Here is a 72089-nt window from a genome sequence, read left to right as displayed (position 1 = left end):
ACAGTATATAATTTTAATGATGCAACGTTGTAGAGCTGATGGAACAAGATTGGACACTTTAATAAAGAAGTTTGTAGGAAATCAATTATCAATATCAGGAAAGACTTTTGTTGCAATTGCAATAATTTTCCATGATGGACCTTCTATAACTTCTGGTCATTACACAGTTTATCTAAAATGTGAAAAAGGCTGGACACTGTGTAATGATTCTCAATTGTTTTTCAAGCAATGTTTGCCTGCAGAATTACCAAATTCCTACTTAATTTTTCTAAAACCAAAATTTTAGATACAAATTGCAGCATCTGAAGAAACCATTATTTCGATTTTATAGGATTACCATTGGTTATTTCACCTAAAAAGGATTTAAAAATTACCATTTGGCCTCATGGAAAGGTAAATGTTTATATTGTGGACTTCTTTGACAGATATTATTTTGGTGTATGTGCTTAAGCAACAAGATTTACAGACGTTATTTATTGCAAATAGTTATTGTTCTTAGAAGATATTTTTAATACATATGTTACATTTCTATCAAGGTATGTTTTACTGAGGATAGATTCAGGGCTTTTTAAAACAATCTTTCAGATTGTTTATTTTTTTGCCCGCTGTTAAGTGATGAATACAATTGATATCACTATTTTCAGTGAAGTTCAATATATTCTGAAAACAGCAAAAAAAGGGCAAAAAATTACTTTGTTAAATATGAAAATATGTGTACTATATTCTAAAATGTATTGTTAAATATTACTACTTTTTTTCTTTTTTTTCAGATCTAGAAAGAAAATTTAGGAAATTGAATCCATTTTTCTTGTAATTAAAAAACCCATTTATTTCTAATTAAGTTATTTTGTTGGTCAGGTAAGTTTAAAATATCTGTATTTCTCACCCCTTCACTTTCATGCTCCATTTTCTTCACTTCTCCTCACTCTGCTTTTCTCATTCCCCTTCCCTCTCTCTTCTTCCTTTACTGCTCTTTCGTAACTCCCTCACTCCTTCTCTACTACTCCCCTAGGTTTACTGCCTCCATCACTAGTTTTTTCAACCATGTTTCTCTCCCTGTCTCCATATGTCTCAGTAATTCTAACTGCCTTACTCCTTCTCAGTTCCTTGCTCTCTGTCTCTGTTTCTGTCTCTCTCCCTTTGTCTGTCTTACCCTTAATTTCCTTAACATCTCTGTTTCGACCACTCCTCTTCTCTCCATCACTCATTTTCCATCTATGTTAATTTTTTAACCTTCTCCGTCATTCTCCTTCCCTCACCTTCCCTAACTGTCACTATCCTTTACTCATAGTCACTCCTATTCTCCTACTTCACTTCCTCCTGTCTGTATCTCACACCCCTTCACCTTTTTGCATTCTTTCCTTCACTCTCCCTCACTCTCCTTTGCTCATTGAAATCCTGACTCCCTTTCTCTCACTCCAGTTTCCTAAATCCCTCCATCCCCTCACTCCCCATCTCTCACTTTCCCTTACCCCCTTTTCTAATCCTCATACCCCTTATCTCACCATCACGCCACTTCTCTTACTTTTGATCCCTTTACCCTGCTGTACTTCATCCGCTTCATCTGTTACTCCCTTTTCCTATCTCCGTCCCTTACTCCCCTTTTCTCACTCCCACTCCATCACTCTCCATTACTCACTGCCATTCCCTTACTTGTTCACTCTTCTTACCTGTATCCTCTACCCTTAGTCCTTTTTTTGCAGTCAGTCTTTCACTTCCCTTTCATGACTGATCATACTTTCCTTTTCTCACTCATTCTGTCTGTCCTTTCCTCCTCTTCACTCAGTCATTTCAATCATTCATGTATACACTACACATTCATTCAATAAAATTACAACACAGTATATTAGAAATATAGCTCTTCTTGGAGAAGTGAAGTGAGTTCTGAAAAGAACTGTTTTTTTTGTCTTTTTTGTTTTGTCTTTTTTTTTTTTAACAATTTTGTATTTTTTTAAATTTTTTTAGAGAACCAAAAAAAACTGGTAATGAAAAACTGTTCAACAGGAACAAAAATAATAAATGAAAAAAATTATGGGCTGGAGCATGTGTGCTGCTGTATTTTGTTTTCGATCAAGTTAATACTGCTCTCACCGTAGCAAAGAACAGCATTGCACACATTACAATGTATGTGCACCTTCTGGAAAAGTGGGCGGATGTCCAGTGACCTAGTACACGGAGAATCTGCGGCCGCAGATGATGTGCTCGGCTGAGCAGGTGGAGGGTTGTCTCTTAGGGCTCTAGTTGACTCTCGAGCATAAGGTACAGGATGCACTGTCTTGAAGTGTCTCAACATTGAATAAATACTAAACGAGTATTTCTTGGTGGGATCTCCTCTGGATACACTTCCACAAATAGTGCATGTCACCTTCGGGGCATTGACCTTCTTTTGGCCCTCTGGAAAGGTGAAGAATTTCCAGATAAAAGAGTCTTTTTGTTTGGTCTGCCTTGGTGGTACCACAAAGGACTCCTCCTCACTCCCTGAAGTAGACTGCTGTTCTGCCATTTCCAAGTAAAATTGGGCTAGAATAGCTGTTCAGCTCCTTGTCCCAGGAAATAAGAATAGTGAGGGGAGTGGGTGTGGTGTTTAAAGATTCTGGAACAGAAACTACTATGAACCAATGAAAAGTGTTGTTCCGTAATCACATGACTTGCCGTGCGTGCACGGTGCGCGCACGTATGCGCGCACGGAGCACGCATACGTGCGCGCACAGTGCTCGCACGTATGCGCACACGGTGCACGCACGCATCAGAAATGAATTACTTTTAATCCGATTTCTAAAACATGAAAAGGAAGCAGGGGGTCCCTAAAGGACCTCGTAAATAAAAAAAAAACATTTTGTTTAATAAAAAAAATTGCCGGTGCGCGCACGGTACGAGCAAGGTGCGCGCACCATGCACGCACGCATCAGAAATGAATTACTTTTAACCCGATTTCTAAAACATGAAAAGGAGGCAGGGAAGACACTCCCTGACCCCCTGGACCTTCTCAGGGTGTCCCTAAAGGACCTCGTAAATCACAAAAAACCATTTCGTTTCATAAAAAAAATTGCCAGGGTGCACAAACCCTTAAAAAAACAAAAACATTTTAAACTGTTTATAAGTTTATAGAAGGCATTAACTATGCTGTTCAACTTTATCCAAATAAAAAAAAAAGAGCTGAGCCATTCCATATTACAGGATACAGTCAATCTATAACTATATACATAGGTAGTTTATAGTAAAATAAATATATAAAAAATATAATAATACATACATAAATTAGCATTTAAAAAACCTTACAAATTCACTAAAAAAAACCATAGGTTTCACACACGTTATAGTTAGAAATTAGCATTTAAAAAACCTTGCAAATTCACTGTAAAAACCAAAGGTTTCACACACGTTATAGTTAGGAATTAGCATTTTAAAAACCTTGCAAATTCACTGAAAAAACCATAGGTTTCACACACGTTATAGTTAGGAATTGGCATTTAAAAAACCTTGCAAATTCACTAAAAAAACCATAGGTTTCACACATGTTATAGTTAGCTGGACATTTCACTCATACAAAACCATTGAAATTCCCCCGTTATAGTTAGTTCAGCTAACTATAACTCGCGCGACCGCAATCCACTGCTGATGACGTCACATATTACATCACTCATGACATGGTCAGTGACATCACTCATGACATCACTGATCAGCACTTCATCCAAGAAGTGTTGGCAGCCATCTTGGGACCAATATACATGATAGCGCCTCATTAAAAAGCATTGCAGTTAATAGAAGGTTTTAAGACTTTAGTTACATTATAAATCATTTGTTGATGGTACCATACTCATTTTAGGAATTGTGGTATGTTCTAAGGTGATTTCACCATGTGAAAAAGCCTTCTGTTGGGATATCATGATTGAGAGAAAAATATTTTCTCATGCTTTTACCACAGAGGTTTGGAAGGTGATCTATAAGCTAAACTGAGAGCTTATTTTCTGTAAATTCATATTATCTTTCTCAGTCATGTGAGAATGAAGTCTGACATTCTCAGTAAAACATGTACATCCAACAAGGGCAGAGACTGTTGATTCCTTTGTGTTCTACTGCAGCTTCCCAGAGTGTTCCAAAGAACTACTAGAGCGCTAACAGTCCTACTTATGATAAACGTATGGCACACCTGAAGCCATCTTGCTTGGATTAAAGTGGTAACTCTTAAAACATTTAATTTAAAAAGGAACAAAATGAGGGGGTTCATTTTTCCATAAAAAGTATGATTAGTGCTGCAGAAAGAAAAATTAGGGCACATTTTGAGTGACTTCTCAAATCCTCTTCTATTTCATTAAAAAATGCTGACATGCAGACTGAAACATGCACTTTCAATACCAGCAGCAGTTTTCCCTGGTGAGCAGTAGCTTTACTACAGTGATCTAATGAGCAAAAAGAGTGCTAACATTCTGAATTTATGGCAAATGTGTGACACATCTGAATGCCTTCTTGATGGAATCAAAGTAAAAAGCTGAAAGTATTTCCTACTGAGGAGACTGCAGTAAATGAGGAAATTAGGAAACTTCATAACAAATAAGTCTCCCAAGATGGCCACCAGAGACAAAAGAGCCCAAATGTAGCCCAAATATCACCCAGATGTAGCCCAAGTATAGCCCAATGACAGAATGTCCCAGAATGTTCTTAAAAACAACTAGAGCGCTTACTGTCTTCATTATGACAAAAGTATGGCACACCTGAAGCCATCTTGATTGGAATAAACTGGTAACACTTAAAACATTTAATTTAAAAAGGAACACAATGAGGGGGTTCATTTTGCCATAGAAATTATGATTAATGCTGAAGAAAGAAAATGAGGGCACATTTTGAGTGACTTCTCAAATCCTCTTCTATTTCATTAAAATATTCTGACATGCAGACAGAAACATGCACTTTTAATACCAGGAGCAGACTTCCATGGTGAACAGTAGTTTTACTACAGTGATCTAATGAGAAACTAGAGTGCTAACATTCAGAATTTATGGCAAATGTGTGACATATCTGAATACCTTCATGATGGAATCAAAGTAAAAAACTGAAAGCATTTCCTACTGAGGAAACTGCAGTACATGAGGAAATTAGGAAACTTCATAACAAATAAATCTCCCAAGATGGCCACCGGAGACAAAAGAGCCCAAATGTAGCCCAAAATCACCCAGATGTAGCCCAAATATAGCCCAATGACAGAAGTGTGCAAAACACTTATTATTTTGTGTTTTTGCAGTGTTATATAGTGCAGACTTGTCAGGTATTGGAGTGCTTTACATGAGCATTGGTTACATCACACAAGAACAAATTCATTTTGGTTGTAGGCATGGGGAGACTAAGGGCCTCATGTAGGTAAATAAATTTTACCGTTTCTTAAATACCGAGCCGTACCGAATCGGTAAATTAGAGTCGGAAAGTTATATGTAGGTAAAAATTCGGTAACAGTTACCGATTCGGTAACATTCGGTAATCACGAATCGGAATTCACCGATTCGGTAAATACCGAGGTGGTATTTACCGAATCGGAAAATACCGAGGTGGTATTTACCGAATCGGAAAATACCGAGGTGGTATTTACCGAATCGGAAAATACCGAATCGGTATGTACGGATTCGGTAAATAAAATCACATGACTCGACGAAACAGCTAATCCTGTGCAACGACAGCCCACCCAACCAGGAAGTGCCCACACCCAGGCAGGTGTACATAATTAGCCGAAGTGGCCACACCCAGGCAGGTGTACATAATTAGCTGACCCTGGAGAGGCTTGGAGTGCAGAGGAGAGGCAGGGAGCCGTTGCATGTGCGAGCGGGTAAACGAACAGCATGTCCAGCCAGAGAACACAGAGAGACGGAGGGGAAAGGAGGAGGAAGCTGAAATTTAGCCCCAAGGAACTCCAGGTGCTGGTGGAGGAGGTGGTGAAGCAGCACCAGAAGCTGTTTGGAAGGCAATCCCTGCAAGTGCCTGAGGCTGAAAAGCGCAACATATGGCTGGCCATCCAGGCGCAGGTCAATGCTGTGGGAGTGACCCACAGGGACATTGAGGTCCTCAAAAAGCGCTGGTATGACCTGAGGATTGTAACCAAGAGGAAGATGGGCGACATCCAGAAGGAGGCCAGCCAGACCGGAGGTGGAACCAACAGGGCACCGGCCCTCACCGAACTGGAGGAGCTGGTGGCGGCCACAATCGAGCAGGAGAGCGTCTTGGGTCTTGGGGACGCCGACAGCTCTGCCAGAGCCGCAACACACCAAGGTAAGACGAAAGCACAGCAATGTAGCCCCCCCTACCCCTATCCCACATCCCCCATTGTGAAACGAGAATCACACTGCAGTCCACACGTGTCAGTGCAGACAGGCAATGCATTCCGGGAGATGTAGTCAGGGCAACACTAACCATGACGTAAATGTCACAGGGCAACAAGGCATGTCACGCACTCGAGGCACAAGGAGACAGAGGACATATTGGAATGTGAAATGATTTATTGTGACGCTTGCAATGCAGCCCTTCGGGGACACTGAGCCAATGTTGTATTTCTGTCCACAGATGTGACATCATGCATGACAGGGCATGCTGCAGGAGAGACGGCACACCGGCCACAAATATCACCTCTAGCCAGCACAAGTTCAGACCAGGGAGCAGGCCCACTGGCAGCCGCACCACCAACACAGCCAGCCTCGCCGCACCCAGAGCCAGCATCACCTCACCGAGAGCCAGCATCACCACAACCAGAGCCAGCATCGCCACTCATGTTCGAATCACCGGCCACATCTCCGCTTGCAGGTGTGAGAATGAGGAGGCGTCCAGCAGCCAGGCTACGAGCCTTAGACACCTCGTCAGACGACAGCATGGGCCCAGAAGACCGCACCGGGCCCCAGGAAGGGAGCCATGCCACTGTGCCCCACACCTCACAGGCAGCACAGACGGGAGCAAGAGGGCGCCGCAGGTCGCGTGTCCAGAGTCCACCAGCACCCACTGACGGCCATGGTGTCTTCTTGGGGCTCGAGGGCCAAATGTTGAAGCAACAGCGCCTGCAATCAAAGGCAGTTATGTCAGTCCAGAGGCACATGCGGGTGATGAAGACAACATTAGTCAACATGGACAATAACATTAGCGGCATGGCTGCGGGCATTCGGGACATGTCCCAGTCAATCCAGCAGTTGTGCAGCAAATTAGATGCTGACATCGAAGCACGGCGCCGGGAACGCCAGAGAAGGGACACTACCAGCAGGGCACTCAACCGTCTGGCAACTGCGACTTCTCTACTGTGCCGGCGCTCTGTGACGATGCAGGAGGGCCTAACACAGTGCTGCAGCGACCTGTCTCGGGGGATGGTGCAGGTGACAAGTGCACTAGGGGTGCTATTGACTAGTCAGGCGTCGACAACTGCTGCAGGGGATGCTGCGGAGAGCATCGACACCAGCAGCAGCATCACACCCCCCGTCCCAGAAGCACGCAGGAGCAGCAGGCGGCTTGGGGTTGGCTCTAGTGAGGATGCACAGGCCGTGCAATCCACCACTGCAGCGCGTATGCGCAAACATTGATGTAGCCCTGCTTAGCCACTTCCCATTGGGTGACGTAACCCTGGACATACTCCTTGTATAGATGGTATATTGCCAGATTGGCCTGTTCATGTGTTCATGGCGTGGTGCCACATTAAAACTACGTCATGACTTCTCACAACTCGCTGTGTCCCCTCACTTACTCAGAAATAGTTGCATGTGATCTCTGCCCGTCTCTCTCTCCCATCGATTGCAGTTGGCACTCTAGCTGCGTTGCCCTCTGGCTGGCCTGACTCATCCTCGTTGTCCTCAAAATATGTCAGTTCCACATCTGTCCCTTTTTTCGTGGCAAGGTTGTGCAGCATTGCACAAGTGGCAATAATCTTGCAGCAGGTGATGGGTTTGTACTGGCGTGCGCCTCCGCTCTTGTGCAGGCAGCGGAACCTGCTCTTCAGTAGTCCAAACGTGCGCTCCACCACATTGCGTGTTGTTTTGTGTGCCACGTTGTATCGTCTCTCACTCTGGGTTGCTGGGTGTAGGTAGGGAGTGAGGATGAATGAACGGCATGCATATGCACTGTCGCCTGGATGAGTAAAAGGGAACCATCAGTAACATGCCTCTATACACTATGATTTGCAGGTTTCAAGGGGCGTCACTGTTACTTACCTAGCAGGTATCCCTCTCCGAATTCTCCGGCACTCAGTCGTGTGTAGATCCCACTATTCTGGAAGATGTAAGAGTCGTGGGTGCTCCCAGGAAACTTTGCAACAATATCTGTGATGATGTTCCCTGCATCACAGATCACCTGCACATTGATGGAGTGGGTAGACTTCCTGTTCCTGTAGATGTGCTCTGTGTCAGCTGGTGGACAGATTGGGATGTGTGTACCATCAATGCAGCCGATGACATGGGGGAACTGTGCCATGTGATAAAAGTCTGTTTTTGTTTTCTGCAGTGCAGCCTGTGTGTTTGGGAAGCTTATGTAGTGGTGCATTCTCTGCATCATGGCATCCAGGAACTTCCTGAAGAAACGTGACAGGCAACTCTGGGATACCCCACCCACCGCAGCTATCACCACCTGATAACTGCCGGATGCCAACAGATGTAGGCTGCAGAGCACCTGCACATGTGGGGGTATGGCGTGCGCCCTTCTTATTGGATGGTCCAGGAGTGGGTGTAGGTCCCTGATTAAGTCCATGATGGTTTCGGGGTGTAGCCTGTACCTCTCATGTATCTCTAAATCAGTCAGCTGGAATAGTGTGATGCGCTGTCTGTGGATTTGTTCCTCCCGTCGCCACACCCTCAGTCCTGCTGCCTGTAGACGTAGGCGCCTTGCAATGACGTACATAGCGGCCATGTTGTCCACGCTGTTGCATTTTGGGATTGCTTATGTGCACTGTTGATGGTTACCACCTGCTTTCAATCCGTGTTAATTACCGACTCTTATTTACCGATTTTCCTGGATTTCTTAATTACCGAGTGCTCCTACATGTCATTTTAATTTTTACCACTTCATATTTACCACTTCATATTTACCGATTCGTTAAGTATGTATTCGGTAAATCTGATTCGGTATTTTAGAATTCGGTAAATATGAATCGGTATTTACCGCCTCATATTTACTGAAAAGTGGTTTTTGGACTCCTACATCTCACTTGTCTGAATACCGGTCGGTAACGGCATATTTACCGAAAATCGGCCGTTACCGACCGGTATTTGGCTACCTACATGAGGCCCTAAGTGATTTGACCAGAATGACAGAATGTCGAGCTGAAGCAGAAACTTCAACCTGGTTCCCCACTTGCAAAGTCTGCAGTTCTGGAAGTAACACCACATCCTCTCCCCTAAGTGCAACATTTAATCAAGTAGTCAACTGGATAAAAAAACATAAAGATAACAAATAATTTAAAAGTGCTTTGTCGCTATTTGAAAACTCAGAAAATATGTCCTTATTTTAGTCTTTTAGAGCACTAACCATAATTTTGGTGCCAATAAGACCCTCTCATATATGTAATTTCTAAAGGAATTACAGTTTTGATTACATCAAGATGATGTCAGGCGTTCCACACTTTTGTAATAAATATAGAATGTTAGCAATCTAGTTGTTCTTTAGGATACTGTTGAGAGGCAGAGGCCAGGGGCACGGACTCTGAAAATTGAAGGCAGGTAGGAGGGTGCAAAGGCAACAATTTAACCACACTGAGCAGGCAGGAAGGGCCGTGGAAGCACAACAGACTATGGAGGGCAGTGGAAAAGGGGGCAGGGGCAACAGACCAACAATACAGGACTTGCAAGAGAGGCTGTGACAATGTAATAGACCATTGTGGGCAGAAGGAAGAGGCAATGGTAGTACAACCATACATGCCAACAGACCCGATTCAGGCAGGAAACGTCCAATGTTTTTAAGCTCAAATGGGCTTTATTTGATCTGTCTCCTGTCTACAATCTCCTCTTTTTCAATGTAACTCAAAGGGGAAAATCAATACCCCAGTTTTTTTTCAAAATCTCCCTCTTACCAAGTTCAAAATGTTCGCAAGTATGGTACATTGGATCATGGAAGGAAATGGGATAGGGACATGGACTTGGATAACAGAGGACAGGAGGGACATGGAGAGGTGCACCAAAATGACCCTGCAGGGCAGGCATCAGGGTTTGCAGCAGCACAATACACCATACAGGGCATGCAGGACGGGAGTGCAGCACAACAATCCATAGAAAGCAAGAGAGAAGGGACAGGACCATGCACATGGACAACAGAGAACAGAGGGGCAAGAGGCAATGGTAGCTAGCTGACCATAATGGACAGACAGGAGAGAAAGCTGCAGCATAACAGACCATAAAGGGCAGGAGGGACGGATCAGGGGCATTACAATGGAACAGACAAGCCAGGAGGGAGGGAGTAGGGGTCTGCACATGTAAACAGAGGGCTGGGGGCAAGGGGACAGGGCAGGGGCAGCAAGATAGCCATGGAGGTCAGGCAGGATGGGCACTAGAAGCAAGACACACCATGAAGAGCAACAGTGAGACTGTGATGGCATACACACAGACCATGGAGGGAAGGTGGGAGGGGGTCAGGGGCAGCTAACTGACCACACAGGGAAGGTGGGAGGGGCCATGGCAGCACAGAAGACCATGCATGGCAAGTGGGAGGGTTAGTGGCAGCACAATGGCTATGATGGGCAAGAAGGAGGGTGCAGGGGCATGCACAAAGGACGATGGAGGATAGAAGGGAGGGTCAGGACCTGTACACAGACAAGAAAGTTCAGGGGAAGGGGCCTCACAACAGACCACACGGGGCAGGCAGGAGGAGCAGTTGCAGCACAACAGACCAGGGAGGGCAGAAGGGTGTGGCAGTACAATGGACCATGTAGGACAGGAGGAAGAGGATAGGGGCATGGCATGTGGACAGGCAGGGTGGAGCTGGCAGGGACAGGTTACAGTCATCTGACAATGCTAGGCAGGTGGGAGGGGAGTGGCAGCTCAACAGAACACTCAGAGTAGATAGGAGTGGCAGGTCCATGAGACATGGTGGGCAACAAGGATGGAGCAGGGGCATGCACAAAGACATCGGAGGGCAGGGGGAAGGAGAATAGGGGCAGCAAGCTAAGCACAGAGTTTAAGCAGGAGGTCAATGATGGGGCATAGAATTGGGCAATGGAGGGCAGGAGGAGTGGACTGGTACATCATACTAAATTGAGGGCAGTGGCAGCACATCAGACCATGCATGGCAGGAGGGAGGAGGCTAGTCCATGGATTCACACAACAGAGGATAGGGAGGAGGGGGATGAGGCAGCAAGCTAACTGTTCAGAGAAGGCGGGTATTAGGAACTTTATTGTTTTTAAAACATTGTGTCTGTGCGAACTACTTAAAATATGAACAAGTATTCAGCATAATCTCACTTTTATTCAGGAAGAAGAGGACGTTTGTGACTGTGACTCCGGGCTCACTTGGCAGAAACACCCCCTGACCCTCCACCCCCTATCGCAAAATGTAATGCCCGTGAAAAGGGTAGGTGAACACAGTGTTATATAGAACATAGTCCTGAGAGCACGATTGAAAATGAAAACTAGATATAGTGTATGGTATAAACTATGCACCAAAAAGTGTGATATAAGATCAACCGGGCGTGAAATATAATATGCAATACATTGTGCGCAATGACAGATTCATTGGAGAGCGCGAGATAGCACAGGCATTAGCGCGTGCTATGCTATATGCGCCTTGGAGTGTAATATGCACAGGGCAGTGTTGTGTAACCTAACAAGTCTCTAAAGTTGTAATATAAAATATGTGCTGGGGAGTGTAACGTTGCATATGCACTGTGACAAAGATATGGATCCCAGATTGTAATATGTATGGCATAGCACTGTGCGTTATAACATAGGCATCGAGGAAGGCACGTTAGATGGGGCAATATAACCCGTGCGAAGACAAGTGTGGCATGACATATGTTACAGTGCACATGGGCTAGAGAGTGTCATAGCATATGAGCTAGCTAGTGGAATAAAACACAGAGGTGTGTGGCACTCGGCAGGCAATGGTGGGTGTAACACAGCATTGGGCTCTGTCAGGAGCGCGCTGTGACTCTCAAGTGATGTTCGTCCCCTTTCCAGAGAGTAAAATAAAAAGTTTTACACATCCGGCAGTGGATGTGTGTTTTATTAACCGTGAGGGGGGTTTCTTGCATAGTTTTGGTCGAATTTTTGTCGAATCCCCTTTGGATGGCTTGGTGTGCATGTGTATTAAATGTGCCCGTCAATAGCTACCCATGTTTGTATAAATAAACGACAAGGGTGTCTACCGGGATTAGGCACGGTAGGGCATCAGACATGTCAGAGCTTCACTAGTGGTGTAAATACATTCCACGTGGATTCATTGCATGCATAGTCGCCTTTTAATGAATATCACGCAAATCGTCATGGTGATAGGTACGTACGGTTTGTCCAGCATGTCCTAGGTGTGTCTATAAATATATATTTTTTAAAAATAATAAAAAACAGTGGCCGGCCCTGGGGATTGGGGTCAAAAAAATATAATTAGGAGACAGGCCCTGGGGGATGGGGTCATCAGGGCCAATAAATTAGAATAAGAAGGGGAACCACTCAGCCCTCCTTCTTAAAAAATTAAAATAAATAAAAGACTGGCATCGTGCCGGAGGCCATGCCCCCTCCATGCAGCACTCTGCAAACGCGCCCCCAACAGGCATCTCCAGTATGCGCCAGGGAGCTGCGCTGCAGACAGGTGTTTTGAGGCCAAGCCCCTTTTTACACCTCTCTGCAACGCAGCTCTGTGGCGCTTACTGGAGGTACCTAGTGGTCTAGTTTGACCCTAGGGACCCTTAGGATTCAAGGGGACTTAATCTCTCAACTTAGAACAGCCACAGGGCGCGTTTACACAGTGGTGAAGGGAGGGGACGGGGCCTGAGGTGACGTGTGCAAACACGCACTATGGCACGTTTTAAATTGGGGATATAATTTCCCTTCAATACTGAGGGCCCCTGGGGGCTAACTAGCCCACCAAGTGCTTCCAGTAAGCACCACTGAGCTGCATTGCAGAGAGGTGGTCCAGGCCGTGCCACTTTTTACACCTCTCTGCAACGCAGCTCTGTGGCACTTACTGGAGGTACCTAGTGGGCTAGTTGGACCCTAGGGACCCTCAGGATTCAAATGAACTTAATCTCCCAACTAAAAACGGACACAGGGCGTGTTTACACAGTGGTGAAGGGAGGGGACGGGGCCTGAGTTAACGTGTGCAAAAACGCCCTGTGGCCTGTTTTAAGAGGTAGTTTTAATCCCCATGCCCTATTATATACTAGGGGTTACAGAGGAGGTCATGCTAATCACAGGGGGACCCCAACGCATAATGTTCCCTAGTGTATGTAGGTGTTTTCACTGTATTCTAAGTGTCTTTTAACATAGCACTGGCTCTGGGACTGGTTAGTCAGACTCAGTTACCACCAGTATCCATCTGAAAAAGTTGAGAGTACAGGATGATTTTGCAACAAGGCTTCTTTCTGCTCTTCTTTTTGTTCTTTCTGCACGTTATCCTTCTTCCTGCACTTATCTTCGTATTTGAGGATTTCTGTTGCTGCTTTCTGCACTTCTTTTGTTTCTTTCTGTGCATTTTTTCTTCTTTCTTCACATGTCCTATCTCTGTAGGCATAGTTAGAAATTAACATTTAAAAAACCTTTGAAATTCACAGAAAAAACCATAGGTTTCAGGCACGTTATAGTTAGGAATTAGCATTTAAAAAACCTCAGAAATTCACTGAAAAAACCATAGGTTTCAGAGGTGTTATAGTTAGCTGGACTTTTCACTTGTACAAAACCATTGAAATTCCCCCGTTATAGTTAGTTCAGCTAACTATAACTCGCTCGCCCGCAATGCACTGCTGATGACGTCACATATTACATCACTCATGACATGGTCAGTGACATCACTCATGACATCACTGATAACATCTCAAATGACATCACTGAAGACATCACTGATGACATCATCCTTGTGATAGAGTGGCAGACCTCCTCTCACCCTAATATAACCTTTGATACACACATTCAAAAATAGAGACTAAAATTTTCAAAACAATGGACATACCAATACCAGTTACAACAACCTCTTCAGTAATTCTAAGATCCACATACACATCCACTCATTCAGCAACAGTCCTATACAGTCACTCATACATGTACTCACTCATCATATGTACTCATACACCTATACATCCTGTTACACAATGCCACTCATCCATAGAGTTACTCACACACATAGTCACTCATGCTAATAAAGAATCAAACATACATTTACTTGCATATACAGTTATACACACACCACCACACTTACCTCTACGGAACTTACACATACTTAGTCTTTTAAACAATCACTTATAGAAACACATACTTATTCATACAGGAACTCTTTCAATCTCTCACTCTCACATATACTCACATATATACACCAATAGTCACATATACTAGTTTAAAACATATGTAGTTACTCATAAAGACACTATTGAGACTGTCATTCACTCACTAACACACCCATACACACACTCATCCACCCATACAGTCCTGCACACATGCTGTGTTCAACACATACAAACAGTGAGTCACTCATTCATGCACCTATGCACTACGTAATACCCCCCACCGAACCATGCAGACACTCAGACTGATACTCAAAAAACCAACTAATAACCTATATAGACACCCATGTAGCCACTTATACACAAAGTGAGAGACTGATACAGATATTTACATATTTAAACATTACTCACTAAGCCATGTATTCACTATGATACACTTAATCAGTCAGTTACACAATCAATTTTTCAAAAACAAATCATCCATTTAGACACTTATATACCCATTTATTCTTCCATCGACCTTGAGATATCCATATATAAAACATATTTAATTTTCAGAAAAACACACATTCACTGGATGATGTCATCAGTGATGTCATTTGAGATGTCATCAGTGATGTCATGAGTGATGTCACTGACCATGTCATGAGTGATGTAATATGTGACGTCATCAGTAGTGCATTGCTGGCGCGCAAGTTATAGTTAGCTGAACTAACTATAACGGGGGAATTTCAATGGTTTTGTACAAGTGAAAAGTCCAGCTAACTATAACACCCCTGAAACCTATGGTTTTTTGAGTGAATTTATATATATATATATAACCTACTGACCTACTAGCGGTCGCCAGTAGGTAGTTATAGTTAGGACATATTATCCATAGGAAATACGCAACATTGTATTTGGAATAACTTTGGCACCAGTTGACGAATCTTCGCGAAATTTTCAAAACTCGTGGCCCGCTCCGGTACGCTCCTATCCTGAAAGTCTCGGGGTGATTCGTCAAGTGGGGACCGAGAAAAAAGGGGGTCCCAAAACATGTTTTCCCCATGCAATTTTCCATAGGGACCTTTAGTCGCAGCTACAGCCCGAACTGCTGAACGGAATTACAACAAATTTAGCAGAAAGGTAGACCTTAGTTCAGAGTCGTGCCTTTTGGTTAAATGGTGTAAATCCATTCAGTAGTTCCTGAGAAAATCAAAATGACATATATATCTGGGCGGAGCCTAACCACACATCTCATCGTGAGATCTGATTGGCTGTCAGCACTTCATCCAAGAAGTGTTGGCAGCCATCTTGGGACCAATATTCATGGTAGCACCTCATTAAAAAGCATTGCAGTTAATACAAGGTTTTAAGACTTTAGTTATATTATAAATCATTTCTGATGGTACCATACTCATTTTCGGAATTGTGGTGTGTTCTAAGGTGATTTTACCATGTGAAAAAGCCTTCTGCTGGGATATCATGAATCATGTTTGAGAGAAAACTATTTTGTCATGCTTTTCCCACAGAGGTTTGGAAGGTGATCTATAGGCTAAACTGAGAGCATATTTTCTGTAAATTCACATTATCTTTCTCAGTCATGTGAGAATGAAGTCTGATATTCTCAGTAAAACATGTACATCCAACAAGGGCAGAGACTGTCAGTTGATTCGTTTGTATTCTACTGCAGCTTCCCAGAGTCTTCTAAAGAACAACTAGAGCGCTAACAGTCCTACTTATGACAAACGTATTGCACACCTGAAGCCATCTTGATTGGAATAAAGTGGTAACTCATAAAACATTTAATTTAAAAAGGAACAAAATGAGGGGGTTCATTTTGGCATAGAAAGTATGATTAGTGCTGCAGAAAGAAAAATTAGGGCACATTTTGTGTGACTTCTCAAACCCTCTTCTATTTCATTAAAAAATTCTGACATGCAGCCAGAAACATGCACTTTCAATACCAGCAGCAGACTTTCCTGGTGAGCAGTAGCTTTACTACAGTGATCTAATGAGTAACTAGAGTGCTAACATTGTGAATTTATGGCAAATGTGTGACACAGCTGAATGCCTTCTTGATGGAATCCAAGTAAAAAACTGAGGGCCCGATTCACAGAACTAACTTAAGACAAAATCCTAAACTTACTACCATTTTGGTATTCACAGAAGGCACTTACTCATTTTGGTATTCACAGAAGGCACTTACTCATTTCGGTATTCACAGAAGTTAGGAGTCCTAACTTTAGGACTCCTAAATGCCTTCTGTGAATACCGAAAGTCTTAAAATTATGATTTTTCGCAGTTTAGTAGTAGTATAGTTAGGACTCCTAACTTTAGGACTCCTAAATGCCTTCTGTGAATACCGAAAGTCTATAAATTAGGATTTTTCTCAATTTTGTAGTCCTAAGTTTAGACTTAGGACTACTAAATTGAGAAAAATCCTAATTTTAAGACTTTCGGTATTCACAGAAGGCATTTAGGAGTCCTAAAGTTAGGAGTCCTAACTATACTACTACTAAACTGAGAAAAATTCTAATTTTAAGGCTTTCGGTAGTCACAGAAGGCATTTAGGAGTCCTAAAGTTAGGAGTCCTAAACTTAGGACTACTAAATTGAGAAAAATCCTAATTTTAAGAATTTCGGTATTCACAGAAGGCATTTAGGAGTCCTAAAGTTAGGAGTCCTAACTATACTACTACTAAACTGCGAAAAATCCTAATTTTAAGGCTTTCGGTATTCACAGAAGGCATTTAGGAGTCCTAAAGTTAGGACTCCTAACTTCTGTGAATACCGAAATGAGTAAGTGCCTTCTGTGAATACCAAAATGAGTAAGTGCCTTCTGTGAATACCAAAATGGTAGTAAGTTTAGGATTTTGTCTTAAGTTAGTTCTGTGAATCGGGCCCTGAAAGTATTTCCTACAGAGGAGACTGCAGTAAATGAGGAAATTAGGAAACTTCATAACAAATAAATCTCCCAAGATGGCCACCAGAGACAAAAGAGCCCAAATGTAGCACAAATATTACCCAGATGTAGCCCACATATAGCCCAATGACAGAAGTGTGCCAAATACTTTTTATTTTGAGTGTTTTTGCAGTTTGATATAGTGCAGACTTGTCAGATATTGGAGTGCTTTACATGAGCATTGGTTACATCACACAAGAACACATTTATTTTGGTTGTAGACATGGGGAGATTAAGTGATTTGACCAGAATCACAGAATGTCGAGCTGAAGCAGAAACTCCAAACTGGTTCCCCAGTTGCAAAGTCTGCAGCTCTGGAAGTAACACCACATCCTCTCCCTTAAGTGTGCTTCGTTTCTAATTAGCCCCTGAGGGGGCCAAGTCCAGGGGGCAATATATTATAGTAATGGGGGGCCCAGAGGGGCCCCCCAATCCTGAGGACCGTCACCCCTGGGGCTTTTCTGAAATATGTGGGGGGGCTCTTACAAAACATGGGTGGGGGATCAAAGCCTCGCGGCTCCCGCCCTGCCATAGCAAACTTGGTTTGAATTTTGAAAGAGAGAGCAGAAAACCTGCTCTCTCTTTCAAAAATCAAACCAAATTGCTTTTCCACACGGGGAGCTGCATCTTAGCAGCAAACCATGTGGAAAAGCAATGCCGGCTCCCGCAGGAGGCGGGGAGCCGGCGGGACCATTGGGGGATTGGGGACCCCCCCACGGCCCCCAACGGAGAGGGCCAGTCCCGAGGGATGGGGTCCCCAGGGCTATTAAGCGCCCGGGAGGGGGGCCACGTGGCCCCCCTCCCAAAGATTTACACACAAAAAATACATTAAAAAAAAAGGCCGGCCCCGGGAATGGGGTGGCCTGAGGAGGGGGCAACGCAGCCCCGTTCCAAAAGATTTAAAATAAGAAAAAAAGGCCATGGGGATGGGGTCCCCGGGGCCGATTAAGGCCTAGGGAGGGGGGCCACGCGGCCTCCTTCCCAATTTTTTGATTTAAAAAATAAATTGGGGGGCAGGCCCTGGGGGATGGGGTCCCCAGGGCCAAGAATATTAGGGAAAAAAGGGGGGCCACATAGCCCCCTGCATAAAAAATAAAATAAAAAAAGACCAACCTCGCACCAGAGGCCATGCCCCCTCCTTTCAGCACTCTGCAAATGCGCCCCCCTGGCTCTCTGCAATGCAGCTCTATGGCGCTTAATGGAGGTAGCTGGTGGGCTAGTTGCGCCCCAGGGACCCTCAGGATTCAAGTGGAGTTAATCCGCCAACTTAAAATGTGCCACGGGGTGCGTTTGCACAGTGGTGAAGGGTGGGGGCGGGGCCTGAGGTGACATGTGTGCAAACACGCCCTGTGGCGCATTTTAAGTTGAGGAATTAATACCTCTTCAATCCTGAGGTTCCCTGGGGGCCAACTAGCCCACCAGGTACCTTCAGTAAGTGCCACGGTGCTGCATTGCATAGTATTGTGAAAAGGGGAGTGGCCTCTGAACACCTCTCTGCAACGCAGCTCTCTGGCACATACTGAAGGTACCTGGTGGACTAGTTGGCCTCCAGGGACCCTCAGGATTGAGGAAGAAATAATTCTCCAACTTAAAACGCGCCACAGGGCGGGTTTGCAGACATGTCACCTCAGGCCACGCCCCCTTCCTTCACCATTGTGCAAACGCGCCCCGTGGTGAGTTGTACGTTGGGGACTTAATTCTCTTTCAATACTGAGGGTCCCTGAGGGCCAACTAGCCCACCAGGTACCTCCAGTATGCGCCACGGAGCTGCGTTGTAGACAGGTGTTCAGAGACCACGCCCCTTTTTAAACCTCTCTGCAACGCAGCTCTGTGGCACTTACTGGAGGCACCTAGTGGGCTAGTTTGACCCTAGGGACCCTTAGGTTTCAAGGGGACTTAATTTCCCAAATTAGAACAGACACAGGGTGCGTTTACACAGTGGTGAATGGCGGGGGCGGGGCCTGAGGTGACGTGTGCAAACACGCTCTGTGGTGTCTTTAATGTTGGAGAATTAATTCTCCTTCAATCCTGAGGGCCCCTGGGGGCCAACTATCCCACCAGGTGCTTCCAGTAAGTGACACTGCGCTGCGTTGCAGAGCGGTGGTGCAGGCCATGCCCCTTTTTACACCTCTCTGCAACACAGCTCTGTGGTGCTTACTGGAGGTACCTAGTGGGCTAGTTTGCTAGTTGGACCCAAGGGACACTCAGGATTCAAGGGGACTTAATCTCCCAACTTAAAACGGCCATAGGGCGCGTTTACACAGTGGTGAAGGGAGGGCATGAGGCCTGAGGTGACGTGTGAAAACACGCCCTGTGCCGCGTTTTAAGTTGGGGAAATAATTCCCCTTCAATCCTGAGAGCCCCAGGGGGCCAACTAGCCCACCAGGCGCTTCCAGTAAGCGCCACTGCGCTGTGTTTCAGAGAGGTGGCCCAGGCTGTGCCCCTTTTTACACCTCTCTGCAACACAGCTCTGTGGCGCTTACTGGAGGTACCTAGTGGGCTACTTGGACCTTAGGGACACTCAGGATTCAAGGTGACTTAATCTCCCAAATTAAAATGGACACAGGGCGTGTTTGCACACGTCAGCTCAGCCCCCCCTTCCGTCACCAGTGTGCAAACGCGCCCTGTGGCGCATTTTAAGAGGTAGTTTTAAACCCCCTGCCCTAATATGTACTAGGGGCTTACAGAGGAGGTCATTCTAATCACAGGAGTACCCCAACACATAGTGTTCCCTAGTAGATGTAGGTGTTTTAACTGTATTTTAAATGTCTTTTAGCATAGGACAGGGTTAGTCAGTGTCAGTTACCACTAGTACCCATCTGAAAAAATTGTAAAAACTGCACCAAAACCCAAAGACTTATAAATTCACCCAGGCACTCCCCTTGCAGTACTCTAATCATTCAGTCACTACCCAAGTACTCATGCACTGAGCCAGGCCTTAGCATTATGGACTGCTTCAAACGCCTATCTATGCATGCAGTCCTCTAACCACCTACATACTTGTCTTTCACACCTTCAATTCCCCAGTCAGTATCCATACACTCCAGCAAACACCCTGTCACTTCTCTTGCACTCCTCCAGTGAACCATTCAGCACAATTTTCTAATCCATTCACTGCGCCAAAACCCAAACACTTATAAATTCACCCACGCACTCTACTTGCAGTACTCTAATCATTCAGTCAGTACCCAAGTACTTATGTAGTGAGCCAGGCCTTAGCACATGGACTGCTTCAAACACCTATCCACTATGCATGCAGTCCTCTACCCACCTACACACTTGTCTTTCACACCTTCAATTTCCCAGTCAGTATACATACACTTCAGCAAACACCCTGTCACTCCCCTTGCACTCCTCTAGTGACCCATTCAGCATCATGTACTAATCCATTCACAGCGCCAAAACCCAACCACTTATAAATTCACCCAGGCACTCTCCTTGCAGTACTCTAATCATTTAGTCAGTACCCAAGTATTCATGCAGTGAGCCAGGCCTTAGCACATGGACTGCTTCAAACCCCTATCCACTAGGCATGCAGTCCTCTAACCACCTACACACTTGTCTTTCACAACTTCACTTCCCCAGTCATTATACATACACTTCCAGCAAACACCCTGTGGCTCCCCTTGCACACATCTAGTGACCTATTCAGCAACATGTACTAATCCATTCACTGCGCCAATACCCAACCACTTATAAATTCACCCAGGCACTCTCCTTGCAGTACTCTAATCATTTAGTCAGTATCCAACTACTCATGCAGTGAGCCAGGCCTTAGCACATGGACTTCTTCAAACCCCTATCCACTATGCATGCAGTCTTCGAACCACCTACACACTTGTCTTTCACACTTTCCGTTCTCCAGTCAGTATCCATACACTTCCAGCAAACACCCTGTCACTCTCCTTGCACTCCTCTAGTGACCCATTCAGCACCATGTACTAATCCATTCACAGCGCAAAAACTCAACCACTTATAAATTCACCCACGCACTCTCCTTGCAGTACTCTAACATTCAGTCAGTACCCAAGTACTTATGCAGTAAACCAGGCCTTGGCACATGGACTGCTTCAAACCCCTAGCCACAATGCATGCAGTCCTCTAACCACCTACACACTTGTCTTTCACACCTTCAATTCCCTAGTCAGTATTCATACACTTCCAGCAAACACCCTGTCAGTCCCCTTGCACTCCTCTACTGATCCATTCAGCACCATGTACTAATCCATTTACTGCGCCAAAACCCAAACACTTATAAATTCATCCAGGCACTCTCCTAACAGTTCTCTAATCATTCAGTCAGTACCCAAGTATTCCTGCAGTGAGCCAGGCCTTAGCAAATGGACTGCTTCAAACCCCTATCCACTATGCATGCAGTCCTCTAACCACCTACACACTTGTCTTTCACACCTTCAATTCCCCAGTCAGTATTCATACACACCAGCAGACACCCTGTCACTCCACTTGCACTCCTCTACTGATCCATTCAGCACCATGTACTAATCCGTTGACTGCGCCAAAACCCAAACACTTATAAATTCATCCAGGCACTCTCCTTACAGTTCTCTAATCATTCAGTCAGTACCCAAGTATTCCTGCAGTGAGCCAGGCCTTAGCAAATGGACTGCTTCAAACCCCTATCCACTATGCATGCAGTCCTCTAACCACCTACACACTTGTCTTTCTCACCTTCAATTCCCCAGTCAGTATCTATAAACTCCAGCAAACACCCTGTCACTTCCCTTGCACTCTTCCAGTGACCCATTCAGCACCATGCACTAATCCATTCACTGCGCCGCCAAAACCCAAACACTTATAAATTCACCCAGGCACTCTCCTTGCAGTACTCTAATCATTCAGTCAATACCCAAGTATTCATGCAGTGAGCCAGGCCTTAGCACATGGACTGCTTCAAACGCCTATCCACTATGCATGCAGTTCTCTAACCACCTCTACACACTTGTCTTTCACACCTTCAATTCCCCAGTCAGTATCCATACACTTCCAGGAAACACCCTGTCACTCCTCTTGCACTCCTCTAGTGTCCCATTCAGCACCATGCACTAATCCATTCACTGCGCAAAGACCCAACCACTTATAAATTCACCCAGGCACTCTCCATGCAGTACTCTAATCATTCAGTCAGTACCTAAGTACTCATTCACTGAGCCAGGCCTTAGCACATGGACTGCTTCAAACGCCTATCCACCATGCATGCAGTCCTCTAACCACCTACACACTTGTCTTTCACACCTTCAATTCCCCAAGTCAGTATTCATACACTTTCAGCAAACACCCTGTCACTCCCCTTGCACTCCTCTAGTGACCCATTCAGCACCATGTACTAATCCATTCACTGCGCGAAAACCCAACCACTTATAAATTCACCAAGGCACTCTCCTTGCAGTACTCTAATCATTCAGTCAGTACCCAAGTATTCATGCAGTGAGCCAGGCCTTAGCACATGGACTGCTTCAAACCCCTATCCACTAGGCATGCAGTCCTCTAACCACCTACACACTTGTCTTTCACAACTTCACTTCCCCAGTCAGTATACATACACTTCCATCAAACACCCTGTGACTCCCCTTGCACACCTCTAGTGACCTATTCAGCAACATGTACTAATCCATTCACTGCGCCAATACCCAACCACTTATAAATTCACACAGGCACTCTCCTTGCAGTACTCTAATCATTTAGTCAGTATCCAACTACTCATGCAGTGAGCCAGGCCTTAGCACATGGACTCCTTCAAACCCCTATCCACTATGCATGCAGTCTTCTAACCACCTACACACTTGTCTTTCACACTTTCAATTCTCCAGTCAGTATCCATACACTTCCAGCAAACACCCTGTCACTCTCCTTGCACTCCTCTAGTGACCCATTCAGCACCATGTACCAATCCATTCACTGCGCAAAAACCCAACCACTTATAAATTCACCCAGGCAATCTCCTTGCAGTACTCTAACATTCAGTCAGTACCCAAGTACTTATGCAGTAAGCCATGCCTTGGCACATGGACTGCTTCAAACCCCTAGCCACAATGCATGCAGTCCTCTAACCACCTACACACTTGTCTTTCACACCTTCAATTCCCTAGTCAGTATCCATACACTTCCAGCAAACACCCTGTCAGTTCCCTTGCACTCCTCTACTGATCCATTCAGCACCATGTACTAATCCATTTACTGCGCCAAAACCCAAACACTTATAAATTCATCCAGGCACTCTCCTTACAGTTCTCTAGTCATTCAGTCAGTACCCTAGTATTTATGCAGTGACCCAGGCCTTAGCAAATGGACTGCTTCAAACCCCTATCCACTATGCATGCAGTCCTCTAACCACCTACACACTTGTCTTTCTCACCTTTAATGCCCCAGTCAGTATCTATAAACTCCAGCAAACACCCTGTCACTTCCCTTGCACTCTTCCAGTGACCCATTCAGCACCATGCACTAATCCATTCACTGCGCCAAAACCCAAACACTTATAAATTCACCCAGGCACTCTCCTTGCAGTACTCTTATCATTCAGTCAATACCCAAGTATTCATGCAGTGAGCCAGGCCTTAGCACATGGACTGCTTCAAACGCCTATCCACTATGCATGCAGTCTTCTAACCACCTCTACACACTTGTCTTTCACACCTTCAATTCCCCAGTCAGTATACACTTCCAGCAAACACCCTGTCAGTCCCCTTGCACTCCTCTAGTGACCCATTCAGCACAATGTTCTAATCCATTCCCTGCGCCAAAACCCAAACACTTATAAATTCACCCACGCACTCTACTTGCAGTACTCTAATCATTCAGTCAGTACCCAAGTACTTATGTAGTGAGCCAGGCCTTAGCACATGGACTGCTTCAAACCCCTATCCATCATGCATGCAGTCTTCTAACCACCTACACACTTGTCTTTTCACACTTTCAATTCTCTAGTCAGACACTTATAAATTCACCCAGGCACTCTCCTTGCAGTACTCTAATCGTTCAGTCAGTACCCAAGTACTCATCCAGTGACCCTGACAAAAAACAAAATTTCAGTTTCAATATTTTAAAAGACATTTTTATTTCCATTTATATTACAAATATATAATTGAATTTTAAAAATAAAATATGTAAAAATAAAAAGTTAAAAAACTGTAGAAAATCAGTATAAAAAAAATACATATAACTATTATTACATTTAAAAATTATCATTTAAAAAACCTTTGAAATTCACTGAAAAAACCATAGTTTTCAGACATGTTATAGTTAGCTTGACATTTCACTCGTACAAAACCATTGAAATTCCTCCGTTATAGTTAGTTCAGCTAACTATAACTCGCGCGCCCACAATCCACTGCTGGTGATATCACATATTACATCATTCATGACATGGTCAGTGACATCACTGCTGACATCACTGATGATATCTCAAATGACATCACTGATGACATCACTGATGACATCATCCAGTGAATGTGGTTTGGTTCTATGTATTATATATATAGCAATCTGCTTTGAAGAATGAGTGGATATATAAATATCTGGATGGAGGATTTATTTCTAACCTGCCCCCTTTATACGTTTTGCACACTTTTTCCACAGACTTCTTCAGCCTCGCTTCTACCGAGGCACAAAATGGCTGCCAACAGTTCCTGGTTTCGAATGTTGACAACCACATTCAGCGCATGATCGGGAGGGTGCGCTCAGGGTGCGCGGATCCAGTGCGGCCATAGATATATATGTACTTTTAACTGTAATTTTCTCAGGAACTACTGAAAAGATTGACACCATTTAAGCAAAAGGCACGAATCTGAACTAAGGACTACCTCTTTGCCAAATTTGGTGTAATTCCATTCAGCAGTTCAGGCTGTAGCTGCGGCTAAAGGTCCTATGGGAAATTGCATGGGGAAAACATGTTTTGGGATCCCTTTTTTCTCAGCCCCCGCTACATGAATCATCCTGAGACTTTCAGGATAGGAGCGGACCAGAGCTGGCCAAAAGTTGTGAAAATTTTGCGAAGATTCGTCAATCGGCGCCAAAGTTATTGGGAATAGAATGTTGCGGATTTCCTATGGAAAATAGGTCCTAACTATAACTACCTACTGGCCAGTAGGTAATATATATATGATATGATATATGTGATCAAGGGCCTTGGGTCTCGAAACGCGTCATGATGGATGGTGTTGGAGGAGTTTAAATAAAATTCTTCTATGCACTGAAAACCTGGTCTGTGCTCCGTTACTAATATCTGTGGCAGTGAAATGCGAGCGGAGTGTGCAGATATATATATATATATATATATATATATATATAAATATATATATATATTCCCGATTCCTGCATCTCCTACTGGGATATCTGCCCATGATTCGGTGGCGCGAAATGCCAGTAGAGCTAGACCGGCTTTCCAATTCCAAAGGCTACAATAATTCACGCTCTCGGGGTCCGTATGAAGAAAAAGTTTATTGCTCAGCAATAAACGTTTCCTTTATACGGAACCCAAGAGCGCAAGTTATTGTAGCTTTTGGAAGATATATATATATATATATATAGATAACAAAACAAGATTTGAAAATCAAACGCCGCACTCCTCCTGGATTTGGTAAATGCAAATTTTAATGACCTCCTCTCCACCTACGCGTTTCGAACTTAAACAGTTCTTGGTCACGGTGGTTACATGAGTCCTTTGTTTATTTTACTTATTTATACCAAAACTTCCATGTTGCCCACAATGAGGCATTATGGGAATGGTAGTTCTAAGCGCCAAACATGCACGAATACGTGCTCATCAAATCATGCTAGCACAGCTGTCTCGTCATACACGCCACGCAGGGGCATATGGATGTTGTTTTTCTTAGTTTAAGATAAACCCGATAATAGTGAGCAACAAGTTTACTCTCTAACGCTTGGCATGTTTTACGCTCATTTCATTCATATATTCGGGTTTTTAAAATTGCGGATCACTCGCAATTTATACTTAAAATTAATTGACTGAGTGTCAAAGATTATCGGCTGAGTGCCATGAATACATCTATAAGCTAGTGCGTGATGTAATGACAGACAACACTACAAGCAGTGAATAGAAAATTTGGTCATAGCTACGATAATCATAATCATTACACAATCAATTTATATATTCATACTTAAGCTGTTATAAGGATATCTGGAGAAAGTTTAAGATTACGCTATTAATCAGGAAGTCAATTACAAAAGTGTTTTACAAATGTACATAAAGTTCCTCATCTCCATTCAGGCCCAACGGAGTCCGTGTCTTAAATCGAATTATTAGTTTGGACTCCAGGCGTCTGAGCTTTTGAATTCTATTTCCTCCCCTTTCATGTTCAACAATGTAGGCTATGCCTGAGTAGCTGTTGTCTTTCCAAGTTTTTCCAACATGATGGACTGCTCCCGCACGATGATGCTTATCATTATTAAATATGCTAAGAAGAATGTTAAAGAATTGCACGTCAAAATAGACGAAATGGAGCATCAAATAAAGTCTTCTGGGCAAGACGAAGAGAGCATAAACAAATTACGGATGATAATGGAGAAAAATCTAGACAAACATGAGAGTGAAGTTCAAGAGAGAAAACAACGAAAATTCAGGAGAGACGAATCTGATTATGAAAATGGGACAATCTTCACTTTTGCTAAGAGATTCGATATTTTGAAATAACAATTGGATAGTAAGCAGCCAAACACACAAGAATCTCCATATACCACGCAAAGCGAGTCAGAGTCACATCTAAGTGAAGGTGAATACCCATCAGCTTCGACAAGAAAGCGCTCTTTTTTAGAAGAAGTTAAAATGCTTTACCAGGTGTCAGAGGCTGTGTTCCACTTGCACGGGAGCAGAAGGACGTTAGCTCCCAATGCCCCTTCTAGGTGTTCCCACAAGCGCTTTTTAGTTAGTCGCGCAATGCTGAAACCCCAGAGGGGGAAAGGGGAATTGGACAGAGAAGAGACTGCTCACACCGTCTGCTTCTTGCTTCAGCGTCAGGCGTCTGCTGTTGGTTCTTTCTTGTAATAGATATTGCTGTAAAAAATGCGTTAATTACTTTACGGCTGGAACTCCTCCTAACCCCTCCCACAACTCCCCCTCTGTAACTCTACCTACCCTGATGTGGTGTGAACTTGCTCCTCTTCTTATTTTTGGTTGTGTGATTCTTGACCCTGGTTTCTCTGTAACGACATATTGGGGTTAATACTATTCTCAAACTATTGCCTCTAGTCTTCTGGATAAGTGTATACTACCTGCTCTATTCCTCACCTCCTAGGTCAAGTTGGTCTTATTAATGATTTGTCTTTTCTTTAGGTTGTTGAAATCTTCTTATTAGTGTTGTCCTGACTTAGCATCACCTTCTCTTTACTGGTTGGCTATCCGCTAGTGATTTGTCCTAGCCGACCTAATTTGTTAACGTGTACTCCTTCTGACTGGTATTGCTCTTGCCCTATACTCTGGTCTCTTCACACTTAGGATAATTGTACTTCCTTAAAATGGTAATAGCAGACAATTAAACTCAAGCGTCTTCTTGAAAATTTCGCCTGAGCACTCGCTAGTACATTGCTGGAGAATTAATTCGGAACAGTCTTACTGTAGTCTGAAGCTTCTCTGCTAGAAGCCGAAGTATCTCTGAAACTGCGTTGGCCTTCGAAGTTCAAATTTGCTGAGGAATTTTCTAGTGCGTACTGTCCTCCTCACGGTTCAGGTGAAGTGCGCCTCAGTTCGCGCTTGACACCTGCTCGACAATGATTGCACCGCAGAACTAGAACGCGCCACGTAGTTTCCTACCGCGGTTAATTGGACCGCCATCTTGGAAACTGCCTGTGACCCTTTTCTCGGTTCGGTGTCTCAGCTTACGCCTTAAAGCTAAAACGCTCACAGAGAGTCTTGACTTGGGCTTCTTGTTTGTAATCCTGACAGTACCCTCCCTCAAAGTAGCTCCTCTCGGCTTGGGTTTGTCTGGAAATTTCTTATGAAACTCATCTATTAATCTTGGAGCATGGACATCTGTGGACAACTCCCACGATCTTTCCTCGGGTCCAAAACCCTTCCAGTCCAGAAGGTAATACAAGTGTCCTCTCCGAATCTTGGCATCTAACACTTGCTTCACTTCAAACTCCTCTCCTTGTTCGGTCTGAATTGGCTTAGGTGGTTGATTTAAGCGCACCTCATTTGATGCCTTTTTTAATAAGGAAATATGAAACACTGGATGAACAGATAATCCCGTTGGTAGCTTCAGTCGATAAGTTAAGGCACTCTGCTTTTTCTCAATGGAATATGGGCCAATAAACCTAGGTTGAAACTTCCTATTTCCTTTTAATCTTAGATTCTTAGTGTTCAACCAAACCTTATCACCCTCTCGTAACTCTGGTTCCTTTCTTCTCTTTTTGTCTGCATAATGCTTGTAATTTTCCTTTGCTATGATTAAATTTTTAATGGCCGAACTATGTACCCTAGTCATGTGTTCCACTAAGTCTGTAACTGCTGGGACATCTGCTTCTTGAAAATTTAAAGATTGGTTGGGATGTCTACCTGTGTTCAGATAAAAGGGTGAATAGCCTGTGGATACATTTTTTGCATTATTATGTGCGAACTCAGCCGCCCACAAATATTCTGGCCATTCCCCTTCTTGTTCTAACAGACATAATCTAAGGTATTGTTCCAGTTCTTGATTTGCTCTCTCAGTTTGGCCATCTGTTTCTGGGTGGTAACTAGTGGTGTACCTGGATTCGATGTTCAACCTCTCAGTGAATGATTTCCAAAAATGGGAAAGAAATTGGGAGCCCCTGTCTGAGATTAAAACCTTGGGTATCCCATGAGCTCGAACTATATTTTGACTGAATACTTGAGCTAGTGTCTTGGCAGTGGGTATTCCCTTCAAAGGTATAAAATGTGCCATTTTGGAAAAGGAATCTACACAAACTAGTATTGTATCAAAACCTTGACTAGAGGGTAATTCTACAATCAGGTCTAAGGTGACTGTGTGCCAAGGATAAGGTGGAGTAGGCAAAGGCTGCAAATACCCTTGTGGAGCTCGTCTCTCCGATTTTCCCCTTGCGCAAGTCTCACATGTGGCTACATATTGATGTATATCTTTGATCATATTTGGCCACCAGAATCTTCTTCGGATCAGATCTTCGGTCTTCGATATTCCTTTGTGACCTGCTAGTACATTATCGTGACATTCCTGTAAGGCCTTTTGTTGCATCTCCAGGGTAGGCAGATATAGGGCTCCTTTGTGATACAGTAACCCCTCTTTTACTTCTCGATTGGAATCTTCTTTTAACCATTCAGCTACTTCTTCTGAGGTCATTACCTTCTGATTTTCTCCTTCAGGGAATTCTTTTAAGACCGCACCAATCACCCGTTCTGCAGGTATTATTTCTTGACTCGGGATCTCTTTGGAATTTTCTTCTGAACCCAATCTTGATAAGGCATCTGCCTTACCATTTTGTGATCCAGGCCGATAAGTGATGATGAAATCGTAGTCTGCGAAATATAGGGACCATCGCAATTGCCTGGGAGTTAACGTTCTGGCAGATTTTAAAAACTTCAAATTCCGATGATCCGTATAGACAGTGACTACATGTCTGGCGCCCATCAAGTAGTGCCTCCAATCTTTAAAGGCGTCTTTTATTGCCAATAGTTCCTTCTCCGTGATGGTATAGTTAACCTCGGCCGAGGTCAACTTTCGTGATCGAAAGGCCACTGGATGCAATTGCCCTGTTGTCTTGTGTCTTTGTGATAATACCCCTCCTAAGGCAAAGTTAGAGGCATCCGTTTCCACATAGAATGGTTCGGAAGGATCTGGATGAAGCAGAATTGGTGCTGATGTGAAGTCTTTTTTCAATAGCATGAATGCTTCTTCTGCCTCCTTTGACCACTCAAAACTCACCCCCTTCTTTAACATCTTGGTTATTGGAATCAATTTCTTAGAGAAGTCTTGAATGAATCTTCGATAGAAGTTGGCAAAACCGATGAAACTTTGTATCTCCTTCACCGATTTCGGGGATTCCCAATCCATTACTGCTCTTATCTTGTTTTCATCCATGGTGATTCCTTCAGGGGAGAGCACAAAGCCTAGGAATTCCACAGAGGAAACCTTGAAGGCGCATTTCTCCAACTTAACATATAGTTTGTTCTCCCGTAACCTTTGTAGCACCTTTTTCACCTGCTCTTCGTGCTCCTCCACTGAGTTGGAATAGACCAGTATATCATCCAAGTACACTATGACTGTTTGATCTATGAACTCCTTTAACACATCATTTATGAAGTGTTGGAATGCTGCAGGAGCATTACACAGTCCATAGGGCATCACTTGGTATTCATATAGTCCATGCTTTGTTCGGAAGGCGGTTTTCCACTCATCACCTTTTCGTATACGCACTAGGTGATAAGCCCCCCTTAAATCCAATTTGGTATATACTTGTGCTCCCTTTACTTGATCCAATAGGACAGAGATTAAAGGTAAGGGGTACCTGTTCTTCACGGTGATCCGATTGATGGCTCGATAGTCTATACAAGTTCTTAATTCCCCATTCTTTTTGGGGATGAAAAAAAGTGGTGAAGAGACTGGGGACTGAGATGGTCGTATGAACCCATTTTCGAGATATTTTTCCAAGTATTCCTTCAGGTGAGCGTCCTCTCGCTCAGTTAGAGCATAAATTCTACTGCACGGAAGGTTTGTGCCGGGCTCCAATTCGATTTTACAATCGTAGTCCCTATGTGGAGGGAGTCTGTCGGCTTCTACCTCACTAAAGACATCTTGGAATTCAGAATACTCTTCGGGCAATTCGGTAGTCGTAACAACACAGATCGTTGCTTCTTTCTCGCTCAAAAATGTCGCAGGAGAATTCGTGGATTCACCCAAACATTTCTTATAACAATTCTCCTCACAATATTTTGATCTTAGTACTACGGTTCGGGCCCCCCAATCTATTGCCGGATTATGCTCGGTGAGCCATGGCAAGCCTAAGATTAACTGAAACTGTGGAGCATCAATCAAATTAAACTGCAATGTTTCCAGGTGTCCTTCGTCTGACTCCAATTCTACAGGTTCTGTATGACTCACTATGGGGCCAGATGAAAGGTTGGTACCATCTACTGCGCGAACTGCTTCACTGCGCTCCTTCCTGATGGCTCTCAACCCGATTCCTTCAGCAAACTTCAAATCGCAAAAATTGCCAGTAGCTCCTGAGTCCAACATCACGGCTACTTGAGTTAAGGTCTTCTCTTGGAATCGCATGGTCATCATAATAATTAAATGTGGGGATGCAGACTGTAAGGTATTGGCCAAAGTATGTGCCTCTGGAGTTGTTTCTTCACTCGCAACCACCCGTCCAACTCCATTTACTGGTGGTGCAAGGCGTTTTCCGCCGGTGATTGCTTAGGTTTCTTAAGACAGTTTCGAACAAAGTGACCGCTGCCTCCACAATAGAGACACAGTTTATTATTTCTTCTTCGTTCCTTTTCCTCTTTTGTGAGGGGACCTCGAATAGTTCCAATTTGCATTGGTTCTCCTCCCCGACCCGAATCCGCTTCCTTCCCACCTTCTATTTTGACTCGGTCGAATCTTGGAACACTGGAGCGAAACTCCTTCCTTTTCTCACCTCTCCTCTCATTTTGACGAAAGTCTATTTCTAGTACTAAATCTATGAGTGCCGAAATTTCCGAAGGTCTATTTGGTACTTGAGCCAAAGCGTCTTTTAACTCATCTTTTAAGCCTCGGTAGAACACTGCCGCCCTCTTGTTTTCTGGCCACTCCGTCTCCACCACCAGCTTATTGAACTGCGCCAAATAAGAAATTAGGTCGCGGTTTCCCTGCTTCATTTCCAGCAACTCGTTATCTGTTGCCTGCGTGGCCTTTCGTCTGTCAAATATTCTCAGGAACTCTTTTTTGAATTCATCTAGGTTATACAAAATGGAGTCATTTCTGGACACCATGGGCATTGACCACGAAGCTGCATCTCCACTTAAGTACGAAAGTATAAATGCCACTTGAGACTGCGCATCTGGGAAAAGTGCGGGGCGGCACATAAAATGAAGGGTACACTGAGTCAAGAAAACTTGAGCCTTCTGGGGATCCCCATTAAAACGTTCTGGGGGGGCTAAGGGAATTACAGGTGATAAAGAATGAATTACTTGAGTTGTAATTTTAGGCTGAGAGGTTGAAGCATCACTCGAGTTTCCTTCTTGAGAAGTGGGAAATTTTACACTAGGAGCTGACAGGAAATTATTCATTTTAAAAGTCAAGTCTACGGTTTCCTTTCTAAGCTCACTGTTCTCCTCTCTCACTGATATTAACTCCCTCTGAATTCCTTCTAAAACCTCCCCCAACTTTTTGAGGTCAAGTCCCTCAGCCATTCTGCTCAGGTGCGATTAAAAACGTGGGCACTTCACTCTGTCAGAGGCTGTGTTCCACTTGCACGGGAGCAGAAGGACGTTAGCTCCCAATGCCCCTTCTAGGTGTTCCCACAAGCGCTTTTTAGTTAGTCGCGCAATGCTGAAACCCCAGAGGGGGAAAGGGGAATTGGACAGAGAAGAGACTGCTCACACCGTCTGCTTCTTGCTTCAGCGTCAGGCGTCTGCTGTTGGTTCTTTCTTGTAATAGATATTGCTGTAAAAAATGCGTTAATTACTTTACGGCTGGAACTCCTCCTAACCCCTCCCACAACTCCCCCTCTGTAACTCTACCTACCCTGATGTGGTGTGAACTTGCTCCTCTTCTTATTTTTGGTTGTGTGATTCTTGACCCTGGTTTCTCTGTAACGACATATTGGGGTTAATACTATTCTCAAACTATTGCCTCTAGTCTTCTGGATAAGTGTATACTACCTGCTCTATTCCTCACCTCCTAGGTCAAGTTGGTCTTATTAATGATTTGTCTTTTCTTTAGGTTGTTGAAATCTTCTTATTAGTGTTGTCCTGACTTAGCATCACCTTCTCTTTACTGGTTGGCTATCCGCTAGTGATTTGTCCTAGCCGACCTAATTTGTTAACGTGTACTCCTTCTGACTGGTATTGCTCTTGCCCTATACTCTGGTCTCTTCACACTTAGGATAATTGTACTTCCTTAAAATGGTAATAGCAGACAATTAAACTCAAGCGTCTTCTTGAAAATTTCGCCTGAGCACCCGCTAGTACATTGCTGGAGAATTAATTCGGAACAGTCTTACTGTAGTCTGAAGCTTCTCTGCTAGAAGCCGAAGTATCTCTGAAACTGCGTTGGCCTTCGAAGTTCAAATTTGCTGAGGAATTTTCTAGTGCGTACTGTCCTCCTCACGGTTCAGGTGAAGTGCGCCTCAGTTCGCGCTTGACACCTGCTCGACAATGATTGCACCGCAGAACTAGAACGCGCCACGTAGTTTCCTACCGCGGTTAATTGGACCGCCATCTTGGAAACTGCCTGTGACCCTTTTCTCGGTTCGGTGTCTCAGCTTACGCCTTAAAGCTAAAACGCTCACAGAGAGTCTTGACTTGGGCTTCTTGTTTGTAATCCTGACACCAGGACCAACAAAATCCGAAAATAAGAGGAAGGGGACGAGGCAGAGGACGAATAAGGGGACGCGGAAGGGGCCAATTGGGAAACCAAGGACATGGCGAAAAACAAGAAGAAGTAGAAAAACAAAGATATCACCTACGCAATCGAACAGTGACAAGAAAATAAATCTTGCAATGGACATGAAAGTAGAACCCAACTTGATAATCAATCTGTCTCATTACAATTTGTCTCAAGCGGAGCGCACCCTATTAAAAAAAGGACTAACATTCTGTCCTGAAAGACACCTAGATGCAGTCGAAACCAGGATAGACATGTACAAATGTATCCACAAATTAAAACTCAAAAAATTATTTGCAAAAATGCCTAGTAAGTCAATACAGGATGCAACAGGGAGAGATTCCAAACTCCCTTCGCAAACAGAAGGATATATCATCGCTGAAACAACTGCCCTTAGAACTGAATATGAATTAGTCCATGAAATTGAAGAGACAGAGTCAACGGATACACAAGTATTAGAAGAGATGGGTATACAAACAGATGATCGCCCACGCACCAACTTTAAAAATAAATCAAAATTCTGTCCATCATTGCACCCAGGAAATCGAATTGACACGTTCCAGGACCTAGTTGTGGCAGAACTAGAAGTTTTGGAAAACACAAAATCAGGTATCAAAGAAAATCTATCTTTGCAAGAACGCCAAGCATTGCAAGCATTGAGGAACAATAACACAATAGAAATTAAACCAGCTGACAAGGGTGGCAATATTGTCATCCTTGACAAACAAGCCTATATTGAGGAAGCCCATTGCCAATTGAGTGACACAACTAACTATACCTTGTTAAACGTCAACCCCATTCCAGAAATGACCAGGGACAGACATAATCGAATATGCAACTGGCATGAAAATGGATTACTTAGTCAAGATGAAAAAAAAATTCTAACAGTAATCAACCCTGTGACACCAACTATATACTTTCTGCCCAAAGTCCACAAAACCTTACACAAACCCCCGGGTCGACCCATAATTTCAAGTTGTGGATCCCTCTATGAAAACATAGCTGACTATGTAGATCATTTCCTAGCTCCAATTGTTCCAACTCTGAGCTCCTTCATTAAAGATACAGGTGATGTTTTGAGAATTCTAATGGAAACCGAATGGTAATCAGATTATCTACTAGCAACGATTGACGTTGTTTCATTATATACATCAATCAATCACAACATAGGACTGGCAGCCACAGCATATTTTCTCAAACAAAGACCAATTGGAGAATTGCAACACACCAGTATGTTGATGGAAATGATCGAACTATGCCTGACCAATAATGTGTTTTTATTCAATAAACAAATGTACTCTCAGAAGTGCGGACCTGCTATGGGAATTTCCTTCTCTCCAAGCTATGCGAATCTCACCATGGGATGGTGGGAGAGACACATAGCTTGGAGAGAGGAGAACGATCCATACACCACAGATGTGGTGTTATGGCTACGCTTCATCGATGACATTTTCCTATTATGGAGAGGGTCCAAAGAAAAACTTGTGGAATACATAGCAGTACTCAATCGGAATGATATAGGTCTCAAATTCACATATAACATACATCAAAGAGAGATTGAATTCTTGGACACTAAAGTATACATAAAATCAAATAAAATACATACAACAGTCCATCGGAAAAAAACATCGACTAATAGCATCCTCCAAAGATCGAGCTTTCACCCGCGATCACTGAAACAAAGTATTCCATATGGAGAATTCCTACGGATGAAAAGGAACTGCTCAGAGCCAGAAGAGATGGAGAAGAAATTCCTGGATACAAAAACACGCTTCACTGCACGTGGTTATAAATATGGTGATATTTTGCGTGGAGAGACCAAAGCAAGACAAAAAACAAGAGCTCAAACCCTAACAGCCAGAACCAAAGCAGAAAATAAGGATAAGGAAACAACAATGATGGATGAAACACCACGTCTAATCCTGACCTATTGCAAAGAAAGTTTCCAAATTCGAAAAATCTTGATGAAATTTTGGATTGTGATAAAAAAAGATCCTGATAATGGCCCTACAATAGGAAATTATCCATTGATCACATACAGAAAGGCACCATCACTATGTGATACACTGGTCAATAGTCACTTTGATCAAAAACCTGGTTGGACAAACGACAACAGGGGTTCACCAAATGTATGACGTGCAAAGATGTACAATAGGAAAAAACCTGAAAACCATCAAAGACTCAAAGGGTCGAACTTTTGAAATTCAAAATACAATCACATGTGAATCATAATTTGTAGTTTACTTGATTGAATGTTTTTGCGGCAAATGCTACATAGGTTCAACCATTTGTCCATTAAAAAAGTGCATATTAGAACACATATGCGCAATTCAGAACAAAGACATGACCTATGCTTTAACAAAACATTTACAGAATCATGTTGGAAAAACTTGGAAAGACATCAGCTACTCAGGCATAGCCTCCATTGTTGAACATGAAAGGGGAGGAAATAGAATTCAAAAGCTCAGACGCCTGGAGTCCAAACTAATAATTCGATTTAAGACACGGACTCCGTTGGGCCTGAATGGAGATGAGGAACTTTATGTACATTTGTAAAACACTTTTGTAATTGACTTCCTGATTAATAGTGTAATCTTAAACTTTCTCCAGATATCCTTATAACAGCTTAAGTATGAATATATAAATTGATTGTGTAATGATTATGATTATCGTAGCAATGGCCAAATTTTCTATTCACTGCTTGTAGTGTTGTCTGTCATTACGTCACGCACTAGCTTATAGATGTATTCATGGCACTCAGCCGATATTCTTTGACACTCAGTCAATTACTTTTAAGTATAAATTGCAAGTGATCCGCAATTTTAAAAACCCGAATATACGCTTGAAATGAGCGTAAAACATTCCAAGCGTTAGAGAGTAAACTTGTTGCTCACTATTATCGGGTTTATCTTAAACTAAGAAAAACAACATCCATCTGCCCCTGCGTGGCGTGTATGACGAGACAGCTGTGCTAGCATGATTTGATGAGCACGTATTCGTGCATGTTTGGCGCTTAGAACTACTAGTCCCATAATGCCTCATTGTGGGCAACATGGAAGTTTTGGTATAAATAAGTAAAATAAACAAAGGACTCATGTAACCACCGTGACCAAGAACTGTTTAAGTTCGAAACGCGTAGGTGGAGAGGAGGTCATTAAAATTTGCATTTACTAAATCCAGGAGGAGTGCGGCGTTTGATTTTCAAATCTTGTTTTATTAAATATTTGTGAGGTTGTCCTTACCTCACCGCCAGCACCAGCTATTGAGTGCTCCCCCCGCAAGGACGTTTTGTTTGTCTCATATATATATATATATATATATATATATATATATACACACACACACACACACAGACACACTCAAAGATCTCAATTTCACCGGGGCCCCCAACCCTGCAGGGTGGCCTCTGCTATCAGGAACAGAGAATCCTGTTGCTGCATGTCCTTACGAAAAGAAATTGTAGAAGCCCAATTCCGACTTACAAAATAGTGGACCTTTATTCATCAAATGTGGCAGCCAAAGACACTCTTTTAAGCCTTCCGTGTTTCGTTGAAATTGCCTTGGTCACAGGTGAGTGCATTTAATTCCTTGTGGTCACATGGCCTGATACGACTTCTTACAGGTTCCAGGGTGCACCAAAATTGATATTCCAAGTTTGTGCTGTGGTGCAGTCTTCGATTTAATTTTGTTTAGTAGCATTTTAATCACACCAAAGTCCGAAATACTGCCATAGTTTGTGGTGCACACTGTACAATTTAAAAAAGCAAAGTGCATGATTCTGCTGCCACATAAACTTTCTTTACATGGGTTGAGGAATCTCCAGAGAGAGGGGTGCCTCCCTCTTCTACCTTTCTCGCTTATGTACCCAAAATACCATGGATTTCCACAGGCTGGTACACTAGCAAGCAGGTTATGCCCCCTCCATAATATACACACAAAGATCTCCATTTTACCTGGGGCCCACATCCCTGCAGGACAGCCTCTGCTATCAGGAACGGAGAAACCTGTTGCTGCATGTGCTTGCGAAAAGAAATTGCAGGAGCCCAATTCCGACTTACAAACATGTTGACCTTTATTCATCAAATGTGGCAGCCAAAAGACACTCTTTTAGGGGCATATGTATCAACATCACCATTTGCGATTCTCAAATAGCGATTGTTAAGGAATCGCTATTTGAGAATTGCAAAACGGGATGTATTTAATAATTCGCAAACTTTTTGCGATTTCTTAAAATTCCTTAATTGCGATTAGCAAATTGCGAAATCGCAATTAAGGAATACCTGCCCATTCATTTCTATGGGCCAGGAGACCCATAGGAATGAATGGGAAGTAATTCTCAAATAGCGAATTCGCAATTTGCTAATCGCTATTTGAGAATAATTTCAAAGGTGCAAGGGTGTCATGATGACACCCTGATGCACCCCTGAAATGAGCATGTGTGTGCATATGGCGCACATACATGCCCTAAGGGCATGTATGAGCGTCACGTGGCACTTTGCAAAATTAAAAATAGTGCATTTTGAAAGGAAATCGCAAATTACCACCAACTGGAAGTTGGTGGTAATTTGCGATTTCTTAAGGATAATTCGCACAACTTGGGTGCTTTTTACATATCAGTTAAGAAATCGCAATGTGCGATTTCTTAAATGGTTAGGCAAAATTAAGAAATCGCTAAATTAGCAATTCCTTAATTTTGCGATGGGATTTTGACTAATACATCCCGTTTTGCGATTTTTTACTCGCAAACGCTGTATTTTGCGATTCGCAGCGTTTGCGAGTAAAAATTAGCTTGATACATATGCCCCTTAATCCTTACGCGTTTTGGCAAAATTGCCTTGGTCACAGGTGAGTGCATGAAGTCATGAATATTTGTGAAACAAAGCCAAAGTTATAGCCAAGTCAAAAAATGCTTTTCATATGGAAACATGGTCCTAACTATAACAACTACAGTTATAGTTAGGACCTAGTTTCCATAGGAAAAGTGTTTTCTGGGTAGCTTCTATCTTGAAAGTTTCAAGATGATTCTTCAAGCGGGGCTGATAAAAAAGGGAGGGTCCCAAAACAAGTTTTCCCCATGTTAATTTCCATAGGAACTTTAGACAAAGCTACATCTCGAACTGCTGAACGGAATTACACCAAATTTGGCAAAAAGTTAGGTCTTGGTTCAGAAAGATCCCTTTTTTTAAATGGTGTAAATCCATTCAGTAGTTGCTGAGCAATCAAAAAAATACAATTATCAATATCTGAGCACCGAAGAGGAGCTCCCCTTGCTCAAAAGCAATGCTGGCTCCTGCAGGAGGTGGGGAGCCAGTGGGACCGTGGGGACATTGGGGCTCCCCCCACAGTCCCCAACGGAGAGGCCAGGCCCCGGGGGATGGGGTCCACGGGGCTAGAAGTGGCCCAGGAGGGGGGCCACACCACCTCCTCCCCTATAATTAAACAAGTTAAAAAAAAACATGGAAAGGCGGGCCCCGGGGGATGGGGTCCCCAGGGCCATAATTGGGCTGAGGAGGGGGTCCGCATCTAAAAATAAAATTAAAATAAAGGCTGGCCAGGCCCCGGGGATGGGGTCCATGGGACCAAAAGTGGGGGGCCACGCAGCCCCTCTCCCATAAAAGACAAAAAAAGAGGAAAAAAAGGAAGCGGCAACTCACCGGAGGCCCCGCCTCCTCCCTGCACCACTCTGTAAACTCACCCCATGGTACATTGTAAGTTGGGGAATTAATTCCCCTTCAATCCTGAGGGTCCCTGGGGGCCAACTAGCCCACCAGGTACCTCCAGTAAATGCCACAGAGCTGCGTTGCAGAGAGGTGTTCCGAGGCCACGCCCCTTTTTACACCACTCTGCAAACGTGGCTTCTGGTGCACTGCTGGTGGGGCGATGAAGTCCTCTTGTGTCCTGAGGGAGGGGGCGGGACTGATATAACAAGTTAGCAATCCTGCTGTGTGGGACTTACTGGAGTTAATAAAAGGGGTAGTTGGCCCCCAAGGTTGACGTTGGGGGCTAACTACCCCTCCAGTTACCTTTAGTAAATCCCACACAGTGGGATTGCTAAAAGGTGTTTGGAGGCCACGCTCACCTTTCTCCACCACTCTGCAAACACGACTGCTATGTTATAGTTCGAAATTAGAATTAAAAAAACATAGAAATTCACTGAAAAAATCATAGGTTTCAGGGACGTTGGACATTTCACTCGTACAAAACAAGAGAAATTCGTCCGTTCTAGTTAGTTGAGCTAACCATAAGTCGCACCCCCTCAATGCACTGCTGATGACATCCGATACTACATCATTCATGACATGGTCAGTGACATCACTGATGACATCACTGATGACATCTCAAATGACATCACTGATGACATCATCCAGTGACTGTGTTTCTGTAAAGTTTAAAATGTTTTATGAATATATAAGCGAATGTGTATTGAAGTATGAGTGGGTGTTTGAGTATCTGATTTAGTAGATGCGTGACTGACTGTATAAGTGAGTGATTAAACCTGTCTGACTGAATGCATGGGTTAGTGACTAAACTGTGTAAATGTCTGTATCAGTCTGTCAGTTGATGTGTAAGCGGCTGCATGGATTGGTAAGTAGCTACTTGAGTATCTATATGGGTTATTGATTGGTTGTCAGAGTATCCGTATGGGTGCCTGAGTGTCTGTGTGGGTGGGTGGGGGTGTGTGACTGTACATAGATGTATGAGTGGGTGATTCACTGGGTATATGGGTTCAAGAGTGTATCTGTGAAGGGCTGCATGGGTGGGTGAGTGTGTGTACGAGTGTGTTGGTAAGTGAATGATGTCTCAGTGGTACATGTGTGAGTAACTGCATATGTGAAAGGCAGTATATGTGAGTGTTGGAGTATAAAAATGACTATACATGAGAGTGAGTGAGAGTGGCTGTATGGATGAGTGTGTGCTTGTAACATTGATTGTATAAGAGAGTAAGTATGTGTTATTATCTGTATGAATACATGAGATGGTGTGTGTGTATAACTGTATAGGCGAGTAAATGGGAGTGTGATTGATTCTTTGCATGACTGACTAGGTGTGCGAGTAACTCTATGGATCAGTGGTGGTGTGTGAGTTTCTGTATAGGTGTCTGAGTACAAATGATAGTGCTGTATTGATAAGTGACTGCATGTATGAGTGACTGTATGAGTGAATGAGTGGACATGTGTGTGGACCTTGGAATCAGTGAGTGGGTATGTAGTAAATGGTATTGGTGTGTCTATGGTTTTGAAAATGGTAGTCTGTATTTTAGAGTGGATGTATCAAAGGTTATATTAGGGTGTGAGGAGGTGCATCAGATTATCATGTGGATGATGTCATCAGTAATGTTATTTGAGATGTCATCAGTGATGTCACTGACCATATCATGAATGATGTAATATGTGACGTCATCAGCAGTGCTTTGCAGGGGCGCGAATTATAGTTAGCTCAACTAACTATAACGGCTGAATTTCTCTGGTTTTGTACGAGTGAAATATCCAACTAACTATAACGTCCCTGAAACCTATGTTTTTTTCATTGAATTTATATATATATATATATATATATATATATATATATATATATATATATATATATATATATATCAGGGCCTTTCTGGGGCCGAAACGTGTCATGGCGGCAGTGCTGGGTTGAAAAAATAAACATTCTGCACTGAAGTTTGGGTCCGTACCGTCCTTTATGCGAAATTAGAGAAATGGATTTTGCGGCGGATTGCGTGTGCATCTGTAAAACTGATCTGTTTCATCAGTAAATTACGGACCCCTCCTTTATTTTTGGGCCGAGCAGCAGGAAGCATTCTTCTGTGTACCGGAAGAGACTCTGTGTTCCCGTGTGGTTCAACCGCGTTGCTCCCGGACAGCACTATGTTCTCCCACCGAAGCCAAAAGGTAACAAAGCACGCATCGAAGGACGCAAGCATCGCCTGATTGCTTGCTGAGGTAGGAGCGGATGTTTGACAGTCCGGTGAAGGAGTGTGCTGGCAGCGCAAGCGGTGGTATTATTCCGACTGATTGTGTCAGCTAAATATATCACTTAACCATAATTGCAAAATGTCTGCTGACACTACGAGGAGCCGCGAGGAGGCGGCATGTGAAATGTTTGACAAATCGCCACTGAGCGAGTCAACTGCAAGAGTATATTCGGCTAATCCACTAGCACTGGCCTCCGAGAAATGTTAAAAAAACTAGAAAAAATTATGCGCAGTGAACAGTCTAAGTGGGGGGAGCACAACTCCTTGTCCCGGTATCTGGAGGTTGGGCGCATTCCACGGGGGCTCCGCATTATGCTGGCCCCCAGCTATGAAAATCCAAACCCCAACATGCTATCTGAGTGGGCGGAATGCAATCTAGAATTCTCCTGCAAACTGGTAAAGATTCTAGTCAAATATGCAGAGAGTGATCGGGCCGCCCTGCAAAGCAAAATAGATGAACTAAATGAAGAAATCAGTAATCTAGGACCATCAGACAATGAGAAAAAATTGCGTGAAGAGATGCTAAATCGCCTACAGAAAGAGGAAGACATAATTAAGAAACGAAAAGCCTTCAAATTTCAAAGGGATAAGCTCGACTATCAAAACTGACAAGTGTTCACGTTTGCTAAGAAATTCCAGACATTTAAGACCGCAAAAGAGCAAGTGCATAACAGGGTGACACCAGTCAATACAACAGATATGGCTCAGTCTTCCACTTCTATGTCAGATTTGAGCTCGGTGCCCGGAAGTGAATCTGAGGGTGAGCAGGCGATGGCATCGGCGAGGTTGGGGTTTACAAAACGTTCCTTGGCGCAGGAGGTGGATTGCCTGCGCCAGGACAGAAGACAAACCCTGAGACCAAGAGCACAAAAATCAACCAAAGGAGAAAAAGAGACAACCACAAATGTAAAGAACGACGACAAAGTCACCGAACCAAAAAGTGGAGGGAAACAGATCAACAGAAAATCATACAAAAAATGGAATCGCAAGTAAATACATCCACAGAAGCCAACGACAATAACAGATTGGCGGTAATAAACTTAACAGCTATGAAATTGAATGACAATTAACGTAACATTCTCTCATTGGGATTGTCCCATAGCCCAGCCAGTGATTTTCATAATGTGCAGACGCGCATAGATATTTATATTATAAGTTTACAAGGAAATTAAAGTTACGCAAATTCCATCTATTACGGAGGAAAGATCAATCGACGATTGAAACAGTCTCGGTTCCTGCAATAACCAGCCCCTCCATGCTCACAGTTATGGAACATGGAACTTCTGCGGGATTTACAGGAGCTGCGTGCAGAAAGCACAATCTCGCAGGGTTCTCAGAACATTGGCGCTACCAACATGCCAAACACCAATATGGCAGGTTTAACACACTTTAAGCCGAAATACACTTTTAATCCGATCATGCTACACGACAATCTGGATGTTTTCAATGATCTGATGACCAATCAATTGATTTTATTTTATATTTCCATGCTAAAATCGTGCCATAGATTCTCCAAACAAAACAATTGCTATGGCCAATTGATAAGGAAATTACAATCTAAAGACAATATAATTGTCAGACAGTCCGATAGGGGTGGCAACGTGGTCCTATGGTCACTAGAAATGTACCTGGTGGAAGCATATTGTCACCTTAACGATCGTGACTGCCACAAACACAGTGACATGAAGTCAGTCAAACAGGCATGGAGTGAATTTTACATCAAGCTTGTAGCATGGAAAGGTGCGGAACTGCTCAGTGGGGATGAATTTAAGTTTCTGAAAAATGACCATCCGGTGATTCCGGTCATCTACTTCATCCCCAAGATCCACAAAGATGCTAACAAACCGCTCAGCAGCCAATAATTTCAGCGCAGAATAGCATTATGGAAAATACATCAAGGTATGTGGATGTCTTCTTGCAGGAACATGTCAAACATCTGTCCTCATACACCTCAGACACCAGTGATTTCTTGCGGAAGGTAGAGGACATTATATGGCAAGAAGGCTATCTCCTCATTACCTTAGATGTCAATGCCCTTTATACTAGTATACACCATCGTGATGGCATCAAGGCAGTGGACTATTTTCTAAGCAAAAAAACAATATGCACACTGAACCATAATAACATGTTGTTGAACATGATTTTAACCTGTTTAACCAATAACTTTTTTTTGTTCAACAACCAGGTTTTCCAGCAGATGAGAGGAGTTGCGATGGGGGCTTGCTTCTTCCCAAGTTATGCCTGTCTCCATATGGGACTATGGGAGGAGCAAGTCCTCGTCAATAAATTTGCGCACATCATGATTAACAATGTAATCAGATGGTATTGTTACATTGATCATTTAATTTGTTCCTTGTATGGAAGGGTAATAAAGAAGAAGCCCTGACTTTTATAGACCAAATCAACAACAATGAGTTAAATTTGCACTTTGTATCACATGTCAGCAGAGAAAAAGTCAATTTTTTAGATGTAGAGATATATATCAATCATGGCAAACTACAGACTACTTTGCACCGTAAACCAACAGCGGGCAACACAATGCTCCACGCAACTAGTCATCATCCTGAACATCTGATTTGCAGTATTCCCTATGGGGAAATGCTGCGAATGTAGCGTTGAGTCAGAATGTGCCTTAGCCCAATTGGAGAGGAAAAAACGATTTTTGGCTAGGAGTTACACAATGGAAATTCTGGATAGAGCAATCAGTAAAACTAGCACTATCTGAAGAACCCTAGCACTCGAACCCAAAAAGACAAACCAACCCCATGACAATCCTAAAACTGTCAGTGATCCACCGCGTTTGCTTTTAACTTACAATAGGCAGAATCGCACTTTGCGTAAGTTAATTAACAAAAATTGGGTTGTAGCTCGCAATGATCCAGTAATAGGTGAGTCACTTCTCAAAGCACCAATCATCACATTCAGCAAAGCACGCTCCATGAGTGACATGCTGGTCAAAAGTAGTCCTGAGATTATATCAATTAAATCATGGCTCCAGAATGTAAAAGGCTTCTTTAGATGTGTTACATGCAAAGCTTGTAAGTATGGCAAAAACAAACAACCTTCAACAGCCCATTCAATGACATGCCTGTCGCTATAGCTAGGAGACTTACATGCAAAACAGAATATGCCATGTATGTGCTGGAGTGTTTGTGTGGCCTGCAATATGTGGGTAGTACCAAGTTGCAGGTCCACAAACGGATACTCCAGCACATAAGGGCAATTAACAACAGCGATGCGGCATACCCAGTCACTCGACATTTTAAAGAAGTTCACAATAATTGTCTCAACCATCTCAGTTATTTTGTGATTGACACTGTGCCACCCCTCAGACGAGGGGGTAATCATGAAGCATTACTCAGAAAGCTAGATACCAAATACATCCTGGAATTGGATACCAAGGTGCCCGGTGGGCTTAATTCCAGTGATGATTTATATACAAGTAATAGGCAGCACTTTTTGTAAACATTGTAGCATTAGAATTACTCACATCTTTAACAGTCAAACACCTCCTCAGGATTTTATAACACCTTTTATGTATAATTATCCTTTCTTTCATAAAACACATGTTGATGTATGGTATTTATTGTACATCTGCACTTACTCTGTTTTTAATTTTATTACGGGTCTCGGAGACATAATGTGCTGATTTTCATTGTCTGTAGTGGGTGAAAAAGTACAGTTACAGGGAAATAGAACATTACTAATGATGCCAATGCAAAAATTGTATACTGCCCAGTGGTGAGACAACCTGTATGTTGGCAGTTTAGGAGGGATGCATGATTAAGGGATGTTGTCATACTCTAAGATCCATTCTAGCCATCTGCACTGGACAGATATAGAGTTAGCCCAATTGGGATTGATCGGCGAGATACAGGATTTGGGTAGCAGTACATTTATGCCCATAGAGATTATTTCTTGCAAGATTCCTGAATGTATAAACGTTTATTGATCAATATCCACACCATGCAAAACTCTTTCTTAATATATTTATATTTTAACAACATTTTTAGCTGATAATAGTGTTCCTTTTAAAAATGGATATGAATTACAGCATAAATCTAAAAATATATTTTCAATATATTTATTGAGCGTTTTTTGCACAAAACAAATTGATGTAGTTGCACAGTGAGCTATTCTACTGTTTGTTAATACTCGCCGTGTAACTTTCTATGGCAACACTTTTAAATTTGTTTTACTGTGTGTATGAAAATAATGTGCATTCTTAAAACTTATTTATTTGCGGAATTTGCACAAAAAAAGCAATATTTTGTATATTTGGAATGTGACATTGCATTAGCAAATGTATTTCCTTTATGTCTATTGGACAAACGATGAGCCCATAGTCACATGTTATTCACACTATCACTTTACATTGCACGGTCACTCCTCATGGCGTCATGTGATCAAGGCCTTTCTTGGGCCGAAACGCATCATGGCGGCAGTGCTGGGTTGAAAGAATAAACATTCTGCACTGAAACTTGGGTCGTACCGTCCTTTATGCGAAATTGGAGAAATGGATCTTGCGGCGGATTGCGTGTGTATATATATATATATATATATATATACAAAAATCCTATGCTATCCTGTGCTGATCCTATGCTTCAAGGTTTTTAATAGTAAAAGCAGACATTTGAGGTGAGCAGATCTAGTGTTGCCGGTGTTGAGAGTGCTCTATACAGGAGCTGCTTTCCACCTAAATTTGAGAACCACCCAGAGTTCTCTGCTTCGTTTTTGCATAATTTATTCATCACTCTATGCCTGAAAGGGTATTTTTTTATAAATAACTATATATATACAATGCAAAAGTGGTAATTCTGGAGTTCTGCGACATTATGAGCTCACAAGTGGAGGATGTATGACCTCACTATCGGGTAATATGTATTTTGCATATTTGCACATGCTCAATTTGCACTGCCGCATATTTTTGCACATTAATGTTAAGGCATTTGTGATTATAAATTGACTACGCAAGATAATACAAATGACCATGGATTGTTTACAATGTATTCTTGTATATACATATATTTCTTCTATGTCTACTTGCCTCATTGTCACGTGATCAGCACTTTCACTTTAAATGAAGAGGTCTCTTCTGGTAGCGTCATGTGATCAAGGTCTCTCTGGGGCCGAAACACGTCATGGCGGTGCGTGATGTAATGGAATAATAAACACTTTGCACGAAGCTTGTTGTGTCCGTGTTCATCCTTCATGTCCAAGTTGGGAATTGAAGACAAAGTTATATATATATATATATATATATATATATATATATAGATATATATATATATATATATATATATATATATATATATATATATATATATATATATATATATATATATATATATATATATACATATATTATCTTCTGGCGGTCGCCAGTAGATAGTTATAGTTAGGACCGTGTTTCCATAGGAAATCTGAAAATTCTATTTTGAATAACTTTGGCGCCGGTTTTCAAAACTAATGGGGCGCTCCGCTCAGCTCCTACCCTGATGGTCTCGGGGGGATTCGTCAAGCGGGGGCCGAGAAAAAAGGGGGGTCCCAAAACGCGTTTTCTCCATGCATTTTCCCATAGGACCTTTAGTCGAAGGTACAGCCCGAACGGCTGAACAGAATTACTTGAAATTTGGCAGAGAGGTAGTCCTCAGGTCAGGGAAGTGCCTTTAGCATATATGGAGTCAATCTGTTCAGTAGTTTTTAAGAAAATTACAGTTAAAAGCACACACATATCTATAACCGCGCACGGTTCACGCACCCTAACGTGCGCGTGCGTAATTCTGATTGGTGGTTAAATGTCAGCCAACGTTCGAATCGGTCGAAATCAGGAAGTGTCGGCCGCCATTTTGTTTGTTTTCAGTGCGAGAGTGAAAAAGGAAGGTGGCAAACGTGAAAAAGGGGCAGGGTAGAGAGTTCCTGACCCCCTAGCCTTAGTTAGGGGGTCCCTGAAGGACCCCGAAGGCCGAAAAAAATCGGCTGACCCGGTCGAAGGAAGCACCGCCGCAGAAGTCAGCGGTCCCACTGCTAGTGCGACGCATCAGTGGAGCTGGACTGATTAGCATGAAATTTGAACGGGGAAGACCTTTGCCTGTGCCCCTGTGATGTTTTAATATTAGGTTGAATGGACTGCCTGCAGCCCACTTGGGATTTATTTTACGAACTATCAGCCCCAGAGTGCATTTGGGATGTTTAACTCACCTGAGTGTGATTGTGACATGGAAATAAAGGAGGGACATACGCTGATAGTCGTGTAGCTGGCAGTCATTCAATTGCAGAAAAGCCTTTGAGAAAGGGAGTGATCCTGAAACGCATCAGGCTCTGCCGATGCTGGGAGCATGGGTGCCTTCCCTTAACTGGAGTATGCTTACAGTGAGTGCATCCTGCTTGTGGGCACCTGTGGAACTGAATATATATATATATGAAATGTCCAGCTAACTATAACGTGTGTGAAACCTATGTTTTTTTCAGTGAATTTGCAAGGTTTTTTAAATGCTAATTCCTAACTATAACGTGTGTGAAACCTATGGTTTTTTCAGTGAATTTGCAAGGTTTTTTAAAAGCTAATTCCTAAATATAACATGTGTGAAACCTATGATTTTTTCTGTGTTTTTGCATGGTTTTTTGAATTCTAATTCCTAACTATAATGTGTGTGAAACCTATGGTTTTTTGGTTGAATTTGCTTGGTTTTTTACATCATTTTTTTCCTTTTTATTTTTTCCTTTAAACACTATGCTACCTATGTATATATTCATGGTTTTAATGCATTCTTCAAAATAGAAAGATACACGTTTTTTAAATAAATGGTTAGATATAGTTGTATAACATAGTTAATATCTTCAACAAACCTTTATTTTTTTATTTATTTTATTTATTTTTTTACCGTGCGCGTACGGTAAGCTTACCGTAAGCGCACGCTTCGCTTTATGTACGGTGAGCGTACGTAATATTTATACTCCGTGTGCGCATGCTTACGCAATTTGCGGAAGTGTCCGTACTTCTTACGCGACGCGTAAGCGCATGCTTTATACGCGCACGCGCGCGCGAACGTTACGCGGAAGTGTACGAGTGTGCCTGTAATGCGCATGCACGAGTGCGTGTGTCTTTCGTGCGCACATGCGTACTTTTACCGTACGCGCTCAGTAAGCTTAACGTGCGCGTACGGTTGGTCATGTGATCAAGAAACAACACTTTTCATTGGTTTAAACTACTTTCAGTTGCAGAATCTTCCTACACCACACCCATTCCCCTCATTACTGCTTGTGATTTCTTAGGAGAAGGAGCTGAATTGTCTTTGGGATACAATGGCAGAGCAGCAGTCCTCTTCTGAGAGTGAGCAGGGCAGCAGCATCATCAGACAGAGAAGGAGGAAACAAAAGAGTTCTTTTATTTGGGAGTATTTTACATTTCCTGAGGGGCAGAAAAAGGTAAATGCTCCTTTAGTTACCTGCTCACTTTGTGAGCGTGTGTTATCTAGAGGACTTTTGCTCGACATACTGAAGCAAACCCTTCAGTAAGTCACCCGAGCACACCCGCAGAAGCTCAGCCGAGTACATCTTCGGCAGGTCAGCCGAGCACTTCCTCTGCGGTGGGAGCATCACCCTCTTCTGCTCCTCTGGAAATGAACCCTCGATTTCAGAGGGTACAAATGAGGTGCTCCAGATGTTATGGTCTAATTGTTCATGAGGAGACCAGTATTTCCCTAATAAACAATAAGATAGACCAGCACATCTGTGGTCCTTGTTAATATTCCCATTCTTTCTTTCCTCTGTCCCTGTATTAACACATCGGCTCTTTTAAGAGCCAACCTTACCTCACAACTTTTTTTACATTTTTTTAATTAATTTTTTTAAGTTTTTTTTTTTACCGTACGCGCATTTTTTTTTTTTTTAAATCAAAAACATTTTTTATTAACCCTACAAGGTCCTTGAGGGAGTACAACGGAAATGAGAAAAGCAGAGAGAAGAGAAGTGAAAAAAAGGGAGCATGAAACTAAATGTGTGATAAATACAGAAATTTCACACTTACCTGACCAACAAAATAACTTATTTATTAATAAATGGTTTATTTAAATTGCTAGAAAAAAGGTTTATTTTTTCCTAAATTTTCTTTCTCACTCTGAAAAAAAATTTAAAAGTATTAATATTTAATAATACATTTTAGAATACAAAAGAAGAATCACAATTCTAATATTTATATCAAAAATCACCACACACATCCCCTCTCAAACTCATATCTCACCTTTAAAATTATTTAGTTGAGAAAGAAATGTGGCACTTAAACAGCAGATTATCAGAGTCAGAATCTCAGAGCTCTACACCTCTCTCCTCTCACCAGAACAAGTAAATGGCAATGTTTCCTCTCTTTTTTCACACATATACATGTTAATTACAAATCTCAGTGCTTCCCACATTTTTTCAAATGAAATCACACATTTCTATTGGTTGAAAACTACAACCCTTTTCCAAATGAACCCTTCCCCCAACTTGACTTCTGCCTGCTACCATAGCAACAGCTCATGGAACACTGGTGTGAGCAGAGAGGTCAGAAGTTCAGCACACAATGTTTCTATTCCAAAGAGCAAGAGAGCTTCACCTGTCAAACCTAACTGCAAATCCAAATTAATCTTCTGTGGGAACACAATTTTCTGAACCAATACAAAACATGCTTCTAAAAATGTACACATACAGCCTAGTTTTAACTGTAAAATGGTTTGAATCAGCCAATGAGTTCTTTTAATTAAAAAAAAAATATGTATGCCTCCATTTTACAACTGTCTTTCATTTCATATTGCCATTCTAATGAAAGACACCTCCTGAGTGCATCCAGATCTCCTTGAAAGATGTTCACAGTGTGGATTGTAGGTCACAGCTATGTCTTCTGGAGTGAAAAGTATGCAGAAAAAAGAGGTATGGTGAGAGACCTTGCTTTGCCAAATGTAGACATTAAATGGATTGGTCAGAGAGGGTTAAAGTGGCACCAATTAATGCCTTTGGTGAAAACCTTTCTACATCTCCCACAGCCTAACCTTATTATTGTGCACTGTGGTGGAAATGACCTAGGCACTTTAACTGGGGTAGGTCTGGAAATGCTTGTTAAGGACACCTTTGTGCAATTAATGTCGCTTTTTCCTCAATCTGCCTTTGTTTATTCTAATATATGCCAAAGGCAAAAGTGGAACTGGTCCAACCAATTTTGTCCACAGATTGACAAAGCAAGAAAGCACGTCAACAAATCTATTTCTGCTTTCCTCAGAGACTATGGTATGGGTTCTATATACCACAACAACTTGCGTTACAACATGCAAGGCATTTATAGAGGAGACGGTGTACATTTCACTGATGAAGGCAACAGAGTCTTCCTCTTGAACTTTAGACTCTGCATCGGTACTTAATTGTAGGTACCACAAAAAAACACTTCATAAACACAACGGCTCTTTTTAGAGCCCCCTAATATCTAAACACTTAAATTTGATTTTTACTTCTATTTTTTTTATTGTTTTTTTTTCTGCCGTACGCGTACGGTAAGCTTACTGTACGCGCACCCCGCGATTTTTAAAAAAAAATTCAAATGTATTTTTCATACTTTTGGGACCTTCTTGGTCCCCTTGACAAACGCTAGGGGGTCTGCAACTCTCTTCGTTGCCCCCTTTTCACGTTCTCCACCTTTGTTTATCAGTGTGAGACACACAAAATGGCGGCTGACACTTCCTGATTTCGACCGATTCGAATGTTTACAGTCATGTAACCACCAATCAGAATTAGGCTCGCGCACGGCAGCGTGCGCGTACGGTAAGCTTACCGTACGCGCTCGGAGCGCGCTTATAGATATATATATTGATTTAAATGCTATTTTCTCAGGAAATACTGACCAGATTTACACCAGACCTGCAAAAGGCACATCCCTGACCTGAGGACTACCTCTCTGCCAAATTTCAAGTAATTCTGTTCAGCCGTTCGGGCTGTAGCTTGGACTAAAGGTCCTATGGAAAAATGCATGGGGAAAACGCGTTTTGGGACCCCCTTTTTCTCAGCCCCCGCTTGACGAATCCCCCCGAGATTTTCAGGGAAGGAGCGGAGCGGAGCGCCCCACCTATTTTGAAAATTTCGCCAGGATTCGTCAATTGGCGCCAAAGTTATTCCAAATAGAATGTTGCGGATTTCCTATGGAAACACGATCCTAACTATAACTATCTACTGGCGACCGCCAGTAGATAATTGTTATAATGTGCCACTTGGTAGGTTCCGCTCCCCCCCTCCCCTACCCTCCACATTGGTACAGTTTAGAATGTTGCAGTGAAGGCAGCTTTGGAATGTTGTGAGGCTGCCTTCACCTTGAGATATGACTGCCAGCAGCTGAGGGTGTCAGTACGTTTGTAACTGAATAAAGTACTTCGACATATTCCTGAGTGGCTACTTACTTCATCTTGGCGACGAGGGAAACTGCGGCTGTGGCAGGGACAGCGTGGCACCCTTCCCTGCGTGAATTTCAGCTTGCTGGCGAAGCGAAGTGACCATCCAGTTGAGAGACATTGTATGGGCAGTTAACTGTGTCACGTGTTGCTGCTGCCATCTCCGAAGGTGAGAGGATTAAGACTGGTGTGGTTGGTGATTAATTGGAGAATCACAGTAATTTTAAACCGAGACAGGCGGAACGGCGTGAGGCAAAGTCCTGCAGCGAATGAAGGCGGAGTGTCCACAGAAGCCCCATGAATCGAGTGAAGCAAGTCGGGCCGTCGAAAGCGCACATCTGTTTGCTGGGGTGTGAGGTGCCTCTGTGCGCCCCTGACACGGTGACAGAGTGAGGTGTTACCGGAGCTGAAGCTGCTGCGGGAGTTTGGTGTGGGGATCAGCTGTCAGGAGGCAGGACTTGCCGGTAGCTTTCTTCGCGGCACTGAGGGGGAGGTACCACCCTCGTACATCGACAGTGGTGTGTCCGGGAATCCCGTCGGCTGCATCCAACGCACAGCAGCGACAGGGGAGTCCAGGCAGTTCCAGCGAACAACTGTGGGGCAGCGAGTCACAGCGGAGCGTCGGCAGGAGTTCTGAGCAGCGGAGAAGCCGCCGGTGAAGCATCGTCAAGGGATTAAGCCCGTGCGCTGTCCCCAGGTCTGCAAGGTCAGTGAGGAAGACAGTCGCGTTGCTCTGACTGGCTTCTCTAAAGGTACCACAATTTTCTCCTCAGAAGCCCGATCTTTTCTCACGGACTGACAAGGAAGGAGCGTCTAAGACTCACTGAGGGAACTCTGGGAGCTCACCACAAAGGAAATAGAAAGGGGACTGTACACAGGGTGTGAAACTGAGTAGGAGAAAGTGTAAGTTTCCCAACTTAGGTGTTATTTGTATTTTGGTCAGACATCTTTAATGAGAGTAGAGAGAACCACTAGTTTTCATCTGCCAAGTAGCCTGACTACCCCTATCTAGCCCACCTGCCCATTACACGCAATCCCAAGGTAAAAATAAGGGAACCACCCCTGTGGAGAGCAGCAGAGGTTCAAGAGGTAATTACACAGTGATAAGTAGAGTATCCTCTGCATAATGGCAGGGGCAGGAATGAGTCAACCGCCACCATTCTTGAATGAGTTAGGAGAACCAGACATCCCCTGGAAAAGATGGGAAGGTATTTTTAAGTCCTACCTGATAGCCATCGGGGGTGGGAACTTCTCTAACATAAGGAAACAGCATATACTATTACATAATTTAGGAATACATGGTAGGAAAATTTATAAGGACATAACTGGAAGATTGATGGAGGATGAGGTTCAGGATGAGGATGAAGGGGTTGACGTGTATGAATACACATTACGAAAATTAGAGGCACATTTTAAAGTGAAAATAAATGTGGTTCTAGAAAGGCACAAATTTTTCAAAAGAGTTCAAAGGAAAGAGGAGAAAGTGTCTTCTTATATAGCTGTGTTGAGAGGAATGGCGGCTACATGTGAGTTTGGGGCGCTTACTGATTCCCTTATCCGAGACCAATTAGTAAGGTGCACCAATGAGGAGAAGGTGCAGGAGGAGTTGCTCACAAGGAATCCTGATCTAGAGGAAGCTATAAGCATAGCGAAAGGTCTGGAACACACAGCACTATGTATGAGAGAGATGAAGGTGTCAGAGGAAAGTAAAGAGAAATCCATGTCTAAAGAGGCATTGAATGGGGAAACAGTTTGTAAAGTGGAGAACAAGTACAGAGAGGGTGCGAGCAATAAGATGGAAGGTCTGAAATGTTTTAGGTGTGGGAACCACAATCACTTAGCCAACAATTGGCGATGCCCAGCAAGGAATGTCACATGGAGGATGTGCAACAGAAAGGGTCATTTTGCTAAAGTGTGCAACGTTAGTAGTACAAAGGTGCATATGGTAGAAAACCCAGAAGAAGTGGTGGGGGAGGAGAAAATGTTTATATGTCAGATAGAGGACGTAAGCAAGGAGGATAATACACAGTACCCCACATGTGAGATAAGACTGGATGGTGAGAAGTTCAAAGTGTATGCTGACTCGTGTTCTCCGTTTACCCTAGTAGACAAGCAGGTGTTCAGGGAAAAATTTGCAAAGCACAATATCATATTAGAGACAGCTGATATAGCTCCCTCAGGGTATAACAGAGTGCCAATCCAGTTGGAAGGGATGGTGAGAATGAGAATATCCTTCAAAGACAGGCACACTGTGGGGAAGGTATATGTGACCAGGGAAGGATCAAGTCTTTTAGGGTGGAAACACCAAAAAGAATTGGGAATAAGGCTCGACCCAAACAACCAGGAGCAGGTACTTCTCATAGATCCCCCGGGCGAGGGGTCAAACCTGGTAAAAGAATTCCCAGAAGTGTTTAATGAAAAACTGGGGGTACTAAAAAACTACATGCATAGGATAGAGCTCAAGGAAGGGGCAACACCTACTGTGCACAAAACACGCTCCATTCCGCTATTGATGAGGGAACCTTTAAGAATGGAATTGGAGAAATTGGTTGAACAAGGGGTCATACAAGAGATAGAATGCTCAGCATGGTTGGCGCCCATTGCAATAACGAGTAAGGATGGAGGTAAAAGCATTAGGCTATGTGTGGACTTGAGGGCGTTGAATGCCAACATTGTGGTGGACAGGCACCCCCTACCAAGGATACACAAAATGTTGAGTACACTGCAGGGAGCTAAGTTTTTTAGTGTGCTCGACCTCTCATCGGCCTACCACCAAATCATGCTGCACCCCGAGTCCCAACCATTGACCGCTTTCACCACGCCGTTTGGCAACTATACATTTTTGAGAATGCCGTTTGGGTTGGCGTCGGCGGCAGGAGCGTTTCAAAGAGCAATGCAACATGTGTTGAGAGATTGTCCAAAGTCAATGTGTTTTCAGGACGATATATTGATTTATGGGTCAAGCGACACGGAGCACGAAAATGCAAAAAGAGTACTCAGACGGTTAAGGGAGGTGGGTTTCACCACAAAAGAGAGCAAATGCAAAGTGGGAGTAACCTCGGTGGATTACTTAGGGCACACCATCTCGGAGGAGGGGATAAAGCCCAAAATAGATCTGGTGGAGGCAGTAAGGAAAGCACCCACTCCATCTTGCAAGGAAGAAGTACTTTCATTTTTGGGGTTAGCCAAATACATGGCTAAGTTCATTAAGAACTTTGCAATGATAGCACATCCCCTCAGGGAAATTTTGAGAAAAAACATGCCATTCTTGTGGGAGAAGGAACAGGAACAGGCCTTCGAAAACATAAAGGAATCAATTGTGTCAGCACCATTTATTGGCAATTTTGATATAAACAAGGACACCATAATCACAACAGATGCAAGCGGCAAAGGTGTGGGAGCCATGCTTTCACAGAAAGTGGACGATACGGTCAAAGTAGTAGCATTCGCATCAAAGTCCTTGTCTGGGGCTGAGTCCAACTACTCCACCATCGAGAAGGAGGCATTGGCGGTGTATTGGGCAATTAAACATTTCAGTTTCTATGTTGGGGATTGCCATTCGTAGTATGCACAGACCATAAGCCTTTGGTCAACCTGTTTGGTAGCAAGGTCTTAGAAAATATTACTCCCCGCATAGCGAAATGGGTGCTAGGGTTGCAAGGCTACAATTTCAGAACAACATATGTACCAGGCCAACAGAATAAAGTAGCAGACTTTTTATCCAGAGCCCCAGTGGAGAGACAGGAGGAAGAAGTCAGTGGCAGGGAGAAGGTCCTAGAAATTAAACTCCCGGCCATGACTAGAGAACAGTGGGATGAACACATGGAACAGGACAATACCCTCCGGGAGGTGAAAACATGGGTTGTAAAGGGGTGGCCAAACAAATGTGGAGTCCTACCGGAGCACTTACAACCATTTTGGAACGTACGCAACGAACTGTCAATAGAAGGAGAGTATCTCCTCAAGGCTGGCAGAATTGTCCCCCCTGAGGGGTTAAGAAAACAAATCATTGACCTAACCCATGAAGGTCACCTGGGAAGGAGTCTATGCAAGGCAAGATTAAGATCAGAATATTGGTTCCCAGGCATGGATTCGAGCATGGAAGAGAGAGTGAAAGAATGTTACGCGTGTGGAGTAAGCGACAAATCCAAATGTACTAGGCGACCCCCACTTAGTCCGGTGGAGGTTCCAAGGTCCCCGTGGGACAAGTTAGGATTTGACATCACAGGCCCTATTAAGGCTAAGGGACCACAACAATGGTACATTTTGGTGCTCATTGACTATTATTCTTATTGGATCACCCACAAATTTGTGAACAACATCAACACCAAAGCAATAGTAGAATTCCTGAGTGACGTATTCTCAAAGGAGGGCATACCTTCCACTTTGATCACGGACAACGGAGTACAATTGGTGTCGGAGGAGATGAGAGAGTTCCTAAGGGACATGTCCATAAAGCACATACATACCCCATTGTACTGCCCTAGAGCCAATGGCAAAGTGGAGAGAGCCAACCGGATGATGAAGGAGTGTATCCAACTAGCAGTCAAGTCTGGAGGGAACATTGAAGCGGCGCTGAGAGACATGCTCTGGTCTTACCACACTACACCCAGCCTATCCACGGGTCATACACCCTTTGAACTGTTGAGAGGTAGAAAGGCGGTTTCTAAACTGTCACCAAATTGGATGAAGCCCAAGGATCCGGTGTAGATCAATCCAGAAGAGTACAGTAGGAAAGTGGATTCAAGGCAAAAGATGTACAAAGAAAGATATGACAGCAAATGGGGTGCAAAGGAAAGACCCTTTAGCAGAGGGCAAAGAGTGTATATTCGGAAACCTGTGAGTAGGGGAGGCAAAGAGGACAAGTTCTACGCCCCAGAAAAAATAAGGGAGGTGAAGAGAAATGTTGTCATCATGGAAGATGGGAGGATGTGGAGCATGGATCGGGTGGCCACAGGTCCGAGGGAGACTGACCAAGAGGGGCGAAGAGGGAATCAGGAAACAGGACCCAGAGCAAGGGCGACCCCAGAGGGAAGGGGGTTCAGACAACGCAATCCCCCTAGTTGGCACAAGGATTTCAGAATGGTATGAACAGAGTGGGTACCCTGCCGGTCTTACCTGTTTTGCCCCTGCCTAATGTTTAAACATAACGTTCTGTTTCTTTGTATTGCAATTATTAAAGGGGGAAGATGTGCTATAATGTGCCACTTGGTAGGTGCCGCTCCCCCCCTCCCCTATCCTCCGCATTGGTACAGTTTAGAATGTTGCAGTGAAGGCAGCTTTGGAATGTTGCGAGGCTGCCTTCACCTTGAGATATGACTGCCAGCAGCTGAGGGTGTCAGTACGTTTGTAACTGAATAAAGTACTTCGACATATTCCTGAGTGGCTACTTACTTCAATAATATATATATATATATATATATATATATATATATATATATATATATATATATATATATATATATATATATATATATATATATATATATATATATATTATATATATATATATATATATGAACACAAACACCCAGCTCCCACAGAGTTAACCATGGATGAAGGCACGGACTTCAGGTAGTTAGGATACAGCATCTGTTTTATTGGTTCAGGTCAGCCTCAATCCCAAAAGTAAAAAGAGAGACGGGTTTCGGCTTACTAGAAGCCTTTGTCAATCTATATATATATATATCAATATATATATATTACCTACTGGCGGTCGCCAGTAGGTAGTTATAGTTAAGACCTAGTTACTATAGTAAAATGGCAACATTCTATTCGCAATAACTTTAGCGCCGATTGATGAATCTTCGTGAAATGTTTAAAACTAATTCTTTGTTGAGATCAGCTCCTATGTTGAAAGTTTGGGGGTGATTCGTCAAGGGGGGGCCCAGAAAAAAGGGGGGTCCCAAAACGTGTTTTTTCAATGTGAATTTCCATAGGAAACTTTAGACAAGGCTTCAGGTCAAACGGGTGAATGGAAATACCCCAAATTTGGCAGGGAGAAGGGTCTTGGTATAGAAAGCACGCTTTTGTTTATTTGGTGTAAATCCGTTCAGTAGTTTTTTTGAAATATCAAAATTTACAGATATCGATATTTGGGAATTCTGCCATCTGATTGGCTGAGGCGTTACGAGCTTGAGCTTGCTTTTGATTGTCTGCAAGCGCTGTGCGCTTTTGCAACTAGGAAGTGTTGGCCGCCATTTTGTGATTCCGTTGAAGCGAGTAAGGGGGAAAAAGGGTGAGAAATGTGGGAAAGAGGAGGGTAGGCGCAACGTAACCTCTGTGGGGTGTTTAGGGTGTGCTATAGAGGGGGTGCGAAGCGAAATACTCATACCTACCGGTCAAGTGAGGTATTGCGTAGTGTGATGCTGCTAAGGTGACCTGCTGCGGGAGTCGGGGATGAAAGCGTGAGCCTAAACTGTGTGTCTTTCGGTGTGAAGTCATGTGCCCTGGCCGCTGCAGCACACCTGTGGAAGTGGTGTCAGCATGTTTTTATACCTACTAGGACGAACTACTGACTCCTACTGGTTTGAAAGTCCTGGGGAACGGAAAATATGTGAGGTATTGTCTAGAGTCTCATGGTGCAAAGCTGAGGTGCTGCCGGAGTCGGGGATGAAAGCGTGAGTCCAAACTGTTTGTCATATGCTGTGAAGTCATGTGCTCTGGCCGCTGTGCCACATCTATCAAGTAGTGTCAGCCTGTAGTTATACCTACTCGGAGGAACTTTTGTTTTGAACATTGTAACTTGTGTATGGTGCTTAGGGGGTGTTATACAGGGAGTGTGAAGGTAAATTTGCGCGTATCAAATCAATACGGTATTTGTAAAGCGCAAACTACTCACCACTATAGGTCTGAAGGCCCTCGAGGCCGGCGTGGAAATTATGTGAGCTATTAAGTGAGCTATTGCCCAGAGTCACATGGTGCTGAGCTGAGGTGTCCAAAGGTGTCCTTCATAAGCATTTCCAAATTTCATGTCCACATTTTGTAAACCTAGGTCTAAGTCAATACGTCTGTGTTCTGCATATTCTGCATACCTCTTGCACCTGAAAATATATGTCCTACAATCCACACTAGCATTTTGAAGGTATGGTTGGAAGGTATGGAAAGATGTCTGTAGCTCATGCAGTTCCTTGGTAGAATCAGAGATATGTTTAAAGATGGGGAAGTACTTTTTTTTGCCATAAAAAACGATACGTGATTGGGAGTTGAAAAGCATTCTTTTTTAAAAGTAGGGTGCACATTCGTTTTGTGGAAAAGCATCTTTGTGATTGGTTAAGAAAAAGCAGTTTCAACGTGGAGTACATATCATAGGATAAAATTTGCTCAACTGAACCATAGCTGCTACTTGCATTTGGAAGGCACTGTTCGAACTTAAAACAATCGTGAACTTTTAACCTGCACGTGCCGTTAAATGTTCGAGAAAATGTTGCAAAAAAACATCGTTAAGTTTAAAAAAATTGATGAACTTTTAACCTGCACTTGTTGTAGAATGTTCTAGAAAGTGTGTTGATAGAATATATTGCACTTCTGACTTCTATGTGTTGTTGAATATTAAAAATCATTTATATGGAAAATTCAAAAGAAACCAATAGAGAGAAGTTTTGAAACCTAAAAGAATCAAGGAACTATTCTAATTTGTTCTTTACATGTGTTTATGTGTGGAGCAACAAAATTATAGACACAACAGCACCAGGAAGAGGAAGAAGCAGGGAGTTGTGGGACAGTGGGAGATGGGCAGAATGGCAAACATGCACAATTAAGTACAGCACAAGTATTGACAAACAATGGCCAAAATGAAACACACCAACAAGGTGCACAAGTCACACAACCCGCCAACATCACACCACTGAACGAGCATAGAAGTGAAAACCACGCTGCATTCATGCAGGATGTGTACAAAGGCCGGTCGTTGGTGTTGCGGGATGTCTCCGACCGTGTTTATCATGGATGAGATGCCCAGCACGTGGCACATGGGCGAGTTCACTGTTTGTTACATTGTCCAACAGCTGCTTCTCCCTCCCATGAGCCCCCACACTTTTCTACGGTGCACTGTTGTATCTCGTGCGCTCGTACGGCACACTATTGTAATGCCTATTCGCGCATTTCCTGCTACATTCAAACTACACCATCACAGTGCCGTTTGGAGGTGGCGCATGGCACTTTACAACATCGAGTGCTGCGGCCTTACTGGCAGGCCACACCAGAACACAGAGACACACTTACTGCACCTCCTGTACACGGACATGTCCGAGACACCCTGCTCCCCTTGCCGGATAGGCACACCCCTGCGCTGACCTGTGTACTCCGGAGCAGCACATGCCAGTTGTGCATGCAGGAGGATGCGTGCGTAGCTACATGTCCAGGCTCACTGCCAACGCTGAGGTGACAGCACACTGTGATGTTGCAGGGCTTGTGCCTATCATGCTAAGACAATGACCACAGGGACACACTTGCTCAGATGCGGGTTTGGGGGCGTTGGCGGTCCTGAAGTTGTTGCGATGAGTCTAGTGGCCCTCATGGGTATCCCTGTATCATGCTCATTGATTCTATGGCACCTGTAGGTGTTCTGGTGTGGCTCTTGGCTGTGTTCCTTTTCATGGTGCAGGTAGTCGTCCTGCTTAACACCAGCAGAAAGCAGGTGTAAAATACCTGATGCTAACGTGGCTAATCGCCGGAATTTGTTTCGCATTGCAGTTGGTGTGAAAGTTGTGATGTGATTTTTTTCGTGTGCAGAACAATATACGAACTGAGCAGTGTATCTCGTCAAGATCCAGCACTTGAAGCACTCTTCCCAATCAATATAAATACAATGAGAGTTCTTAATTGATTTTGTGTGTACACTGTAAGTGCAGCCACTACCTCAGTGCAATTCAATACAGGATTTTAGTATTTAGAATAAATCGCAAAGGTGCACCTCGTGTCTTTTTGTGCGGGAACGGCTAGCCTGCATTTCATTACCAGCACTTTAATGGAAGTAAAGTTGAGATAAATCTAACACACTATTCAGATTAGGTTGGTGTAAACTGCAGACATCACCAGTATTCCCACGATAAGTGCCCCAAAATTTAACACCATGGTGACTCCATCAAATAACAGTAATAAGAACAAGAAAGAGTCACACAGCAGTGAAGAGAACAACCAAAAACGTTATGAATTTTTTTTTACTTTATTTTTTTATAAATATATATGTAAACCATAAACGAAAAACTATTTGCAAAATTTATTTTTGTATTAACATATATATAAATGATAAACTAATAAACAAAATGTAACAAAAATATTAGAAAAAAAGAAGGCGGAACACTCCTGTGGGGACTATGGATGTCGATGACTAAGCGTGGAAAATAAAGTGCAAAATAAGGACGTGTGTAATGGGCATATCAAAGGAGAGAGTCACAGAGAAACAGAGAAGGAAAAAAAAACAAAGAGAGGGAAAGAAAGAAAGGGAGTGAGAAAGATAGAGAGTTAGAGCGATAGAAGGAAAAGAAGGAAGAGAGAGAGAGAGAGAGACAGATACTGCCGCCTCTGCGCATCCATGAGCAAATAATTACCTGGTGCCACCGGAGTGTGCAGCAGTGGGCACTCCACGTGCCCGTCAAAACTCTGCGCATCCCAGATATGTTGCGCATCCCAGATATGTCACTGAGTCTTGAGTCATGAATGGCGGAGACAACATCAGCTTCTCCGCGGATCATTAAGATGTCGCTGAGTCCTGAGTCATGAATGGCGGAGACCACATCATCTTCTCCACGTCCCGGCAGATCTCACACATGTCACTGAGTCCTGAGTCATCAATGGCGGAGACCACATCAGCTTCTCCGTGGTTCGGCAGATCTTACACATGTCGCTGAGTCCTGAGTCATCGATGGCGGAGACCACATCAGCTTTTGGGGCTACTAATCCTGTGGAGCTCAAGTGTGTGTACGTGGTGGTAGGCCCCTGATGGCCATATGAGGTTTGGGTGGTACTAACCCTGTGCATCTGAAGTCCGCGCCACGGGGGTGGTAGGCCCCTGATGGCTATACAGATCAGGGTGCAACTAACCTTCTGCGCAACTTTTCATAGACTCTTTATGGTTGAGACACTTGGAGCGTCCACCATCTAGTCAGCACCGGCAATAAAGGATGTGACGTTGTCGATCTATTAGATTTGCGTGGTCACATGGCCTGTGACGCATGTACCGGATGGGTGTGGTGTGTGTGCAAACCTGCCCTGAGGGAGTGGCCGTGAGATGTTGAGAACTAGACCACTGACCTGCACACCAACATCGCAGTGGCGTGGTGTGGCGTACGACGGAACAGGGCAGGGATAGCTACAATGACGCGAACGGCTCGCAGTACTGCATCTGTGAGTCGAGCGGATGGGCCGCAGCTGGCCCTCTGCGAGCCTGGGTGCAAACTGTTTATAACTCACACTACATAAGCATTGAAAAACCATTTTGTGATTCAGTCCGTCAGCTGGCATTTGTCCAAGGCATTTGTAAAAACATATCGGCTTTCTTTCTGCGATAGATACCCCTTTGCTGCTGCCTCTCCCCACATCAGCAGGTAACGCACCCTCTTCCCACATTACCATCACACCTTCTTGGGCCTGGATGTGTCCCTGTGCGGTTGGACAAAGAAGAATCTTAGTCATGTATAGATTTACATATAAAAAACATTATTAAAAGAAAAGAACAACAAATAAGACTGAAGGGAGTCTGGTGCTGTGGTCGCTGCCACGAAGTTGTGGTCACTGCCATTCAGGACTCAGGACACAGTTACACATGTGGGATCGGCTTGTGTTAAAGAGGGTTAGTGGGACTACGTGTCGCCGGCCTTGCATATCAAAATATGCGTCACTGATAGAAGGGAGTGTGGTGCTGTGGTCGGTGCCATGGACTTGGGGTCACTGCCATTTAGGACTCAGGACACAGTTACACATGTGGGATTAGCTTATGTTAAAGAGGGTTAGTGGCACCAGAAGTATTGAGACTGTATGAGCCTGTGATGATGCTTGGTGTGGACGGGCCACACTGGGAGTAATGTGTCTTGGGTACTGGCCTGCGTCATGTGGAATGAGGACTCTATCTGAATTGTGAGGCGTGCTGAACCTAGTGTAGGCCAGAGGTAGCTGTGAGCAAGGGCCCACAGCCACAAGTATATGTTGGTGGCCCCACTGGCCTGCGTAGTGGAGGTTCAGTGGCACCACGTGTCGACAGCCTTCCATATGCAAATACCCCTCACTAATCGAAGGGAGTGTGGTGCTGTGCTCACTGTTACAAAATTCGAATCACTGACGTTCAGGACTCAGGACACAGTTACACATGTGGGATCAGTTTGTGTTGAACACGGTTAGTGGTACCACGTGCTGTTGTACTTGCATATGGAAGTATGCATCACTGATGAGAGGGAGTCTGGTGCCATGGTCACTGACACGGACTTGGGGTGACTGCCATTCAAGACTCAGGACACAGTTACACATGTGGGATCGGCTTGTGTTAAAGAGGGTCAGTGGAACCACGTGTCGCTGGCCTTACATATGGAAATATGCCTCACTGATCAGAGGGAGACTGGTGCTGTGGTCGCTGCCACGGACTAGGGGTGACTGCTATTCCGGACTCAGGACACAGTTACACATGTGGGATCGGCTTGTGCTAAAGAGGGTTGGTGGGACTACGTGTCGCCGGCCTTGCATATGGAAATATGTCTAACTGATCAATGAGTATGCTGCTGTGGTCGCTGCCACGGACTTGGGGTCACTGCCATTCAGGACTCAGGACACAGGTAACTGTGGGATCGGCTTGTATTAAAGAGGGTTAGTGGGACTACGTGTCGCCGGCCTTGCATATCAAAATATGCCTCACTGATCGAAGGGAGTCTGGTGCTGTGGTCGCTGCCATGGACTTGGGGTCACTGCTATTCAGGACTGAGGACACAGTTACACATGTGGGATCGGCTTTTGCTGGACAGTGTTAGTTGGCACCACGTGCCCAAAATTCAAATTGTGTGGTCTTCTGCCCGCAGTGTAGACTGCTGAGTGTTCATTTGTACTTGAAAATGAATTTGGTCATTGTACTAAAGCTATAACTGATATAAACAAGCATTGGCATAGCCAATAGGTCTCGCCTTTGGGACCTGATAAGTATTTAGCCATGCAACAGTTGCATAACTAAATACTTAAAAGGTCCCAAAAGCGAGACTTATTGGCTATGCCAAGGGGCCGTGCGGCCACGAAAGTGATCGCGATCACGATCAAACATCAAAGCGGAAGTTAAAGTAATCACGGAAATGCGCGGCGCGCGCGCCCCTGCACATGCACTGTAGCTTTAGGCTGGCCTGGTAGCACTTTTTGGAGCCCTCTCAATAAGTCTCGCCAGACCAGCGCATGCGCTGGGTCAGGCGAGACCTAAAAATGTTCAAGAAGTAAGGATACTAAAAGGATATTATGTAGATTTGAGGCCTGAAATAGTTACTTGCCTAGTGGACTCTGTAGTTAATGAATGAAGAAATCATTTTCATTGTGAGCCCTACTGAGTGCAGTGTAGGCGTATGATAAAAAGATGAAATAAGTATAGAATACATTGACAAAGTGTTGTATTTTCTGAGTACAATCTTATTGTTAGGAAATTAGCATTTAAAATTAGAATTGCGAGCTGTACTGCCTGTAGTGTAGACTGCTATTCCATGTTAGTTTGCATTTGAAGATTAATTTGGTCATTGTAGTAAAGCTATAACTGATAGAAAAAAAAAATCTTGAAGCGAGGATACTAAAAGGATAATATGTAGGGTGTAGGACTGTGATAGTTAGTTGCCTACTGGAGTCTGTAGTTGCATATGGAAATACCCCTCACTGATCAAAGGGAGTGTGGTGCTGTGGTCGCTGACACAGACTTTGGGTGACTGCTATTCAGGACTCAGGACACAGTAACACATGTGGGATCAGCTTGTGTTAAAGAGGGTTAGTGGGAACACGTGTTGCCAGCCTTGCATATCGAAATATGCCTCCCTGATCGAAGGGAGTGTGATGCTGTGGTCGCTGCCACGGACTTGGGGTGACTGCCATTCAGGACTCAGGACACAGTTACACATGTGGGATCGGCTTGTGTTGAACAGAGGTATTGGCACCACGTGTAGCCGCCGTTACATATGGAAATATGCCTAACTAATCAGAGGGAGTATGCTGCTGTGGTCGCTGCCAAGGACTTGGGGTCACTGCCATTCAGGACTCAGGATACAGTTCCACATGTGGGATTGTTCTGCTTGTGTTGAACAGAGTTATTGGCACCATGTGTCGCCGCCGTTGCATATGGAACTATGCCTCACTGATCGAAGGGAGTCTGGTGCTGTGGTTGTCTTACGGAGTTAGGGTCACTACCATTCAGGACTTAAGACACAGTTCCACATGTGGGATTGGCTTGTGTTGAAGACAGTTAGTGGCACCATTTGTCGCCGGTCTACCACAGTGTAGGCCAGAGGTAGCGGTGAGCAAGGGTCCACAGCCACGTGCATACATTGGTGTCCCCACCAGCCTGCGTATTACAGGTTCAGTGGCACCACGTGTCGCCGGCCTTCCATATGGAAATACCCCTCAGTGATCGAAGGGAGTCTGGTGCTGTGCTCGCTGCAATTCAGGACTCAGGACACACTTGCACATGTGGGATCGGCTTGTGTTGAACAGGGTTAGTTGGCACCAAGTGTCGCAGGTCTTCCACAGTGTAGACCGGAAGCAGCGGTCAGCAAAGGCCCACAGGCAGGTGACACTGGCTTGAGCTGCACAGATTGGGAGCATGTGGTCTTCTTAACACATTATTGTGTCTTACACAATTTGCGTCGCTACTAATCTTGAATTGTGAACCGTGTAACCCCAGTGTAGGTCGGAGGCAGCGGTCAGGATGGGCGCACAGCTACATGGGGATGATTTATGGTGCAGTGAGTTATTAGCACCTGAAGCACACAGCGTGTGCGCACCGTGCGATGATGCGTGGTCTGGGCAGGCCGCACTGGAAGTAAAGTGTCTTGCGAACTGGACTGCGACATCTGCAATCGCCACTGCATCTGAATTGTGAGCACTGCTGTCCACAGTGTAGATCAAAGGCAGTAGTCGGTACAGACATAAGTCTGTGGTGCTGTGCCGCTGGTTTCACAGGGGGCCTGTGTCGAGGAGGATCGCGGTTATGGCAGCAGCCACGTGCCAGGGTGAGGGCTGCCACTGTGATAGACTCCTTGGTCTTCCCTCAAGTGAACCACGCCTAGGGCCTGGCCTATTTATTCATACTGCTACACTGGAGTGGTGTACGTTGGAGCAGCCCACTCCGCTTCCGCTTCCAGGGGGGGACAACACAGCTACATGACCGAGATCTTCCCCACTGCCTGAGGTAACATGGTTCCATCCACTGTGCACTACACTACAAGTATCAACAGTATATCTCCACATGGAGAGGTTTGTGCTTTGCATAGTGAGGTCTGTGCAGCACATCAACGTTACACTTGGCATTGTGTGCTTTATTGTTGAAGGGTGGCCTGCCTCCTTCATAAATAGTTTGTGCTGCCTTGGTGGTAGTACGGGGGTGGTGCGGGGGAGGAGGTTCTGGTGGTGGTGGCGGTGGGTGTTGTGGTCTTGTTGCATGCCGGACCTGCATGATCAGTAGCTCTATCACGTGTTGGTCTTCAGATGTGGCTGTGAGTTGGGTCCAATTCACGGAGTAGGTAGTCGACCTCCTTACACCAGTTAAAGGTTGATATTAATTTGTTACTGCTAACTCGGCTTACTGGCTGCTTTTTGGATCGCATTGCAGATTTGGCTGGTCGTTGAAAATATGGGGAAGTGGTGTTTTTGTGTTTTGTTTGCACGGGAACGCCTACTTTGCATTTCATTACCGTTAGTTGTGGCTCTCGTTTGTGGCGATTTTGTTGGTGTAAGGTATTGATGGAAGAGTGGTGAGATTTGCAGTTTTCACCAAGTTGAGAATGGGTTGATAATTAAAAAACACAGAAAAAAGATAGGTTTAATGAACATTATAATTAGAAATTAGCATTTAAAAAAATTATGAAATTCACTGAAAAAACCATAGGATTCAGGCACGTTATAGTTAGAAATTAGCATTTAAAAAACCTTAGAAATTCACAGAAAAAAACATAGGTTTCAGGCACGTTATAGTTAGAAATTAGCATTTAAAAAACCTTAGAAATTCACAGAAAAAAACATAGGTTTCAGGCATGCTATATTTAGAAATTAGCATTTAAAAAACCTTAGAAATGCACTGAACAAACAATAGATTTCAGGCATGCTATAGTTAGAAATTAGCATTTAAAAATCCTTTGAAATTCACTGAAAAAACATAGGTTTCAGGGATGTTATAGTTAGTTGGAAATTTCACTCATAGAAAACCATAGAAATTCCCCTGTTATAGTTAGTTGAGCAAACTATAACTCGCGCCCCCGCAATGCGCTGCTGATGACGTCACATATTGCATCAATTATGACATGGTCAGTGACATCACTGAGGACATCACTGATGACATCTCAAATGACATCACTGATGACATCATCCATGTGATAATTTCATGCATCTTATCACACCCTAATATAACTTTTGATACACCCACTCTAAATTACAGACTGCCATTCTCAAAACCATAGACACTCCAACATCAATAACTACATACCCGCTCACTGATTCTTAGGTCTACACACACATCCACTCACTCACCCGTATAGTCACTCATACGTACGGTCACTCAGTACAGGACTTTCATATGCACTTTTACACCTATATAGACACTCACACACCACCACTCATCGATAGAGGTACTCACACACCTAGTCACTCATGCAAATAATTAATCACACTCCCATTTACTCACCTATACAGTTATACACACACCAGCTCACTTACTCATACAAATGCTAGCACATTCTAACTCTCTTATACAATCACTAATACAAGCACACACTCATCCATACAGCCACTCTCACAATCACACACTCTCACTTATAGCCACTTAAATACTCTAACACACATATATACTATCTCTCACATATGTAGTTACTCACACATGTAACATTAAGATATACATTCACTCACTAACACACCCATACACACACTCACCCATCCATACAGTCCATCACAGATGGAGTCTTGAAACTATGCACCCAGTGAATCACCCACTCACCCATCTATGCACAGAGTCACACACACCCCACCCACACAAACACTCAGGCACCCATACACATACTCATACAACAAATCAATAACTCATATATACACTCATGTAGTCATTCACAAACCAATGCAGCCACTTACACACCAACAGACAGACGGATACAGACATTCACACAGTTTAGTCACTAACCCATGCATTCAGTAAGATACGTTTAATCACTCACTTATAGAGTCACTCACGAACCTACTAAATCATCCATTCAGACACTTATACACCCACTCATTCTTCAATACGCCTTTCCCTATATATTAAACATATTTAACCATTACAGAAACACACAGTCACTGGATGATGTCATCAGTGATGTCATTTGAGATGTCATCAGTGATGTCACTGAGCATGTCATGAATGATGTAATATGTGACGTCATCAGCAGTGCATTGCGGGGGCGCGAGTTATAGTTAGCTGAACTAACTATAACAGGGGAATTTCTATGGTTTTCTATGAGTGAAATGTCCATCTAACTATAACATCCCTGAAACCTATGGTTTTTTCAGTGATTTTCAAAGGTTTTTTAAATGCTAATTTCTAACTATAACGTGCCTGAAATCTATGGTTTTTTCAGTGAATTTCTAAGGTTTTTTAAATGCTAATTTCTAACTGTAATGTGTCTGAAACCTATGTTTTTTTCTGTGAATATATATATGTATATATATATATATATATATATATATATATATATATATATATATATCCTTAACATCAGCGCTCACCGCACCAAAAGTCACCCTTTCCCCGCCTCTCACAATGGTGGTCCGTGGTGAGGAAGCGAACCTCGACAAATGCACCCAGGCTGAATTCTTCGTTATACGAAAAAAAGGACAGCAACCACGGACTCTTAGATTTAAATGCGCTTGATTTATTTCGCAATGGATGGCCCACTCTACGCATTTCGGGATTAACTCCCTTGTTCACAAGTGTGGTGGTTCCAATAAAGTGTTGTTTAAATAAACAATCATGTGATTACAATGAAATACATCAACATAGAGAACGGACTAAATGTTTGGGAGTTACTTCACTCCAATTTCAATTCAAAAAAGCAAAACCGCCATCTTTGAACGGTGCGAGTCTCAGGGTAAGAAAACAAACTTTTCAAATCATCCCAGTGTTTGAATAAGACCATTATTACATAAATGACAAAAGAGCAAATCATTAAATGTTAATCTTCCCCGCTTTACTAAGATTCAAACTTATATCTCAATCTCTGATTATGTCTCAAACAACGTGTTGTGTAGTCATATTTACCAAGTGGAATCACGGGACACGAAAATGTGCTTGCTATTAAACCCAAGTGGGTCATAACGGTCTTTTCAAATTAAACTCATTAATATGGAACAGTCATACCATAAGTGTTACTCTTATCTTCTTTCGTGGAACAATCCACAGATACTTTGGCTTATTTGCATTTCATTCATGATTAATCTGATCTCTATGAAAACAAAAAGAAAAAATACAATTACCATTCAATTACATTGTCGTTTTATCATTACAAAATACACTATACCCCAGAAATAGACACTTTTAGAATGATAAATTCATAAATACTTAAAAATTTGTCTTATGGCTGAGACAGAATGAAGAAACAATGACCTTGTTTCTTTGATTTCTTATTCCAAGCTGTACTAAGAAAATATGTAACACGTGCAGTGTTAAACACATCCAGAACGGTGTACTCTCCTATCCCAAATGAACTTCCATTTCCTCATCACAATTATGCCCATTGGGAACTAGGGTCTTGTACTGTATAATCAATTTCGACTCAAGGCGTCTAAGATCTTGCACTCTGTTCCCACCTCTTTCATTAAGTCTTACTGAATCTAGTACACAAAAATTGAGCAGGGAATTGTTTTGCCCATGATGGCTTTGAAAGTGTCTTGCCATAGGGTATTGCTTGTCACCATTCTTTATTGCACGTAAATGCTCCAATACCCTTTTCTTTGCCTTGTGGATCGTGCTGCCAATGTATGCTTTTTTACATGGGCAGAATAGGGCATACAATGCAAATTCAGTATTACAGGATGTGTGTTTCAAGATTTTAAAAGGTTTACACTCTGCTGATAATTTACATTCTTTCTTGTGGGAACTGTTTTTGCATGCCTTACAATTGCGGTATGGATAAAACCCCTGTATTCCAAGACTTCTCACCTCTACTGGTTCAACTGCTCTACAAAGAGTGTCCTTGAGAGATTTAGCTTTTCTAAAAGTAATCTGGGGCAGTGTCCCTATGTTACTCGTGAGATCTTTATCTGTGTGTAACACCGGCCAGAATTTAGTGATACTTTTCCTTACATCATGTGCCTGTCTACTGAAGGTGGTAATGAATCTGATTTTAGGATCCTCTGCACTATTGTTTTTTTCTATCAGCAATGAGGCTCTCGTTCTCTCCTTCACTTTAGCTCTGGCCTTGTTAATCATTGTTTTTGAATAGCCTCTCTCAAGGAATCTTTGTATCATTATACTTTCCTCTTTTTCAAAACTCTCAAAAGTGCTGCAATTACGTTTGGCACGGAGGAGTTCTCCCAGGGGAATGCTGTCAATTAACGAATGTGGGTGACAGCTCTTAGCGTGAAGTACACTATTCCCTGCCGTGGTTTTCCTGAAAAGTGAACTTTCTAACTTGTTCTTGTGTACAGTCAGTGTTAAGTCAAGGAATTCCAAAGTTCTATTGGACCATTGACTAGTGAATTGTAAATTAAAGTCATTGGTATTGAGAACTTTTACAAACTCTTTAGCCTCACCTTCATTCCCCTTCCATACACAGAAAATGTCGTCAATATAACGAACCCAAAGTGCCACTCTGTCATTGATGAACTCTAATTTCCTCACAATCAATTCCTCCCAGTACCCCAGATAGAGACCCGCAAAGCAAGGAGCAAAGCAGGTCCCCATCGAAGTGCCGAGGGTCTGTTTAAAGATTTTGTTGTCAAAAATAAAAAAGAAATTGTTTAAGACAGATGGACATCATTTCAATGAGCATTTCTGTGTGAAAAAAGTATGAGACAGCTCTCTCATTAAGGAAGTGCCTGCATGCCTGGAGCCCCAGTTCATGCGGTATACATGTGTATAAACTCATCACGTCCAAAGACAGCAATGAGAATTCTTCTTGCCATTCGAAATTGTCCAAGTGTCTCAAAAAATCCCCCGTATCTTTCACGTACGAGGGTAATGTTTTAACAAAAGACTGGAGAAAAAAATCAACATATCTGGATGCATTGTCCATGCAGCTCCCTCTAGATGAAACTATTGGCCTCCCATGGGGATTTTGCATATTTTTATGGATCTTAGGGAGTAGATATAACGCAGGGAGTTTAGAATATTTATAGAGAAGAAAGTAATATTCCCCTTGGTCTAAAAGTTCTTTATCTTTCCACTCTAAAAGACGTTTATGAAATGCTTTGATGGAATTCTCATAATCCATTCTATTACTCCTCTCATAGCTGTCTTTATCAGCTAGTTGTCTGATCCCTTCCTCAATGTACTTTTGTTTAGATAGTAAAACTACATTCCCTCCTTTATCGGATTTTTTAATGACAATGGTGTTGTCTTTCTTTAAATTTTCAATCACCGTCATCTGTTCTTTGGAAATATTTCTCCACCCATAATATTTCTTTTTTGTCTAACTTGG

The sequence above is a fragment of the Triturus cristatus genome, chromosome 2_1 (genome assembly GCF_964204655.1).
Source record: "Triturus cristatus chromosome 2_1, aTriCri1.1, whole genome shotgun sequence".
Lineage (NCBI taxonomy): Eukaryota > Metazoa > Chordata > Amphibia > Caudata > Salamandridae > Triturus > Triturus cristatus.
The sequence above is the reverse complement of the archived record's forward strand: the minus strand, read 5'-3'. Positions refer to the sequence as shown.